The sequence below is a fragment of the Lepeophtheirus salmonis genome, chromosome 4, assembly GCF_016086655.4.
Source record: "Lepeophtheirus salmonis chromosome 4, UVic_Lsal_1.4, whole genome shotgun sequence".
Taxonomy (NCBI): Eukaryota; Metazoa; Arthropoda; class Copepoda; order Siphonostomatoida; family Caligidae; genus Lepeophtheirus; species Lepeophtheirus salmonis.
The window spans coordinates 20882537-20954625 of NC_052134.2; the positions used below are offsets into that span (position 1 = coordinate 20882537).

General features: G+C 30.2%; 1 protein-coding gene, 1 long non-coding RNA gene and 1 pseudogene across 3 annotated transcripts; 2 read left to right on the forward strand and 1 right to left on the reverse strand.

Annotated features, from left to right (window-relative positions):
* Nucleotides 1–22166: 22166 nt before the first annotated feature.
* Nucleotides 22167–47129, reverse strand: LOC139905167 (uncharacterized). The gene is made up of 2 exons (XR_011779703.1): nt 46903–47129; nt 22167–23731 (listed from the first exon to the last, which is right to left on the reverse strand). It is a non-coding gene; the product is annotated as an uncharacterized lncRNA (long non-coding RNA).
* Nucleotides 24741–29040, forward strand: LOC121117000 (probable glutamate receptor). Of its 2 annotated transcripts, none has more exons than XM_040711326.2 (13): nt 24741–26339; nt 26397–26707; nt 26767–26904; nt 26970–27051; nt 27108–27269; nt 27343–27428; nt 27496–27648; nt 27713–27851; nt 28012–28089; nt 28153–28286; nt 28352–28467; nt 28517–28672; nt 28732–29040. In XM_040711326.2, exons 6-13 carry the CDS (start codon nt 27378–27380, stop codon nt 28964–28966), a joined length of 1062 nt encoding a protein of 353 aa, XP_040567260.2. In that variant the 5' UTR covers nt 24741–26339; nt 26397–26707; nt 26767–26904; nt 26970–27051; nt 27108–27269; nt 27343–27377; the 3' UTR covers nt 28967–29040. The 2 variants fall into 2 exon arrangements, with proteins under 2 accessions (XP_040567260.2, XP_071743802.1); XM_071887701.1 differs by having other exon boundaries at nt 26144–26339; nt 26397–26523; nt 26584–26707; nt 26970–27269.
* Nucleotides 42708–44940, forward strand: LOC121116999 (DNA repair protein RAD51 homolog 1 pseudogene; annotated as a pseudogene).
* Nucleotides 47130–72089: the final 24960 nt, after the last annotated feature.

The window sequence follows — 72089 nt, forward strand, 5'->3', positions numbered from 1 at the left end:
TAAAACAAACATCAAATTGTAGTTTTTTGTCAGTTTGTTCGAATAGTGTCAAGTACAAAATTGTCAGACTTTTATAACTGAGGCTAGACGGCCTCGAAGAGGATTCTAACTTTTGAGTTCTCACTTTGCATGTTCCAAATCCTTCATTCTCTATATTAAAAAAGTTAACTTTATCAAGAGAAATTAAATTAGTTTTTCCTAGCTAATTTTAGCTTCAGAAAAGTCCAAATTTAATAACATAACATATTTTTGATGATTTCCGGCGTATTCAACCCTCATATTGTAGTCTCTACGTTTCCTTTGGACATTGTTCATGTGATTCTCAATACTGTCGTTGGATTTTTAACATCCAATCAACCAAAGTATTTTTTTTGTATGAATTATCTTAATAATGAGGGAAAATTCTTGAGGGAAATCATAACATATATGGCAAACATCGCTTCACTGTGCCTTAATACCCAATTCGGGACACACAGTCTTACAATCAATTTTAATCTTAAATGCTCAGGGCACCAAAATTTCCGCACACATAAGCTTCATATCTCAATAGAGAAATAGAATACAGTTGTAAGCATTGATCCCGTTAAGAAGAATCATATTCGTAATGAAACCAATTAAAACAAGGAGTTTTTTCCTTATGCACCCAAGGTTCTTAAAAAACAGGACAAGCCACTTTCGAGATTTCTTTCAATTCAATATCATAACATAATTATAAAGATATATATCTACATATATATATATATATATATTTAAAAAAGGAGACATGTGATAGACTTGATATCGGAATTAAATAATTTCATAAAAAATCGTGACTTATTAGTCTCACCGGATTGATTTTTTTATATATAAGTATATGTTTGACTATTTAAATCCAATAAATACTTCTTTTTTTTATGTAAAAGTATGAAAAATGGTCGACCAATGGATTTTTGAACTTATTTTATGTCATATTGGTATTTTTTTAGTTATTCTACCCATTTGTAGAAGGCGCACTTGAGCTTTTGTTATAGGTTTATTGTACAAGATGGATCAAGTATCTACCCTTCCTTAGATAAACTCAAAACCAGACACATGCATAAGGTATGATTTGCTTTAAAATTATTGATAAACCTTAAAAATATATATGTACATACATAGGAGAAGGGCTGCATATAGTGCCTGCCATCGGACACTCAATGCAGTGATGTAGATTTATTAAATTTATCTTCCTAACGTCAACTATACCTAGCGTGATAAAAAAAAGATTATTAATATACCTTCTCTCAAAGTATATTGATTAAAACAAAGGCTTGATTATAGATTTGTAGCAAGAGAAGAACAAACTTAATTACGTTGACACTAATTATTCACTATGTGCTTATGACACATTGTAGCCTTGTTTAATCTCTATTTTCTGCTCTTACTTTTTTATTATTATTTATTATACTTCATGCTCTATTTTTTCCTTCTTTAATAAATTTACCTATCTAGACAAAGTTAATAAAAAATGTATGAAAAGTGAATATTCTTGAAAACTTATTTATCACATGAATATTTTAGTGGCCATGATATAAAAGTCTATATAATGTCTTGCAGTAAACTATTAAGTATATATATGTTTGCATATAAGTATGGAGTCGAAAGGGAGGAAAGGTAGAACATGATTAGTGTTGAGTTGAACTCAAAATTCTCGATCTAGTTTATTACAAATGAAGATCTGTATTATGAGTTTCTGCATCTTTGGCAAGGGATGAAGGAGTAGCGCTCAATCAAGCTGCACAGTAATATTCATAAGTTGGGCACGCTCACGATTTTCAATCACTATTTTTCTCATTGAAATTTTAATGAAAATGTATTTTCTAAAAAATCCCGGCCTACTTGAAGCCCTGGATAGTGAGCTGAAATGAGAGCATGCTCGTGATTTCTGGAATGACATTAATGCTTTGATTGTCTGTGCTAATTGAGAACCAAGCGCAGAATTATCTCCATTATGGTTAGGTATTTGAAAATTGTCGAAATCATTGAGAGTATACATTTAAAAATAAGTTGGAAGTAACCTGGAAGATACTATTGTTTTTTGTCATTATTTATCCCGATTTCGGAAATTAGAACGTATTAGCGAGCAAGAAGAACTGAATTTTTTATAATGATATCCATCACCAGATATGTCGTTTATTAAAGTTGGCAGCCTATACTTTGCTTTTTGATTTACACTCCCGAGGATTTAGAGAATATCCACATCCCTAACCATGAAGGCAACACGTTACACCCATAAATGAATATAAGGGGAGAAAAGAGCTTATTGAAGCCTTTTTTGGCATATTACTCTTCCCGTAGAAGTGATGAGGCAACTTTGGATACTTCTTGATTTGTAATTTTTCATTTATTGTTCTTTTTGTACAAATAACGGGATTGCAAACAACAATTTTTCAAAAATTACTTAACCAATTACTTCAATTGAACTCTTAAATTTCCAAACAGACATTTTTTTTTTATTGAAACGGAGCTACTGTTTGAGTCTCAGAAAAAAATTACCGTCATGAATAAAATAAGTCCAAGGGTGTAAATTCAGAAAATTCGTTATAACTCTGGATTTGATTTATTCACCGCCCTCAAAGACTCGTAGTTAACACAGTACTAATAGTTAGTTATTCCACAAAAATATTGTAGGACAATTCGTAGAAACTTGCTTTAAATTGAGGAACGGCAGTTTTCTCACTTATGCCATCTAATCTCTCCCCAACTCAATTTATTCTAATTGGGGGTATAATCTTAATTATTAGGACAATTTATCTTGCTATCTGAAATATTGGTCATAGGACTAAAGGACTTGCTAATTAATTTCCATATTATTACTTTTGATAATTAATTTATCGCTAAATAAAAAGCCTTCCACCGTATTAGATAAGCTTTATTTCGATTAGCAATAGAAAAAAAAGGTCATTTTATAATAATTTCTCGGGATGCAACAATTTATTGGAATCGGAAAAATCAGGTTTTCTTTAAATAATGCTTAATTTGCGATTCCGATTTTTATATATCATTATTTATTACTGGTTTTAACTATTTATTACTGGTATTTAGCCATTTATTACTTGTATTTAACTATTTATTACTGATATTTAACTATTTATTACTGGTATTTAACGATTCATTACTCTGCTAAGTTAAGAAAAAAATAGCCCTCTCCCCGCAAATTAAGGTCTTTTTGCTTTTTACTAGAAAATTTAATATTTGAAATTTTTTTCCCAAAAATTTGTGTTTTCGGTGAATAAATATAAATTTTTGAAATTTATCACCAAAAATTTTTTAATTTTTTTTTTCAAAGAAATAATTTTTTTGTGAATAACTGAAGATATTTGAATTTTCTACCAAAGAATATATGTTTTAGTAATTCGTAGTAGATTTTTGACTTTTTTTGAAAATGAACATAGGTAATTTCAATTTTTTCTCCAAAAAATTAAATTTTTTGTAGATAACTGTGAATTTTTGAAAAATTTTTAAATATTAATTGTATATATAATTTTTTTTTTAATATTTAAAATTTGATCTTCATATTTTTTTCAAAAAATTACTAAAGCCAATCACCCCTCCCCCCTCCCCCAAAAAAAAATATAAATATGTATAATCCTGTAGACACCCCTGATAGCAAAATTGTATTTTTAACTATTATTAAAATATGAAAAAATCGGCAAATTTTTTTTGGCAAAAATTGCATCAGAATCGGCATTAGAAATTTTTTCAAGAATTGCATCAGAATCGGCATCATTATTTTTTAATGGTCCCATCACAAATAATTTCCGGTATTTCTCACATGCCTTTGCACATTCAATGCTAGGAACTGATATGAATTAAACGGAATGACGTCATATCAACGGATGATTAGGCACATAAGATAAAGATATCATATTCTACTAGAAAGATTACGATTCCTTCATAAAATATTGAGCATTCACATTCCACCTATCAAATTTGAATACTAAGTTATTGATTGAATACATACATAAATAGAAGGTGTAAAGGCAAAAAAAAAAGTTAGATTATATTGAAAAAATTTAGAAGTTTACTATGGCGTAGGTAGATCATAACCTATAATTTGATTAGCACTAAAAAAATAAACCAATTACATCTTGTTTACACTCATCATTTTATGTTTATATGGTATGTAGAAATAATTAATTTAGATGAATGTATATAGTATATAGTTAGGTAAATTATGGGTTCATGTTTCTCTAAGGGCTTTATAAATAAACTTGGCTTTGGTTAACACAATTTATAACAGATACATTTTTTTTGTATTAAAAAAAAGAAAATGAAATTTAAACATTCTGTAATCATTCAAAATATACTACGTACATATAGTAAATACTAGGGGTGGGACGGTACGCTAAGCCCGCGGTTCGGGTACAAACCGCAGTACACCCTTCACGGTTGTCGGCTTGGTACAATATAATAGTAAAATGGTTTTTTAATAGAATAATGTAATTTTTGAAGTTTTTTGATATTGGATTCCTTAATTATTTCTTTTAGGTACAAATAAATAAATCCTATATATACTTAATTTTTCTAATAAATAAATGTTGATATAAAATATATACGAGTTATATAATACCATTATTCATAAATTTATATTTATTTATTTTTGCAAACAGATGACGTTGCCTTTACTTTGCACTAACAAATATGACCGATGGCTATTTTTAAGGTGCAACTATTGAAGATAGGATAAATTATAATAAATGAGTTTTATCCTTGAAATATTTTAGTGGCCTTATCTCAAATTGACAACAATATAGAGGATTTTTGGGGAAGTTCTTTTTAAAAAATTAAAGTTTAGACATTCAGCCATCAAATGAGATACTTTTAAACTCTTTAAATATATTCGTCTTGAATCTATGAGCTTCTGAATAAAAAGCACCTATTTTCCACATTAAACAAAGATAAATCGAGTTATAAGCATGATTTACACATTTTAAAAATGGCTTAAGAATTTTTTAACATTCACTTTTAAGATATATTTACAATTAATCCTTCCTATTTTCAAAATCGGCGGCTTAAAACTCCTTTGAACCATAAAAATAGACAAAAAAAAAGTCTAAAATGCTCTGAGAGAAAAAATAAGTACATATTTAGAATTAAGGGGTCTAACTCTATTAAGTTGAGCACATTCTTGATCCCTTTTTGCCTTTTGAACAGTGTAAGCAACGCAATTGTTACCGGTTTATTTAAAAAAAGATTATATGTATAATATATAAACCAAACAAACAATGATAAAAAAAATTCACCAAAATTTTATAACATCAAAATATTTTATGTCATTATACGTATTCTCATCTATGAGCCTATTATTTAACAATTGTTGGTAATGGTTCCCAACTTATCAAGAAATAAGTTGAATTCAACCAAAAAACCTTAACAATACAAATAAAGGGAAAAGAAGTAGAACAATCGTCAGCTGTCAACAAAATACATGGTGAAATTTTGTGTTATTGTATACATTTATGATACTTGTAACTGTAAACAACGTGTTTAGGAACTAACTTCTATGAATTATAATTATAATAATACTCAAACCTAAACACTTTTGCTTTTGAAAATAAAGACATTTTGTGTTTTAAAACACTTTTTGTTGGGAGGAGATAGAATGCAACGATGGGATACATTCGTAAATACTTGGCTTGTTCCCAAAATTAAATTTATTATCGTATTTTCACACATAAAAAAATGAACAATTTTCTTTGTAATAAATATTACATTGATACGTTCCACAATAACAATAGCACGATTCCAAAAAACGATGTGATTCTAGTAAAAATTCCCAATGCCGATTTTTTAATAGTTTAACTAATAGTTAAAAATACCATGTTGATGTCAGGGCGTCCTGATTTAATTTTTTGAAATTTTCTAAAAAAATTATTAAATTTGACATTTAAAAAAAAAAAAAATACCCATGGCTAAATTTTTTTTGAAAAAAATCGAAAATCCACAGTTTTTTACAAAAAATCAAAATTAAATAGTTGTGATAAAATATTACATTTTTTGGAGAAAAATTTTCAAAGTTTATAACAGTTCACAAAGAATAAAACTTTATGGGAAAAAATTCAAAAATCTGCAGCTGTTCTCAAAAAAATAAATTTTTGTAATAAAATTTGAAAAAATAAATTTTTGTAATAAAATTTGAAAAATTAAATTTTTGATATAGTTTTTCTTGAAAAAAAAAAATTAAATTTTTGGAAAAAAACCAAAACTTCTTTAATTTGGGGGTGTATTTTTTTCATAACTTAGAAAAATAATAAAGAGTTAAATACCAGTAATAAATAAGAATTGGAATCACAACTTAAAAATTATATACCCAATCCCGATTCTGATTTGTCTTGAAAGGGAAAATTATTAAATTTTAAAAATAATAATATCCCGAGTTCTTAGAAATAAAGTTTACAGTTGTTTGTTCCAAAATGATTTATGTTGTTTACACGTACACGTACGATTGATGTGGAAATTCACCTGGACACTGTGTTAAGCATTTATTAAATAAATCTATCAATAAAAAACCATTAAAGGCAACTGGAAAGAAAATGTGAGGATGGGTAACGTTTTTTGAGGGTAGTTAGTTATCAGAAAACAATATATAATTAAAAACAATTATTTAATAATTATGAATTTTAGTAGTCTATGTAGAAGACTCGCTAATTGACTCTCTTTATGCTTCAGTGCTGACTTGTTCCATCATACATAATTAATTGAAATACTCATCATTGTAAATACAAGCGTTCTCTCGTATTTTTTTCCAATTAATTAAATATATGGTTAAAAAATAGTTATGGTATTCATTTAAAAATAAAAATAATTTATTCAGTTAATATGATTAATTTAGGGACATATTATAAGAGGAGGTACCTTGAGCCTGGCAGATTTGATAAGTAATTATACATAAATCACGAAAACACATTAACCTCATAACAAAACAAAAAAAACTGTCTTACAAAAAAATAATACATTTAATGTGATATTAATTGTCACCCGAACCGCAGAGTCGTGTGTGGATGAGGTTGGGAAGTCAAGCGTGGATACTAAATTGACTCTTGATATTTGGAAGGAAGGGCCAACAGGAGAGAAAGAAAGAGAGAGAAAGAGGGAGTCATTAACAGTCAGGATTATTACATATTGTATCCCTGGCATTGAAATCATATTGTTGTACATATCATTCATAGTATTTACTCCTGTATATATTTGAGTGGGAGAAAGGCAGTACGTCGTGTTTATGCGAGTGTCACATTTGATATCTAATTGAAAGTAATGTCAATCATTATGATGACCTTAAACCACAATGTAATTACTAAGATATTCAACTTCATACCCACCCTTTTTGATTCATTACGTCGTATAAATTACACAAAGACCAAATCCAGAAAGTTTTGAGATACTAATGAAATAATTCCATTGGAAAATTCGGCAAATTAGTGTGAAAGTAAATAGTTTTTTCCTAAATGTCAATATTATGTCGACTCGGTTAAACTCCATGTAAGTCGAGGATTTTTTAGCATCATTTTTATAACGCGGTTTGAAAACTAAGTAAAAAAGGATCCCTAAAATAGAGCATTTTAATTAAGTAATAAACAGTTGAACAATTATACTAATTACGTCATTTGAGAACTGTATACTTTTTGCAAGTGTTCCAGACAGTTTGCATTTTTTGCTATAATAGTGCTAAAAAATGTTGTATAAACATAAAAAATCGATTAAAAACCATTATTAAAAAAAATCTCAACACCATGAGTCCGAGGTTTCATCAAAATATTATTTATTAAACTTATGGTAAAACATTAGTTATTTATTTTTATTAAAGATTATTTTAAATATTTATTATTTTATGCCAATTTTGGGTATCAAATTACTACCCATCAGTATTTTATGAAATTGCGTGTATATTATAGAATAATAGTTATAAAAGTATTAATATTTTAGCTACTGTTGTTGCTCTCAGTCCCCACATCCCGTAAAAAATAATCAAAGGAATCCAGAGAAAAACAACTTTTAAGTATAACAGTAAATTAAATTAACTAAACCTCGATTAAATATTGCTAAATATACGATTAAATTCTAACCAAGGCATTATTAACATACATAAAGAATTCTATATAATAACACTAATTGTTTCAGAAGCATACGGAAAATTATTTACAATAATGGAGGGTTAAGATGAATTGTGGTCTATTTTGTGTGATATTGGTAGAAGTATTCGCTTAGGATGATGATCTTACACGTCATGAGATGCAATGTTTAATTTATTTATGTATTTGAAGAGTATTAGGGGAAATCTGTGACTTTTCTTCCCACCAGGACACTAACCCCATCCATTTTATCTTCCCTCTCATATTTAAATTTTCAAAAGTGTTTACTAATATATTTTTGTTTTTCAATTCAAATCCTCAGCCTATTACTGAAGTCATTTTTACTCCATAAAGTCTAAGTAACATTGATTGCATAAATCAGTTAATATATAGTTGAAAAACATAATAAACTAGCGGTAGTATCCACCATAGACTGGAGATTTTAGGCATCAACGATCCGACAAACTTTGTTTTAATAATATAAATGATAACTCCCCAACAAATCATCAGTCCTACTTCCCACTTTTCATGAGCACATTTAGACGTAGTTATTTAATTCTTTGATATGATGTGCCATGATGTACTTTAGCTCATTGGTAAACATCATCTAAAATAAAATTCATTTTTTTAAATAAAGTACTTCCATTTTTTTTATATGAGTTGATTTAAACATCTCATTTTTCCATACCAAGAAGTTATAAAGAAGATTGAATTTACTGAGTGCCGTGACGATTATTTTTGTCCACAACAAGTTGGAAATTTCAAATTGGGAGGTCTCAAATGTTACTGGCGTCCTAATCCGGACCCTCCAAAAGATTTGCAAGGTTCTTCTGTAGACTGATGATCCCAGTTCCACCATCAGGCAGGTCGTTGAAGTGACTGAGTGGACACTGCTATGACTTCATGGGAAAGGAAACATGGCCCCATAGCAGTTCAGATTTTAATCTGATTGATTATTTTATATAGGACTAGTTGAATCTAAAAACAAATAGAACATCTCATGCACCAATGAGGAGACAATAACCAACGTGACGAAGAACTCCCTCGGCTATGCCTGCTCCTCCTTCCAGGCCTTGATCCAGGCTGTTATTTAATCTTTTTTTTTTTGTACACACGTACAACTTTTTTTATGATCTATTTTACCTGCAAGCAGGTCATCCTAAAAACAATTTGAAAGAAAAAATAAAACCACAACAGAATACAGTATGAAACTACACAAAAATAGAGGTCATACTCAAAAAATTTAACATAAACATTAAATCATCATTGAACTAATCGTCGTTTATGTTAGTCTTCGTTGGTGTAAAAATTGTCTCTATATATTCATTAAAATTATATGGTATTGAAGTTCGAGTACTTCTAAATTTGTAGAAAATGATGAAAACTTTCGTAATAAAAACATTTATTTTATCTTGATGGAGACCCATGTAAATAAAACAAAAATGTCTTTGATATAAAATTACTCCATACGTTTGGAGAATGATGGAAGATATCTTGCTTCTTATAGATCGTATGCCTTCACATTCTGACAAAAAATGAACTGGTGTCTCAAAACAGGTGTTACAGTACAAAAAAATTATTTCTTCTGGGATCTTTCCAAAAGTACTTCCAGTCATACGAGTATTAGTGACAACTCTATCCTTAAACCAATAAAGGCAATAATTAAAGTTTCCATTCGATAGACTTTTAAGGATTTTTTGAGTTGGTACTTCCTCTTTCACCTAGTCTATCTTACGATTAATTTGTTGAATGTATTACGTTTTGATCGGTTCGTCAACTTGTAGGAAGTGAAATGTACAATTTTTAATCCCTTTTATATAGTTGAAAAATATGTCTCTGGGACCTATTTCACGCCTGTGAAACTCGATATTTTTTTTTAATTCTTCGCCTTTCCATTTTTTGACATTCAGTTAGATTAATTCCACTATTGAAGATCTCACCAACGTACTCTAGCTTCTCTTTGATGGACTTTCTAGCCAAGTAAATAAACCTTCAATTTTTCTGCACAGTTTCTAGCCAAATCATAAATGGGAAGACTTTCGAAGATATTTCTTTGCTTATGGTAGACACGCTAGCCCAGAACGGATTTATCGTCTTCAGTGTTTCAACAATTTCATCAGGACCTTCTCCCCTCATTAAATCAATTTCACTTCCAATTTTTTCCATCAGGTTATGTTCCATTAGCATCTTTCAAAAGGTGTTCCAGTCAAACAATCTCCTTAACCAAGAAAAAAGCAATGATTTCCAAAAGTATTTGATCGGAAGTAGTCCCAATCTCCATAATTCCTCGGACAAGTAATTATCTTCCAGGGTATCATTCTATCTTTCCCTCCTGTTCTCAGAAATATGAGACATATTTCTTCTGTTATGTTAGCGAGTCCCTCGTTGAACGGATCAAGGGGGGTTATTGATTGTAGAGGCAAATACATCAGATGATCCCCTTCTCTACATTAATATGTAGAATTCAAGCTATTTTTCAAATAAATTTGCCGGAAAATGTAGTCTCAGTGACAATTTGAAGATTTTTGAAAAATGTCCGATTTGATCGTAACACCCTATACATGCATTGTTCTGGAATATCAAATGGTCATAATGTATATATTTATATAAAAAAGAGTATATCTGTCCAGAAGTCATTTTTGAATGTACGCTTTATATCTTAGAACTGCAAAGCTACTGGATCCATAAAATAACAATATAGCAACGAGCGTCGGTAGTTAAAGTTCAGTGCGCCATAATAAAAAGAAAAGGCAATAACATATTTTTATTTATATTATTTAGGGAAAGTTTGTTTGTCAGTTTTTCGACACCTACTTAGCCAAATCATTGCTTGATACTGCCGCTAGTATAACATAATTTTGTACTAGGATCTTTAAAAAGTATAGGAAGTATTTATTTTGTGATTATAAGAGGAAAAAGGAGTTAAATAATCCACATAAAAGATATTATAAAGAGAAAAGTCAATTATTTACCTATTTCCCTAAAAATAAATTTTTGTTAACTCATAACTAATAAATTACTGAAGATATTGTAAAAATAATTTATGTATATTCAAAAGTATGAAAAAATAAAATCAATCTTTCTTTCAGGATAAAATTATCTATATTTTATCTAAACAAATGCTTCCAAAAGTAATTTATCCAAAAAAAAAAGTACAAAAATATTTACTATTTAAAAATGCATAAAGGTATATAATTTATACAGGTGTACCGATGCATCAGAATCGGGAAGAATCACCTTTTTTGTAAGAGTCGGAATGGCTTATTGGAATTAGTTCAATAATCCAGATTCTACAGATACCTGTGCTACTAATTTATATACGTTATTAGGTAAAACAAAAATCTAATTTAATTTTCCGAATAGTCAACTAATAAAAGGGAATGATGATGATAGTACTTCAAGACTAAACTAGGTTTAAGACTTGGGGCTCCTACCTAAAGGGGCTCGGATAAATTTATATTTGGAGAAAAAGTAATTTTGTATTGCTCACCCTTTTTTTTAAACTAAATATATCTTGTGCATTATTGGTCCCATCGAATCATACGTTAAGGTGTGGTAAAGGTGTGAGTACAAACTACAATTATACTTCAAACTATTTTGGATCGTACTGCACTTCACCAGTTCAGTCGTAAATTATAGTGCGTCTAGTATGGAGGTCTCAAAGGAATAAATTTGCTATTTATTACATTTTAACTACATGAAAGGGAAAAACATGTCGAAAGCGACCAAGAAAATTTGCGATGTAAACAGGGCCTAAACTCTTTGGGTTCGTGTTGCACAACAGTGGTTTGAGCGATTTCGTTCTGGTGTAGTAGCAGGATTGTTATCAAAAATGTTTATAAAATCATGGAAAATATCGATATCGGCCATCATGTTAGCAGTCGTAGCATCTTAGAGGAACTGAACATCGATCATAAGCCTGCTTTGAACCATTTGGAGAAGGCTAGATACAAAAAGAAACTCGAAGAAGAGAGGTATCGGATTTAATCAAGAAAACAAAAGGCCATACACATATTTGATGACGCGCCAAACACTCCGGGGGAATCTGATGGGTAGTTCTGAGCCATCTATCCTACATTCTGAACCTCGTACCAAGTGACTACCACCTGTTCCTGTCTATGGCCAATGCGATTGGGGTTACAAATTTTGTCTCAATAGAGGCTTGTGAAAATAGTTGCCAGTGTTTTAATCCAATAGGTACAAGGTCTTCTAGGAGAAGGGCATAATAAAGTTGGATTCTCGTTGGAAACAAGTTTTGGAACAAAACAGGGCATACTTGGATTATATCTGATGATTGTGACACTTCTTATATAAGCATTGAAATAAAGAGAAACATACAAAATTACTTCTTTCCTAGCCTAATATAGGAGTGAACCAAGAATAAATTGACTCCTGAGCACGGAGTGGAACTTACTTTTTAAAATAATTTAATTTCAATTTATTTACAGCTAATTATGATTGATATATTTATGTTTTTTCTTGTAAATCCCATATTAATAAAAAAGTAAATCATTTTTTTATTTCTTAATGTAATTCCTTTATACATAATAATATTATTATGGAATCGGAATCGTTCATAAATTTTGGTACCAGTACATCTCTAATAATTTATTTATATTTATTTTAAAATATATGTACACATATTTGCTTAATAAAGAGTGAGTAATTTCGTATCAAAACCTTGACTAATATATTTTATAATTTACATTTAACAGATAAAAAAGAAAGACGTTATTTATTTCTGAATAAAACCAATAAAAAATAGTTTTTTTTTAAAGATTATATCATCTCATTCCACACACGTTATTTATTCATTCATACCGTGTTTTAAAAAAAAATCCCCTCGCTTCATTATCAGATTAATTTTTTAACCCTAATTCAGTTTTTATGAAGTCTAACACTGTTTTGTCTTTACATAAATTAATTCAACATTTCGTGTTGTAAAAGCAAATTTGTCGTAACTCTAATTTTATTTTACATAATTTAGCATTCTTTTACTATGAACCATAGTGTTTTCATATTTTTACAATAAAGCTAATCCAAGAAATTAATTTAAAAAGTTTGAATTTTTCTGTTTTAAGTATTAACATTAACTTTTAGGATGATATTTAGGCAATAACACTAATATTTGTTATTTTTAAGTTATGAAATTTTGGAAGTTGACCCTCGATATATAAATAATCTGAGAAAAAGTATATGATGCTTTGAATAATATCAATAAACACCGATCACGCTGAAAACGTGTTTTTTAGTAATAATCTCATAAAATATATTAAAAACCTTCAAAAATCCAACTGAAAAGGTGTTCAACCTTTGTTAAAACCTGAGATTTGAGTTTCTGATTTTCTTTTATGACATAAAAATTATCTCAAATTTACTAATAGATAAATAAAAATTGGAAAAAAATGTACATTTTTTCAAATTTCCTTTCCTGAGTTTCCTAATATATGTAAAACATTTTCTAATGTTCTCTTAAAATATGATGTTGTATTACGAACGAAGAATAAAATGCTCAGAAAATGTTATGACTTCCATTTTCCATTTTGCAATCGTAAAAATCAATTAAAATGTTGAAAATACTTAAATATAAGATATCAAGAATAAATAAATCCTGATTTTAAAATAATCTTGACAACATGAGTTTGAGAATTCAACAAGATTTGTTATTTTTAGAGCAAAAGCATTATATTTTATATAATAAAAATTTTTTTTATGCGAATTGATATAGTATTTGTATTATGTGTATTATGGTGTTGGTAATTTTTTGAGCCCCCCTCCAAAGGATGAAAGGTAGCAAAGCCCCTGGTTACGATGACAATCTTTGGTTCTTTATTTATTACATACGGAAAATCCTTGCAATTCAAACCCTATTGATAACAGTTTTATAAAGTAAACTAGAGCAGTTTGATTTTCAACTTTTTTCGAATTTTGATTACGGCTTGTATGGAAAAGTTGTTATATGTTATGAAAATGAGCTATGAAAAATTGAATTGTACTACAAGGTCACCTTTAGATTTCACATCTGGATCGAATAATGAAAAAAGGTTAACACTCTTAACTTAGTAAATGCACAAACTAAGAAGGTATTCTTAGTGATTTTGAAGATAACACTGGGGAACAATTATTTTGTAGAAATGAATTCAAGCGCAAGAAGGTATTTATATTTGAGCGCAAAATCCAAAACTGATCTGAGTTTTACGCTCAGTCATCTGAATTCTGAAATATCTGGAATTATAGTAATTCGGGACTATTATCATTCAGGGTCATTTATAACCCTTAAAACAATCCCCAAATTAAAAGTTGGATTAATAAAACTTGTGTAAAAGTGTTTTTGTTGATTCTGTATTTTGTTCTTTTTCAATGTATTAACAATCCTAAAGACAGAAATAATGAAACGAATAAAAAAAATCCTGCCAACCATTGCTCTCGATATCTAAAAAAATGTTTATTTAAATAATTTTTATGTTGGTTGAGGAAAAAGTAATTTTGTGTTTTTTCGCTTTATTTCAATGCTTTATAAGAAGTGTTCCAATCATCTGATTTAAGTAAAGTATACGCCGTTCTGTTTGAAAACTTGCTGCCAACGAGAATCCAACTTCATTATACCCTTCTCCTGGAAGCCCTTGTACCTATTGGATAAAAACTATGATAACCAATTTTCATAAGCCTCTATTGGGGCGAAATTTGTACCCCCAAGCACGTTGGCCATAAACAGGAGCAGGTAGTAGTCACTTGGTATCAGGCCCAGAATGTAGGGTGGCTGCATAAGAACTTCCTATCCGGACTCACGGAGCTTCTGGCGCATTATCAAAGATCTGTGCGCCCTAGCGCTGATGAAACACGATTCCTCTCCTATTCGAGTTTATTTTTGTATCCAGTTTGCCGGAAATGGCTAAAAACGTTTTATGATCGATGTTCAGCTCCTAGGCTACGATTACTAACATGACGGGCTATCACGTTATATTCCATTATTTTATCTACATTTTCGACGACAGCCCTGCCAGTACTTGGTGTATCATTCCCCTTCCCCTACACCAGAGCCAAATTGTGGGAAGTACTGCTATACCACTCGAACCGAAAGAATATTGGTCCCATGTACATTGGATATTTTCTTGGTCGGTTTCAATGCTTTTTTCACTTTGAGGTAGTAAAAATGTAAAATATAGTGAGTTTCCTCCTTTGAGACCTCTATACTTGAGGAACGATAATTCGACTGAACCTTTACAATGTTTTATCGTATCATCCGATGTGACGAATAATGAATAAGATATACTAAGAAATACAAAATTACTTTTTCGCCAACCTATTATTTACATATAAAGTCTTAAACTAATGACAATACAGCAACAAAAGAAAAAAAAACTTTTAATGAATTCAATGTCCTATAATATTTTACGATTTTGTGAGTTCAAAAAAAATAGTCATTATGAAGTTTTTGCTATGAATTAGTTCTGCTTGAGTTATTATTTTGTCATACTTTGATATAGGACGCCGTAAGTGTGACACATTTTTGTATACATATATAAACATTTCATCAGAGTCAGTTTTCTTTCTCTAACTGTTCATATGTATATGGATATACTTTATACATAGACCTATTTCAATAGAAAAAAAAGTGAAACTTTATTCCCAAATTAAAAAGTGAGAGGTTTAGTAAATATTAATCGTTGGAAATCTTACGATTATTTTAGTGATGTTTGATTACGATCATCTTTTGGAAATAATATAGAACAACTTATGAGAAGGACTGCAAGTAACATTTATTTTTTCAAGGGTTCATAAACAAGGAAGAGTGAGAATTGAATCCAACAAGTTTATATCGTCAAAGTTATAATTTTTATTTTGTAAGAATAATATAATTTCAATAAGTTTATGCTACAATTATTAAGAAGCAGTATAAAAAGATCCCAGAAATATATTTTGTCAGTACTAATTCGGAAAAAAAGAGTTTTTTTTAGAAGATACTGAACTTTAAACTATATTTGTACTATTTTTCGATTAATTAATGATGGATTATATTTTTTCTGAAGGAAGGTAATTACATTCAAATGAACTTTAGCAGTTTATTTGCAAAAAAGTTAGAATTAGTTAACCATTTTTCTTTGTTAATATGGAAATTTTTATTACTCTTCTTATTTTATAATAGGTTATAGTTTTTGTTTGTAAATAATTGTATAAGCTTTAAATGAACCCATTGATATGATACACTATGTTTTTGTGCTATATGTATGTGGAAAATTAATAAATATCTGTTGAAATAAAAACTTATATTTCATGTAATGTAGTGATGGAGTATTATATTTTCTCCAATCTATCTTATTAATATATCTTCTGTATCCTATTTTTTTCTTTTTTTTTTTTTTTGCTTTTTCTAAAATATTGATGGAGTGTTTCTCAATTTTTTATTGTCTTGATAAATGTTTTAGAAAAATAAAACGTGTGGTTGAATGTTAATGACCACAAGAGCTTTTCAAAAATTATGAATTTTGTGGCAAAATTGTGAATAGCTCATTAAATCACAACATATATATTTGATGGTCAAGACCGATCATAGTATTTTTATTTGGGAATGGGGAGTGAAGTTTTTTTTTTTCAAATTTTTCAGACTAATAATTGTATTCCTATTCACTCTCATTTAGTATTAAAAATACCTTTCAATTTCCCCCAAAATGATAAAAAACCTTTTTTGATAGATAATTAGATTCATTTTTAATCGAATGACGTTTTTGTAGCTGGTCTTCAATAATATTTTTCTCAAAGTCACAATAAAAATTATAAAATACTTTGAGTAGCATCTTTTTTTCACCCACTCTGATAATCCAAGAAGGGTAAGGGGGTCAGCCCCCTTACCCCGTAACAACGGTTTGTTGCTATTAAATAAAAGGTTTAAGCTTAAATAATATGTATTTTTCATTAGTAAGACACAACAATATTCAATTAAATTTCATTCTAAATATGCTGGGTATTACAATCTGAAACAATCCTGATAACGGATGAGAATTATATATAGAATGTATTGCTGAAAAGTACAAATACATTGATTTGCAATAATTTGTAGGCATATATCCTATAAAAAATGATCCAAATATGTAATTAAACAAAATTATTGGATAGCTGTCGATCCAAAAAGATTTCCTACTTTTCAAATAAAATAAATTATACACAATGTTTTTGTTATACTAATACATAATACCTATCGATAAACCTTAAGGCAAATATCTTAAACCAGTAATAGTGAAGGCACAAAATAAATTAACCAATAGAGATTACCGATTAATCGGCACAGAGGTACCGAAACCTATTTGTTATCGTAGACAAAATTATAAAATAATGACGTCTTCAGGAGGATTTTTGTGAGGCCGGGCCTTAACTAGATTTTTTTTAACAAATTGATAGAATGCTTTTATATAATACCAAATTTGATAATAAAAATTTCCAAAAAATTTTGAGTTAAAATTTTTTGGAAGATGTCAAACTCTAACAAATAACTTTTTTTAATAAACAAGACGGATTTAAAAAAATCGAAAGTCTTGACTTTTTAAACAATGCATTTTTTCCCTCCAATAACTAAAAATATTGGCTTCTTGGCCCGTATGCTTCCTATGACACACATAAAATGAAAACATTTTAGTTGGCATATAATTGGTGTAGTAAAAAAAATAAGTATTTTTCCAAAAAATGGCTTTGTAATGTGTATCGCGCGTTATGTAAGTGTGATCTGTTTACGCTCAATGGTTTTAGAAAAATAATATTTCGTACTAAATATGATACATAATTAATTAAAATATTATTTACGATAGCACTTTTTTTATGTGTAGGCATTTGACCTGTTTTTTATTATAAATGATAAATTATTCAGAGTTGGTAATTAGAGGTGACTATAATTTATAATGTAAATTATTTCTTGAGTTTTTATTTAATAACTTCTCCTTTTTTAGTGCTTGAAAGCTTTTACAGTATAAAAATCTTATAAAATTCCATAAATATATACAGCTTGATTGCACATATTTCTAGCTCTCTATTATTTTTCTTTCAAATCCTAACGTGACATTTTTAACACCCTAATTACAAAAAGGTCTTATTATGACCATATTTTAAAGATTTTTTCATTTCAAGACATAATTTTTTTCTTTATCTAATACCTAGAGACACCTTAAAATATATTTTATTTTTGTACACACAAAACATTATTGAGAAAATACTAGACGAAATAGATATCCATAATTATACAAACTATGGCATAAGAGAAGCAAAATAATGCCAAAGTGATGACCCTCGTCAATACAAACGTCTAATTGCCCATTAGGGGAGATCTTTTAAAATGAATTTTCTTTCCAAAGCCAGAAAATTAGTCGGCAGAACAACAGATGGATTGTCCTGCGAACTTAGGAGATCTTCAAGGACATTAAGACCAAGTTTACGGACACTTCGAGGACCTCTACACATAATTGAAACAGGGCTTAGATTCAACTATATGTGTGTTACAAAGACTATGGTACCATCTTTGATCAAGGAGATCGCTAGCAGCTGTCAGCTAGTGTAGCTGTGAGGTAATAACCAACAGACGTGTCCATGCCAACAAGTTATTTCTTACACCATCAAGGGGGAGTAAAACAAGTTAGAGAAGCATAAGAGGATGTTCACCTCACAGTGAGTAATTACTTTACAAAAGCCTATATGTAAGATTTTTTTTTTGCATAGGTTGCTAGGAAATTTAATATAAAGGGCGTAAATAGCCTATGGAACCATCCAAACAAGTTTCTACAATCACAAATGTCTGATAGTGGTAGTTGTAACTAGTTGAGAAAATCTTCAGCGATATGTCTTTATTATTTCATACATGCAATAGAATGGGAATTACAAAATTTGACCACATCACACTCATTGAGCCGCGGGAATTTCCACTCGATTAATTTACCCTCTAGGCCATCCTTTTTTTTACTCTTGGTGAGCTTCAGGAGCGAATGAGGAATAGTATTTTTTTATCAGTAGATCTGAAAGATGACAAGCAAGCTTTTCGAGTGATTGTAAGAGTAAGAGATCGATTTGACGAGGAAAATGTACCAATAAAGGCCTAACCTTCTCAATACGGCGACAAACATGTCAAATTCTACTTCCAAAGTCAGAACACTGGTCTGGATATGATCCTGTTGGATGAAAACCCAGATGATGACTCACCAACTACTTTACAAGTTCGAGTGCAAAATCAAATGCTAGAAACGGCAACCTCTACTATGTAGATCGTCAGACCCTTGCACACAGAAAGTCTACGACAAGTTCCTAGATTTAAGTAATTATGAAAATGCTTCTCCGGTGTGGCTGACTCTTCAAGAAAACATGCCTGCTGTATGACAGAGACGAACATTGCCATGGGGCAATTTGGTGTTTATGTTATGGAGACAATTTTCAAAGGTCGAGAATTTCAAAAAATCCTTATATACCTACATCATACGCAGGTAATTTATTAAAATAGTCTAGGTTTATGTGTTCTTTAAAAAAGACCAGAAAAGAGTTAAAAATCTTCTTTGCATTTTCCAGCCATTGAGTTCCCATTGAAAGAAAATCGGCACTTTACTCTTACATCTCTTACCATCCACACCCACTTTGGTTCCCACAATATGAAACAGGATCCACTAGATCCCTTCTTGAATAATTTATTTTTTCTGTAACTTTTTTTTTTTTAATCTGCTGTATTCAATTATGTAAATCTATGACTTCATCACAGACAAAAAAAAAGTATAAATAACGAAATAATAGAATATTGATTTGCTCATATGGGGCAGTTTCTCCGGTGTTAGAAAGTCTGAAAGAATGTACCGAAATGTACGCGCTCTTACACCCTGCCAACTACTTGTACCATTTAAATCGTAAAAAAATGCCCATTTCTTTTGGGAACACTTCTTTTAAAAACCATAAGCCCAATTTGGACTTCTTTTTTTTTGTGTTGTCAAGGAAATTGATTAGATTTTTAAAAAAATGAAAGAAATAGCACAACTTTTTCAAAATAGATATTTCAAAATAAAAATAAAGTTCCGAATGTATGTGAGAAAAAAGAAAATATCTAGATTTGCTTTAGAAAATCTTTGAGAAAATTAGATCTTATCACTATTTTTTAATAGTGTTTTTTTTTTTTTTATCTGTTACACAAGACATTTTTTTACATAATACCAAATGTTAAGATAAGTCTATGATTTGATTAAATATAGTCCCCTTACCTACTGTACATCTCAAACACTTCATGAACAAAGTGATGAGAATGATTGAGGCAGAGGGTTATATTATTAAAATACAATCGATTCAATAAGGTATTCCTAATTGGTAATTTTCAAAATATATCGATATGTCATTAAATTATTCTTGTATTTCTCATTTTGAAATGCGAAGAGAAAGTTAGAAGGTCTGAGCTTGTGTACATAACAAATTGAATATATGTACCTAAATGTAGATCTATTTTAGTTTAAAATAAAAGTTTTAAAAATGCCAACATTGCTACCTTTACATAGATAGGTATGAAAATAAGTATTTTTACAAATTATTGTATGAGTGTGTGATGCAAGAAGAAAAAGCTTTCTTTTGCGTTAGATAATCTGAAATACATTGTTTTTACCTAATGGGTTAAAAAATAAAATGAAAGAAGATATTTATCTTATTAACAATATGTTTTTGCTCAAAAAAAAAAAAAAAAAAAAAACTCCTAACAAGGAAATATTTACTCAAAGAAGGCCATTTATGTAATTTTCAAAAATGAACAAACACAAAATAATTTTGTTTCCTATTCTTATTTAGACAGCATTTGAACAATTTAAAAATATTGACAGAATTAGTTGTATATATGATATATTATAATTAACGGATATTTTGTATTTTTTTTTAACTTATACAATAAATACGATATCCGATTTTCCAAAGCAAGACATAATATGATTTATATTGTGTTTAATGCACGAATGTACCGCAATCCGTCATCCTCACATAAACATTTAAAAAATGTCAACTTGATTCTAATCATATATTGAATATTTATGTATATTGGATCTGCTGTTTTGTATGTTTGTGCATTGTACAAGCTCCTCAGGGATGTCCGCAGGAATATAAATATCTTGGTTTTTTTAATTTTTTCGAGAAAGAATCAAAAAATTAAAATTTTTGATTTTTTTTTTTTTGAATACAAAGGTGTTGACAAAATATTTCAAAAAATTAAATTAAAAATCCATAGCTGTTCACAAAAAATTATATTTTTTGGAAAAAAAATTCAAAAATGGAAATATTCATTTTTTTCGGAAAAAATTTCAAAAATGGAAATATTAATTTTTTTTGGGAAAAATTACAAAATTTCATTGCAACTTCCTAAAAGTTAGTTCTTTTCGAAAAAAATTTAAAAAATCAACAGCTATTCACAAAAAATTTCCTTAATTAAATTTTAAAAATATATGTTATCCCTATTTCCCCGTAAAACTTTACGGCTTTAAGAACGCACCTTATTCAGCCTTATAATTCTAAAAATTTAATAATCTTCGTTAAATGATGCCATCATCAATAAATCTCGAATACCAAGTACCCAATGTTTGTAAGAATGATATATATATTTTTTTAAATTATAAAATTGGTCAAATGAATAGAATTGTATTGTTGTTTAGAATTACAAAAATTACATTACTACAGAATTGAGTTTTCTCGAGTTATTTAAAACTGTATGAAAGATCTTAGAGTTGTTAATTGATGGGGAGAAGTCCCCTAGCTATATCGAATCAAAATATGAATTTAATACTGTCCATATATCACAGGATTGTTTTGTTCAGACCTAATGAAAGAGTAGTCATTTTTGATTTGCATGCATAAATTATCGCTTGAGTCTTTGTTATCAGCGCTTCCATTCTGAAGTAGTTTTCTTCTATTTTACGGAAAAAATATTTCATCATAGTCAAGGAAATATCATATAGCTACTAACTTTCTTCTGCCCAAACAAGAAACTTATAAATTCACAATATACTATTTTTACATGAAATATCCTACTGAAAGTAATCCTCTTTGATGTATACAAAATAGAATTTTATATGAATAAAAAACTTATAGTCATTTCACGTAATAAATTATTGTCTTTTATTTTAACGAAATAATAAGCTTATATAGAACGTTAAATTTTATCATCTAACAAATATTTTAATATATCTATTAATTTTATCCCAGATAACAAAATATAGATGAATTTTACTCAAATATTATTACTGTTCCTATGCATCACAGCAGAAACTATGTAAAAGTCTTATTTTTAAGGCCATCATGACTCTAGTTAGGCAACACAATATACATGGAGAGTCTACGTCTTTTCAGAAAATATATAGGTTAGTGTAAACAATCATCTTGTAGCAAGGAAAACTGTTTGACTTGATACAAGATTAAAGGTAATAATTAATTATTGGGCAAAAAGACTGTTTATTTGTGAAACTGTCTCATGTATTCATGAGCTAGTTCGTTTTCCAAGAGGAATCCATCTATTCATCTCCTTGCCTCTGTTTGCTTCTTTATTCGTACAGGATGAGGTTCGACTGCTATCATCATCATTTATTGTTTCACATGAGGACTGTAAAGAACCTCAACCCTCAAAGTATTCCTCTTCAATGAACAAAAGCTGACTCACGAAGAAATAGAAGAGCTCATATCGTTTTGCATAGTTATCAAAGTTGCTACAGTTACTTGGAAAAAGTAGATCCGTCTATTGATTACTCACTACTCCTTCAAAAAGTAACTTAGTTACTTTACTGACTACTTGATTTGCAAAGTAACTTCAGTAAAACTTCATGTTATTTTATTAGTTTAATTCCTCCTCAGCTGCCCCTCGCCCGGCAACATATAAATGAAAACGGGTTTTGGCAAACACACACTTTATAGAATTGCATTTTAAAGAGCAACATCAACCATGTCTTACTTCATCTACATAAAAATTATTTCCTTGCCAAAAATAAAAATAGAAAGACTTTCTTTCAAATTTAACATAAATACTTGTTTCTCATAAAAAAAATAACGAATATATTCACACTAATGGAAAAAATAACTTTGAAGTACTCGATTGAACCCAGTATTAGTACAGCAAAGAGTGGTTTTACAAAATGCTGTGTAAAACCACATATACATAAACATCTTGTAAAAAAAAATTAAAAAAAATAGTGCAGCGGGTGAGCAACCCAGTTGTTGATTTTCGTTAAAATGAGCTTTTCAAATTTCCTGTCTAAAGTATATTACTTTTAGGAGTGAGCACTAAGCCGCCTAGGAGGAGGACTTGATGGAGTTGGAGTATTATCCTTCCAGAAAACTTTCTTGATATTGCAAAACTGATGGAGATTCTGAAGGTTATATGTTGACCTCAGGTAGTCCATGACTCCCTTTTCTGTAGAGTAGGTCTCCTCACGCTCTGCCTCTAAATCGAAAAAGTCCATCTCACTTTGGCTGGAAGATGAAGTGGGCACACTGGCAGGGTTCTTTACTGCAAGAGCAGTTCTGTGGCATTCTTTTACTCAGAAGCTATTTTACTCGCTCCCTCTTACTTTAATCTCTCTACATCGAAGTTTGAATTTTGGACAACTGAGAGCTGCGAGAAGGGCATCTTTGTCCTCCAGCGGACCAGCAAAACGAGTCTGGAAGGCCTGAAAATATAAATAATATTTTTTATACTTACATGGCCGTCTAATAATTATGCCATTGAATTACATGCAAACCATGCCTAATTATCAATGTTATGGATTTCATTTTTTTAGGTTACTTATTGTCGTTATATTTTTTTAAATCTTTTTTGTAATGATAATGAATATATATAAAATAATACAATATAATAAAACATATGAAGAACGTTAAAATATGAGAGCGTTAGAGAGAAGAGCGTTAAAATATCTCATCACTTTATAAAATTATAATTTTGATAAAATTGTATCAACTGACTGCAAAGTATAAAATAATTCAAATTATATTTTTAACAGTAAAAACAATAAAAAAATGCATTTTCACAACAATAATCCTTCAAAAAAAGTTATTTTTACTCCTTTAATCCCTTTTTATTTAATATTCAAAGAATTGTTTACAATAAACATTGTTTTTTTGGGACAACTATCTGCATTATATTATAAAATGGTTTTACAAATTTTAAAGATTGAGCTTTTTTGATGTTGGAGAAAAAATCCATATAGTAACCATCCCGTTTTGTAACTGTTGCAGGGGGTGGTCTGGAATGGCTGTAGTCTCGAAAAATTAAGAATTTTTTGCTTTTTAAGAGTAAATTGTACTTGATTTTTTAAATGTTTTTCCAAAAAAAATTAATTTTCTGTGAATAGCTATAGATTATTGAAATTATTCTCCAAAAAATTTAATTTTGAAATTTTTTTCCAAAAATTTGATTTCAAATATTAAATTTTTTCGAAAAAAATTAAAATAATCCATTGTTATTTTCAAAAAATAAAAATTTTTCGAAAAATATTTTAAACCCCACGTGAAAGTTAAATATTTATAAAAGGCAACGAACACAACTACACAACGGGGCATTTATACAACTACAGCCAATTCTAAAACCTAATGTTTACATTAAAAGATTTCATCAAGATGTAATGGTAAAGGAAAAACACTATGAGGGAAGATGGGATGTGCATATGCTCGTAGACTATTGCTGGAGCATAAAAATAGATTAGTGATTAGATAGATAGTAAGGTTGAACATACAATAAAATGTAGTAAAATATATAATTTTTACCTTAAATTATGAAATAAAAATATATATGTATATTAAAGTATTAATGTTCACAGATTTGTAATTCGTGCATTCATTACTGCTATAATTAAACAATTAATTTTGTCTTTAAATGTCATTTTTATCATTTTTAAACGTTCCCTTCATATGCTTAGAATAATAGAAAATATGACCTAAACAGGGGCTATTTGTAGTGTTTTGCATTGTCCATTGATTTAATTATTCTTCTTTAATTCTCGAGAAAAAAACATCTTAGTATAATTTGTGTTTCCTCATGAACATATATGTAAATCCGGTGTGTTTTTTAGCCGGCACGTTAATTTGTAATTGGTAGCACAAAGAATGAATTTTATTTTCCTTAGCATTTTTCATTATTATTTAATTCCTGAGTAGTGAACATCCTTTCCTAAATAGATACATTTATATTCAAAACTTGATTGAATATTCGTGTCTCCACATAAAAGACGGAGCATAATCCTGAGAATGTGTTGTGGAGTTATAATTGTAAGTCATTTTTGGACTCAGAGTAGAATTGGGGATCGACATCGAAGTAATTCTAGCAAATATCCTTGTTTATATCCTTTTTTCATTCCTCTATTGTCACAGCTGATTGTAGCTGAGGAACATTATTTTTTATCTCCTCCATAACATTCTTCAAAGTGTTAGGGTTACCATGTTGATTTTCAGTTTCTTTTTTTTGAACATGTCCCTTCCACACTGGATTTTCAGCTTTGCTCATGAATGACAGAGAGGTAAGTCCTTGTCAGACTCAAGGTATAATTGAGGATCGATATTTGAGTTGTTTCTGCCTATATATGGAGCTAGATACGGAGTGGGATTTTTGTTTATTTCCTTCCTCTAATAGCTCCTTGCAGCTAATCTAATCAAATGTCATGACAGCTAAACTGCTCTCCTCCAAAACATTATTCAAATTGTCAAAGTTACAATGTCAATTTTGGGTATATTTTCATTAACAAACCGGTAAGTCATTTTTTACTTATTCCTAAAGTAACTATTCAAAAGTAAATATTGTCTATGAATTTTAACATGATTATTTCGTGTTGATTTTTAAATAAAGTATGAATTTATTTTCTTTTCTTTATTGATTTCAATATATATATATGCAGTCAAAATTGTTAAACATGATGGATAAAATCCAAAGTTTTTACTTTGTCATTGAAATAAAAGTTTTTTTGACGATTTTAATTTATTAATGCAAAACAAACAACAACAACCAAAGGATTTGCATTATATATAAAAGTTACGTGTATGTATAGCATTTAAATAAATAAATGTTTTATAAATCTAAAAAATAATTATCTGGCTTTCCAGGTTATTTCATATACGAACAAAAATGGAAGTAATCTCAGCTTCCGTCCTTTCACTCAATGCAAAGCAGCATTCAAAACCTCTACGAGAACATAATTCGGAAAGAGGTTTAAAAAATGAGAATTTACTTACTTATTTGGATATTTTCCATATCTTCCGTTGGAGGACAAACAAATGAGGAACACAATTGTAAGTTGAGTTGAAAGATCGAGATTTATGCATCCATAGTACATTAATAAATATTAGCATCACTAAATGCCATTGTATCACGGATAACCGAGGTTAATTCCGAATGCTCCATTTTTATTGTGAATTTCTCATTTGAAAATTTAAAGATGAACAAAGTACTTCAAAATCTTCAAGAGGAGTTTAGGTAAACAGTATTTGCTTTTTGCACATAATTTCATCTTCTCATGCCCTTTATCTTCGAAAGAGTTGTAAATTATCAAAGCAGCATTAGTTCATGGATTAATTCCTTAGAAATGCTGCGTTTAAAATCCTGCGTTCAAAATCTAGTTTTTGGACCGAAAGATTATATCGTGTCTTTTTTCAGAGAGGTAAATTCAAACTTTAAATAGGAATTGAAAGTGGATAATTACATTATTTATATACCTAGGTGTGGGACCGCTCTCTGACAAATGATCCCTACCAATACTTTGTATTTGTCAACTCCTTATCAGATGTGCATGGAATTGAAGCCTTGATGGATATACTTCATATTGCAATAGTAATTTTGCCTTCATCAAATGTACAAGTAATTGATTCAAAGTTGTAATAGGTACTTATGCTTTTGAAAGTAACGCCTTTTAATATTCATAGAGTATTGTCAATGTATATCAAATCAATCCATATGCTGCTGAAAAGTTTGTATTGGTGAATATTTGGTCAAATAAGAGATCCGGTATAATTTTTAGAAATTCATAATTTTTTAACCAAAGTTCGACTTTGTTTTCCTAGATTTTATGAAGAAATTTGAATTCCACGATAATAATATGAATTTGATGGGCTACTATTTAAAGGTGGCTTATATGATGCACCCACCTTTTCTGTTCCAAATATCTCCAAATATTGTAGACGGATTTGAAAAAAAAATTGTGGATGGTGTGCGAGAAAGCTTAGGTTTTAACACCAAGTACATATTTCTATAAACAAGTGTAATTGATAATGTATGGTATCATTATTTAAATTATAGATTGATAAAGAGCATTGACAACAAATGGGGGGAAAATGAATCAAAATGGAAGTTGGAACGGGCTCATTGGAATGGCTCAAAGAAAAGTAAGGACTAATCCAAGCATTTCTAGGATAAATAATACAATTTCATTCTTTAAAAACAAACAAACAGGAAGCAGACGTTGCCATTGGAACATTAACACGACAATTTCAGCGTGAAGTGGCAATTGACTTTACCTTGGGTTATTCAGAGTCATACCTTACATTTATTACGCACATTCCACAAGAACTTCCCAAATGGCATTCACTTCTTTGGCCTTTTGGAGTAAATATATCCCCATATAATAATTATAGTGGATATTTAATCTAATTAATTATTGTTTTATTAGAAATATTTATGGTTTTTGGGCTTGATTACTATGGTATTGTTCTTATTATGTTTCGTTACAATTCTTTATGTCCATGAGGGAAACAAGATTCAAATGTCTTTAGCCTTCATAAATATTTGGGGTTCTTTTTTTAAACAAGGTAAAAACTTTATAAAGTATCTATTTTTAAAATGGAAAAGTTAAGAACAGATTGTAAAAATGACAATGGGTTGTGTTTTGTGTAATAATTTAAGGGGATTTAATGAAAGTTACTTTTTATTTGGAAATGGAGTGAGAGAAGTAACAAAAGTATTTTGTAGGTATAGTTCATCCCAAGAGGACATCATTAAGAATAATTCTCGGAACTTGGTTCCTATGCTCATTTTGTATTGTTGCATGTAAGTACATTAATTCCCAGTATAGGATAATTAATTAATTATGATTTTACTCTACATTTTAAGCATATGGTGGGAGTTTGGTCTCATTTCTAACTCGTACGAATATGGAGAAGCCCATTGATACATTAAAAGAACTAGCAAACAGTGATTTGAACCTTTTGATTTTAAATGGAACGTTTTTTACATCTTTATTTGAGGTCTCAATATTATTTAGAAAAATATAATTCAGGAATAAAAGGATATACCTATTATATGATTGTAGGGTTCAAAAGATGCAACTTACGAAAGTATTGGAAGGAAATGGAGAGAGGCATATGAGAGGGGATATACATGTGCGAATCATATGAATTGCTTAAAAACCGTTAATGAAAATAAGAAGTAGGTTATTCATTCAATCAAAGGATTTTAATAAATGTAGTCTTTTTAGATATGCATATATCATGGATGGAGACTTTTTTAATCAGTTTTACCTTCAGGCACATGATTTACAATTTATTTACAAATCAAAATCAAAGTTTTACACCTCAGCATATGCAATCGTGTTGAGGAAGAATTTTCCTATTTTAAAGCATTTCAATCAAAAGTATGGAAGTAATTCTATTCAAAAATTACGAAAAGTTTTTTATATAATATATATTCTAGAATACAAATGTTTCTGGAAATGGGCTTCATAAACAAATGGAAGGAGGATTTTTCTCAAGTATATATAAACGTTGTGAATAACAAAGATAAAAAAACAAGAGTTCAAGGATCAATAGTGTACACGAATATACGTCCTCCCATTTCTATGGATCACTTACAAGGGATTTTTCTTATAGCAAGTATTGGATTTGGAATGAGTTTAATGGTATTTACAGGAGAAAAATTATTTTATTAGATTATTTAGAAATGTCTAAGTACTTAAAATTGTTAATTTGCAAAATAATAATCAAATATAATATTATGGTAAAAGAATAATGTCAAATTATTATTAGTTCATTTCTATTTAATCAAATAATTACAAGTTTGGGTCTTCAAAACAAGTCTAGTTCCAAACATAAAGTATTCTGAATGAATTTTTGGGTGCAAGCTATAAATTTGGCTGCACGTCATACTATCTCTTTTAACTTAAATTGGGTCATTACGTTAGAAAAAAGTTGGAACTAAATTATTGTGATCTTTCAATAATTTGGAAATAACTTCGCAAAGCGAAGAACATATTATTGGATTAGGAGGAGAGGGATCTCAACTTTTTCGAGATATTCGGAAAATTAGCACTTTTGAAGTGGATAAAAGGTCTCAGTATGAGGAGGAGGTTGTGAATTTGTCTCTTATGGTGTATCTCGTAGTTGATTCGTGGACTATGGGAGGAAGGCTGGAGAAGATCATTATGAAAGGTTTTTTCTTATTACTATGATGATTGAATTTCAACTCTTCACTTACGTGTTTTCGATGTCAAGATAGAAATAGAAAGTATGGCGTGTGGGCGAACATAGACAATGAAACCAGCTTTATTTCTCCAACTGCAACCTCGTTTTCAAAAAACGTTAAAAATTGAACAAAATGTATGGCAGCAATGTAAAGCCTTGGCGGGGTAATGTGTTTTCGGCCCATAGTTATATACTTAGTGGCAAAACGAAGATTATGTGATTAATATTAGACCGTAGTTGTGCTCTACACAACAACTATGTGTCCACTAAGGGCGTTGAGTATACACATGGGACGGAGCAGACAAAATAAACAAATACATTAGTCTTCATTACAAAAATATCTACGTGCACAAATATAATCATAGAATTTTTTTTTAAATTTTAATATTGTAAATTTTTTTCGTTAAATTAGATGATGACATGTAATAAATAAACAAATATGGATTACTGAGAAAAAAAATCTGAGAAATAATATGAATATAAATATTTCTTTTAGTAAATAATATTAGACTTATGTCTTTTTTACCTATACTAAGAAATATTTACAATGCAGCATTCAATTTTGTTATTTTTCTTTGATCAGTGGATCTGAGGATAGGCGACCTCAAAGATGATTCTAATTTTTGGACACTGATCCTGTAGAAAAGTATTTTATCCTGATAGTTTTTGAAAGAATCAGATTTTTTGTTTTCAGGATGAATTTACCACTTTATTACTTGCTAAGACATATACATTGACGTTACGCACCACTCTTCAATAACCATTTAAGAAAACTGCTTTCCATGTGAAGAATGTACTCGTGTAAAAATGTTATTAATTTTGACAACTGTCCTACATATTCGTTGAAACAACATTTTTTATTTTGAAATCTGGTTTCATAATTTCTAAAATTATATTTCTTTCTCGATTAACTGAAGTCTAATTGTATCTAATCACGTTAAAATGTAGCATTCCTAAGAAAATACTTCTTTATTTCCTCTGTCAACTAAAGTATAAATGCAATAGATATTAAATTTAATTAAATTCAACATATTCAATACCGCACATTTTTTACTTTTATAAGGAGAAGAAATGACAAACCCATTGAATTCGGGAGAACATTGCTGATACTGAGAAAATTTAATAATTATGGAAATCTCAAGCAACTTTTTTATCTCGAATTTCATGTAAAAAAAGGATATCCACAATTTTAGGGTGATACATATTTTACTCCTTATTTGGAACCTCCTACTTCTGAAAATAGAGAAATAGACTTAGTGGACATGAATCTAATTTCATCAACAATAGAAGATGAAACTTCTTAAAATGATATTTATTTTTTTGCATTAGTTACGTTATCCTTAGAAAATAATAATTGTATGTATTACAGATATTTCTCCTGATGTAAAACATCTAAAGGAAATAAATAGCAACATACAAATCCAACTTGGAGTCTATGAAGCAGAAATAAAAGAATTAAAGAAGAAGTTGAAGGAGAAAAAATGTCAAAATTTGGGACGCAGAATCAAAGTTTAATTCAAACCATATAACATTTTTAAGTTGCAAGTCTTCACATTCCAAAATCCGCCTTTAAACTCAATAACTGAAGTAATTCCATTAATTAAGTCGTCTATAAATGTCGCCAAATGTCATAGATTTTTATTTTTTACTGTATCTAAGTATGATAGTATAAGAATGCACATACATTTACGAATGTAAACTACGATTATCAGAGAAAATAGAATAGCTTCTTCAACTTTGGGAAGACGAAGAATGTGTATGTGAAATTAAGTAAGTTAAAGAAATTATTATTATGGTAATTATTCCATTTTTTTATAATAATTAAGCTCAATAAAATTATTTTTTTAGTACTCATTTATTGTATTAAGTTATTTTTGGACCATTTGGTATCCGTCACAAGGGGGCGCTGAAATCTTGTGACGTAACTCTTCTTATAAGGCTCTGTACTCAATGAAACACATTCTCACGCTCATTGTTTTATATTTTTGTCAGTAATTTTTCGTATGGATTTAAAGTACTTCACATTGAGTGGATATTTGAGTTAGATAATATGTTTAACGTTACTGGTTCAAATCAATGTTAATAGTATTTCTTTTGATCTTGGCTGCAATGTATATTTTCAATGTCGCCTACATATTTAGTTAAAAAAAAACACACCTTTATTTTTATGAAAAGTACACGAATCATAAATACAAAGGTTCAATCATTTCTAATTATAAAATGACAAACAATATCTCAAAGAGATATTACGGTAAATTAGAGGCATGAAATTCAAATTTCAGGGATGAATTGAAATACCCCAGAGAGTGTTAACTGTAGTTTAAAAACTGTTTTATCTATTTGACTTCATTTGGCCCAGTATTGTCTTAAAAATATAATTTCTTAATTCTATAAATGTGGCAGTGAATTTTAGATACTTTAAGTACAATATCTACAAAGGATTAATCAGAATTATTTGTTCTTTGAAATTAAGTATTATTTATTGGAAAATGTTCCATTTTGAGAAAAATTATTCCAGCATTCCTTAAGGTTGACGTGCAACAAGTATGCAATTTTATTAGAATGACTCAGTACTATTAAGAGTTGGTCATAACTTATATATATATTTTTTAATAATTAATTATGACTTCATTCATCTATGTTTATAAATGGGATTCAGAGAAGATCGATATGATTGAATCACAGTGGGCATAGCTATTCTACTTCTATGAAAATAAAATATTATAATTTTTAGTCGGCTATTAATGTTTTAACTTGAGTTGAAACATTTTTTTTATGATTCCCATAGACTTTTAAGACAAAAAAAAAAGCTTTGGTGCCCCAGACATAAATGAAAGCGTTCCGTTTTTCTACATTCAATTTAATTTGGCAATTTCATTTGGAGTATCCGACTTCTGTGTGCATCAAAAACTATAGAGCTTCATTTAACGAGCGCGCTAGTGTATGTATGTATGTATACAGTAAACTGTACAATCCTTATAAATTATTATATAACATTCTATAATTTAACCTCAGTAAAACCCTAAACAACCTGAATTTATATATAAATCCCAACCTAGGAGGGAACCCCCTCTTGTCTTTGCCCCAGCCTCCTAAAAGGCACCTGCTGAATATATTCTACCTCCAACTTGTTTATTAAACCTCCGTAGGGTAAAAGTAATAAATACAACAAAAAATATTATTATTAATGGACAAGAGTTAGCTAGTAAACTCAGTAAGCTGATATTAAAAAAAGAAGAAAATATTAATTCTTTTAATATACTTTTATGTAACCTCCCTATACTCCAGTTATTATTGAAACCCTGAACAGGATGAAAATAATGGCTGAACGATAATTGCTGAAAGAAAAAAGAAAAATTGAACGGAACGCTTACAAGCCTGATATTTACTTATAAGTTATAATATCATTTCATATCTACTAATAGCAGAGGGGGGTAATTTATGAAAATGAGCAAATTAAATTTTAGCCTACTTTTCGGATGCAAAATGATCTTTTAAGCACAACAGGGAGAAAAAAAAATACGCATTCATGGGTGAAAAAATAATTTTGGGGGTAAGGGGTGGAGGTTGGGAGGAATTTATTTTTTTTTATTTCAAAGTGCTTAAAAAATTATTTTGCATCCGAAAAGTTGGGATAAAATTCAATTAGATATTAACAAAAAAAAAACCTCCCCCACCCCACCCATCAGTACTAAGATTGAATTTGGTTCTTCATATCGGAACATAAATCTTTAACCAACAAATTCAACCCCTTTTAGAGATTTTATTCAAAAAGTGGTTAAGTTTGCTTAAAAACTGAAAAAGATTTTAGTCTTGATCATTAAGATCAATTACTTATATCTCTGTGGCGATAACATAAAAGTAAGCTGGGATACTTTTCCTCAATATTGCGACAGCATGATAAACGTATCTGTTGATATAAGTACTATCATTTATATTTAAAAAAAATATATATTTATATAAAAAAAATGATAAAGTTCTTAGGAGCCTTTATGGTTAACTGAACCTGATAAAAATTGGTTATTTGGTAACACAGATCATAAAAGATACTGAGACGGCATGACGTGAAAATTATTATTATTGAAGAGTGTATAAGGATTCATGTTGCAAGATTAACGAAAGATTAAGAAAGGAATTAACTTGTTAAGAATATGTCCTAACAACCGAAATTGATTATATTGATCATATCAAAATTGGATTTTAAGTTCAAATACCACACTATCAAATTGACTGAACTTGTATATAATATGTTCATGTAAAAATTTAAACAAATATAAATCATATTAATAACTTGTAAGACAGTTTTTAGTGGTTTAATATTGTATTTGACTCTTTAAATATTTCTCTTTGGTTTTTTATTGAAGTAAAAAAACTTATAATGTGTTTTTCTCTATTTCATCAAAAAAAAAAATCCCAACTTGCTATAATGCTATCGCCACACATTAATAAATTTAACTCAATCGATGAATTTAATTGTATTTAATAGCTTTGACGTCACACTCCATCGACAAAGGGGGAAAAAAGGAAAACAAGGTGAGCAAAAGAGTCAGTGATATAGTCAATGCCATCAGAATAAAGAGTAATGCAATGAGAGGCTGTTAGTATTGTTGCTCCTGTTGATTGTTGTTCATATTGTTAAATATCTTATATTCCAAATATTTTTTTTAATACCTGGTGCAATTATTTACTACATACAACTAATAAGTTATTAGTTATATTAGTAATGTGTCATTAGCAGCAACTACATATAGCTATAAATTAAATATATATTTATAGTCTCTAGAGTCAAATGACTCAATAATAATTATGTAGTCTATAAAACATATTGTCAAAAAAATGTGTGTTGGAGTCAGGAGCCGGGTATTATTGGTCACAACTCCGCAGCCCTGTTATATACCTAGTTTAGAGATGTGATCTTGTTCATATATTATTTGAATTTTATATAATATATTTCTAGTAGAGCAGAATCCCCGTTGAATGAAGATCTGAATTTAATTTATTTAAATTGAAGACAATAAAAGGATTATTTTTATCTTGAGGAATAATTAAAGGTTTAATAGAATTTGCAATTCTTGGTCTTTTAACTAGAATCCTTGTGTTAAATAATTAATATTGCTTTTTAAATAAGAATTTTTTAAACTATATTGACTAACTGATTAATCATATGATTTATAAAAAAATATTTTGAAATTGTATAAAATATTATACATTTTGAAAAATTCTAGACCTATGAAGTGCATCTTTTCCAATGTTACACCTAATTAACAAGTATTTTACAACTTTCTTGGAACAAAGGATCAGATATTTTTTGAAATCAAATGTACCAATGTAAGGTAGTGTCAACACCTTTTGAAATTTCCAGGGCATGTGTCGATAAATTTCCGAATATTTTATTCATATATATATTAGTTAGGACTTCAATGAGTTTTTTATGGACATCGATGCTGGAAAGTGAGTCAATGTATGTCCTAAATATCCCCTCGCAAAAGGAAAAGTAGACGGCACTATTAGGTCATTCCATGGATTGTCAGTGCAATAATCCTTATATGATATTAAATTTGAATTAGAGGAAGGATCCTCTTCCCTGTTAAACAGTGCTGCATTACATAAACCCCATTTCATATTTTTTTGTAGGGTGAAGACTCAATATCCTCCGATATATGAAATTGTGGCGACGCAAAATCTACAGACAGACAATAAAAATCCTTTAAGATGAAGGGACTTGCTAAGTGAATCTTCATCTTGATTAGCAATCACAAAGCGTGTGTCACTGACGTCTTTTTGTTCATAACTAGCAACTATTTGTTGGTATTATAATGTTAGAAATTACCAATAACAAGGTATCATCTTGTACAAAAATACTGTTTATACTATGTATTATCTCCATTCCAGCCTGCATAGAATCTTTTTTTTAAATAATTCAAATTAAAAATATGATTTACATAAAAGTAAACAACACTATATTTATTATTATTACATGAATGTAAAACGAAATTGTTGAGCACTAGGATTATAGCACTAACCATTTATCTACCAAATTGTAGCAAAAAGATGTTCAAGGTGATCTTGTTGTAATTTATGGGAGCAAATATTCTCCAATTTTGTATGCCCAGATTTCATGAGATGCTTCAGAGAATAGATACAGGAGATTAGACCTAGCAGATCAATGCCAACGCCTGGAATTAATAACTATCATACCATCCACTCCTCTCAAGCACATCATCCATATTAATGAACCTATGAAGTATTTCTTCTGCGCGTGATATATTAGTCGGAGATAATCCTGCCTTTAGGTCAACCCCATATTTGGAGCGGCTGTTCATTATATCTAGAATTTTGTCATCTAGCTCCAAAAATTCAGCTATCACTAGAACCACCTCACTTTCAATCCAGAAATTAAATTATCATGGGCCCACTTTAATTACCTGGCAACTGAATCTGACATTAACTGGACAGCGATCACAAATAGTGATTATGGTGGAATTTGTGTAAGGATGAGGAAATATTGCTGTCATGTTTTTAATATTCTGAAAATATTATAAATATTTCGATAAGCATTTGCTACTTAAATTTTCAACAATTTACTCATGGTTGAAGATTGCAGCAAAGTGCATTGAATGCTGATATATAATATCTTGCGCCATCCATGTTTCTTATCATACCCCCTGATTCAAAACTAAAGGTAATTGCTTGGCGTATAATTCCCGGAAGAATTTTTGATTGGATTCCCTTAATAAGGAAGTATGCAACAGGTATTTTCCAAAAGCTTTTTAAAACAACAAGCATGGCCATCAAACATTCATTCGCTTCTATTTCTTACCAACTACAGCTTTGTCCTCAATAATCAACGTAACCGAAACACTACCCTATTTTGCTGTCAAATTTGATTCAAATTTGCTTTATTGGCATCCCATCCAAACATATACTGGCTTCTTGAAAATTTGGGTACACACTCACACGTTTCAATTGTTCGAATGCAGGGACTTGAACCCCAGGGTAGCAATCTATGTTCCCAACATGCCTCTGAATGGACTATTGATTTAGAAGATTCAGAAATCGAGAAACTCATTTGAACGCATTTTGACTGTAGTAATGTAGAGTTATTGCGAAATCCTTAACTTCTTGAGAAAAATGAGTATTTTTGCTCATACTCTCTGCAAATTAATTAATTGCCCGTAATGAACATACGTAAAGTGGTCTTCAAGAACAGAAATACTTTGTGGAGTGAACAACTCTTTCTCACAGATTGCATCTAGAATTTAGTTCAACTTAAATGTAGCAGTAACTAACTTCAACTTTGCCTGACGAAGTTCCCTATCTTTTTTTTTCTTCATTTTTTTTGTCAAAATAATGGATTTTGTCTAATGGTGATTGCAAATTATCATATTTGATTTTCGCTAAATTAATATAAGATGGAAATGTATATGCATGGTCTATGCTTATTATTCGATTGTAATCGATCTCATTTTCAGTTTCCATTGGAATAATGAGAATATTACTACTAACGGAATTATCCTTATCCTCAGTTTGGCAAATGAAAGTCGACGCTTTATCCCCCTCGGTGTTGATTATTAGTATTTGAACAGTCATTAATTTTTGTAGGAATGCTGTTGTATTTTAGTTTCGTTATGGTTCTCACAGATTCTTCATTTGGTTGTTTAAATAGTCATCTAAATATGCGTAATTGACATACCTTGTATTTCAAGTTACCTTGCTAATTACTAACTTTCAAGTTACAAATATTGCAATTTGCAAATATTAAATGTTATTTATAAACCATATTTATATGAGTATAAGGATACATATAACAGTAAATTTTTTAAGTTATAAGCATACCACAGTTGACGTAATCTTACGCAACACAAGTACTTGCAAACAGTCAATACTTCTGTTAGCCCTAGGACAAATAACAAATTTTATAAGTCCCAGACGATAATAGATACATTAAATCTAATGACGTCACAATATGTGCCAGACTGTATTTATCGTAGACTCACTTGAAAAGTTCCGAAAAACATACCTGATCATATTGTCGTGAGTCAACTATAAATGACATATTTGTTCCATTATGGAATTTATGTTGAAATTTGAGGAATGGGATGAGTTACTCGAGCCTATAATTATATTGCCTATAATTCAGGGCCTTCCAATAATTAATTTGACTCGAATTGGCCTCGTTATGACCTTCTGAATATAATTGGTCTTATTCGTGACACCAAATATTTGTTCATAATTATTTAAACGGAGTTGTAAAAATAAAGAGAGTTTATCCGATCTATCTTTACTCCCAGAGGAACAATATTATTATTATCTCTTCATTATACCGGGTCGTCGAAAAAAATTAACCCATTTGTAGCATCTATGTTTATTTACTTATATATACATCACAATTCATATATATAAATATGGAATAGATTTGTATACTTATGATTACCATTTTTAATCAATATAGCTTCTCTCAGCGGTGATGCCTCGCTCAAGGCGAGGTCCGAAGGTGGTGCTAGTTTTCTGAAGGTACTGGGCGATCATGTTGGTACAAGAATATTATTACTCCCCTTTTCTTCTTTTTACCTACATATGGGGGGGATGAAGGAAAAAGTTTTTCTTTTCTTCCGTTGAAAAGAGTAGAATTCAATGTGTGAGCCTTAAATGTTTTATGATAAATTTGATGACAACACTAAGGTATTTTATATAAAGAAGATGCTTTTTATTTTAATTAAAAATTTATTCATTCCATAATTAGATAAGATTTAAATCTACGTACCTTTATTAAAACTAATGTCAACAGATATATCAACTTAGGCTTTATCCGCCGTGGCCTTGAGGGAATTCACGTTGAGGTTACAAACATTACAGACTTTGCATCTATATGCGGCTAGATAATGCAATACAGTGGATTAGGGGTAGGACTATAGGGGCCCATAGTCATTAGTCCATTAATCAACGTTATTGAGGAATTTCTTGCTGAGAAAGTATTGTACGGCTTTAGCTGTGTGAGCGAGGGCTCTTTCTTGCTGGAAAATGACGGACCCCTCCCTGGAAAATTTCTGGGCCACAAGACTACCTTTTACTTGATGATGTCGAGGTAATCGTCAGATTTAAGGGAATATCTGGTGGGGAACCAGATTGGTTTCATCTTATTTCCGTTGCAAACGACGAGGCCCTTCATTATCACGGACGCAAGTTTCTTTGTGGGAATCATGTACCTGTTAGAGCTATCCAGGGTTATGTCGGGGAAACTCAATACCCGATCATTTTTTGATAAAAATTATTCCACGTATTATGATCAGATTAACGAAAATAAATACTTAAAGTTAAAAAAATAAATCCACAAATTATGTAAAAACAGCTAATTCCAATTCACTATTTAATTAATATGAAAAAGCATTTAATTTTCTTTCTAATCACACCAATATTATTGAATACTTCAGTATTTCAAAAACTTTTATGTGTTATTTATAGAACCCATTTAATAAACAAGGGAAGCTGTATAAAATCATTAAAAGGCGACGATCAAACATCTCAAACCATGCATGGAATGATAAAATAAAATAATTATTATATATAAATCTAAAAAATAACAATATTATAAAATTATACAAGATGTTAAAAATGTAGTAGGAGTCGGTCAACCGTACAACTTGTCTGTCTATTCCAAACCCGACTTACGAATACAGGAGAAACATATGTAATTTTTTTATAATTATTTTTTTATTTACTAAATACCTGAATAATGTTTTGAAAAGAAAGTAACTTAGACACCCCAAAAATTATAAAGTTATCTGGGGTATAGTTTTGCAATACAAGCTATATGTTAAAGACATTATCGTATTGCTTCTCTAAAGTTACATTTTCCTCAATTAGTAAGACTTCCTGGAAAGATTTACAAACTTTAAAGATTTAAAACTTTATAACTTGAGGATCCATCAATTCCACTCGAAATTGAGTTATATATATTATACCACGGCGTTATCTCGTTAATACAAAAATACCCTACGTATTTTTTTGTCAGCTTTCGATTTCCCCTTCTCCCTTGAACTATAACTATTTCACAAATTATTCTTTTTTATAAATACACAAGTAATGACTAATAAGTTATACTTATTGTAAACATATGCTCCGTTTCCAAAGGAATAGGAAGACAATTTCTTGTTGATCATTTGTCGTTTATATAGTATATATATTGGTCATTTTATTATTTTTATGAAGAAATTTCGGCTATTTCTTCATAGAAATAGTATAATAACTTATCATAACTACTCTTTTAATAAAATATTACTAAGCAATATTATAATACAGTATCGAATAAAATACTGAGTAGATTTTAATAGTATGTAACTTTTTTTTATGGCGAAGAAATAATATGACATTGATAGTTTGGAAGTAGTAAGAGATATATAACAGTTGGTAGGATTTACTTATTTGGCTAACTACCAAATGATCTCGGGCCTTTTTTCTGTTTCTTTTTGGAGGAAAGGTTACCTCATAAAATAAAGACAAAATGATACATTCGGAATATAGAACTCATTGATATACCTCTATACCAAATACTGTTGTGTTATTATTGTCCAGTGTTTTATTATAGAGTAAGTAATACAGTCTAATAATTTCATTATCCTTGGTTATTTAGAGATGCCTAAATCGTCAGAATTGGTCATTTTATTATTTTTGTGAAATTTTGGCTATGATACATAAGAACTAATTTTCGGCCTTTTTCGGATTAATTTTGGAGAAAAGTTTGGGATATACAATTAAATAGTAAAAAATCATTCAAAAAAAAAGGAATAATGTGCAATGAAATATGTGATATATTCATCATTATGATCATTGAGTTTTTATAAGTAGTTCCCTTAAGTGTTTTTTTTCCTCCACCTACAGGTAGTTCCGCTACACAATGAACTTTCAATTTTCGCTTCAACTGTTAGTTTATTTCCTTTACAAGCATGAATTGTCTTTCAAGTAGGGTTTCAGTTGTTTAATTGGTGTACAGAGAGAATCATCGACTTACATAGGTCATATATTTGTTTTGTCCATAAGAAACTTGCAACGCAGTCTGGTTGACGTTAGCTGACAACTTTTTTGATTCCGTCACAACGGATCTAAGTTCAGTGTTTTTTCATACTGATAAGTGTTAATTAATAATTAACAATAAATACCAGAAGCCAATGGCGGATAAAAAAGTTCTGAACTGCATGGAAATACATTTAATTCATTGTTATTTGGATGGATCTTTCGAACTGAATGTATCAAAATTATATTACGATTCATTGATTAATTCCGTTTTATTTTGGACTTAAAATGCTATTTTGCTATTGAAATTCTTATCGGGCGAGTAGAGACTTCAAAATCATTCCTATTATTAGTTAAATGACTATTATTGGTCAGTATTACTAACTATTCCATACTATATAAAAGTAAAAATTACAAGGTAAAAGAGGCTTACTAAAGGCACCATATTCGATTATGTTAGCAAAATACTTACATTGAACTCTATTTTTATTACATTCAAGATAAATGCCAAATTAAGATCTTATTTTAATTCGATGTTTTTCAAATGAGCACTTCATATTTAGTGCATAGTATCCACTTATTCTTAATATATTATTGATTTTTTTCGCTATAATATATTTATTTGAAAGTGTATGTTCTGAATCATTATTTTTAAATTGATTTTAGTACTTTAATCATCGGAGCGTTAAAATTTATACTAATATAATTGTCTGATAAGAAAATGAAATACTATTATATGATAGAGTATATTATACTAGTAAAGGGCTACTCGGCGTTGCTCGGACTAAGGAGGAAGAAGAAAATCATAAAATTAATTGAGAAAATTAAAAAAACATTCAGAAAATACTTCTATATACTAATAATTATAATATAAATGTTTCGTTGTTGTCGAAAAAGATCCCAATAATTCTAATTCTCTTGGATTCTTCACACTATATCAATCCGGTTAAGTAAGGTAATGTACTAAGTCTCATCATTGCAACCCCCCCAAAAAAAAAAAAAAAAAATAATAATAATACTAAATTACTCTTATTACTGCCTCTTGTAACCTTAGTAGTATAACGATAGATAATTATGAATATAAAAAACTTATTATTTTTTTAATTTATATTTTTTGAATTAACAAAAAAAAAAAAAACATGACTTCTTTTAATAATCATTCCCTCTTTTAAAGTAATAAATTCAAATATCATCCTATTATAAAAATATTGAAGGAGTTTATTTTAAAAGGGTTTCAAATTTGTTCTAGGGTTCAAAATTATAGTAGTCATCCTAATAAATTTACGCGGGTATTTAAATACTCCTACGTCCTTAATGGGTTTAAGTTCAGTATAAACTTGCGTTCGAGTCTAACATAATTTTAGCATAAAATTAAGTTAGAGACACAATATAAAATTCCAGCATTTAAAGTTTGAAACAGATCGCTAAAAAAAGAAAAAGAACACAATAATACGTATTTGTGGCAATACGATACCTCATCCACTTCTCCCTTAAGTTTATCAAAGGATTCATCATTACCTCTTTCTCAATACCTGAATCTTCCCCACCCACCCTATGAAGCCGTTTGGAGACCAAAAACATGGGAGGAGTTGATTTTTTCACTCAAGTGCAATATAACAGGGGTTGTGTGGGCCGATACATGTTTTTTATCTCCTAATTGCAAAGATCCTATTGGCTGTGACAAAGTTTTCTGGATGAATGTTTAGGAAGGGCCTACCTGTCCTCTCAAGGTAATTCCAGAATATTTTATTAATATGTTCCTGTTCTTGAAGTGGGTATTAAAATTGACTGGTTTATCATTCCCTAAAAATAAAAGAGGCCGAGACAAGAATAAGCTCCATGAGAAAGACATCCCCTTCCAATAAGACTCATCTTTGAGTAAAGTCGATAAAAGTTATTCAGGCCATCTGGTTATGGAGTAGCTTGATATAAATGGAGAACCTATTCTCAAAAACAGTATATGACTTCAATAAAACAACATTTACCATGTAAAAAATAATTTATTAGCATTATATAGACTAATGAAGACCAATAATAATACATTCAAGGTTCCAGTCTAAAAAAAAATATAGAGATACAAGTTTCAGGCAATATTTTAACAAATTTTCTCTCAAATGTTTCATTTTTTTTCTTTATTCAGGTTAATACAAAGTACTTTTCACGGACCCCTATAAATTGGAGAAGGGAAATGTTTAAAATATATTTCCCACGGTCATTACAAATTTTTCACTGGGTATAGAGTACTCTTTAAAGTAACTTCTTTCATGAGTTCTGAAAGTGTTTGCAATCAAAATATTAGAAGCAAAAAGGAAAGAACTGGGACTCTGGAGCTACGACCTGACTAGATATCACTATTAGATTTAAGACAGATCTTAGATCCGAAGAACCCAGGTAAGATATAAGTAATCTTTTATTTTTCTGAAGATATCCGAGATCCAAACCAGATTCGAGTAATCGATCTTAAAATATCCAACGAAATTTCAGAATATTTTAAAGCCTTAATAGCTTATTTTAGTTAAAAAACTGATAATATTTATATCAATTTATCTTGTTTAGTGCTTGGAGCCTCATCTATATCAACAATTATATATATATATTTTTTTTTTTTTTGGGGGGGATTTATTTTTCAAGAAAAAATCCAGAAATTAATATTTTTCATCCCTGTTATTTATTGAAAATAATTTTTTGCTCTGCTGCTTAATTAGTCAAATGAAAATTGTTTTTCAGAAAAAAACCAAATTCCAGTTTTTTTAGGGGGGCACCAGCACAACCCCTGCCTACCGCTGTATGGTTATTTCTACAACAATAACTAATAATTATGTTCTAATGGTTGGGTTATTTATTGTTTCGGCATTTTTAAGCAGTAAATACAATGAAAAAAAAGAAGATTTTTAGTGCTTATAATTTTTTGGAAGAAACAAAAATAAAAATCCAAGGATGGTAGTCGAAAAAAATAATTTATGTAACCTTACTTTGAATCTTATTTATTTCCCGAATTTTCCGGTAAATTACTTCTAAAATTTAAGACAATTATCTTTTCTAATTCTTGTATCAGATCTGGACCTAAAAGTTCTCGACCTGTGAACAAATCTATATCCAAGTGTTAGTACTACTTGAAATGGCCCTTTTAAATTTATATTTAGCAAAAATTTAAATTAATTATTAACTAAAAACCCTTATTTACCATTACTTATTGCTCCTACTCCCTTTAGGACTAGGGTTGGAACTCCTACACTTTTTTTAGCTTTAGAGTTTGGCTACTGTTGTCAACTTGAACGTTTTTTTAAAGGTGTGATAATTATTCCTCCATTCTTGAGAAGATAATAGCCAAGCATTAAGTGTAAATACAATTTCGATTTAATTTATTAGTAGGAAGTTGAAATGAGCTAAAAATGGAGGAAGAATCCCGTGATAAGAGGACAGAGGAGTCTTCCACCTCTTCACTAGAGGTAATCAATGCCATCAAGACCATTTCAGAGGAGAAAACGGATAAATTACTCGCAGAAGGGGAGAAAGCCACTCCCACTGTCTACATTTCGGCAACAGAATTGCACATGCGACAATCGCAGATAATTCAAATCACGACAGGGTCCAAGGAGCTGGACAAACTTCTCAAAGGAGGAATCGAAACTGGATCCATCACAGAGCTCTTTGGAGAGTTTAAAACTGGAAAATCTGAGCTTTGCTACACTTTGGCCGTCACTTGCCAATTGCCTATTACTCAAGGAGGTGCGGAAGGGAAGTGTATTTACATTGACACAGATGGAACATTCCGTCCAGAACGATTACTGGCTGTGGCTAAGCGATACAATCTCTCTGGAAGAGACGTTCTGGACAATGTGGCCTACGCTCGAGCTTACAACACGGATGATCAATATCAATTGCTCATTACAGCTTCTGCCATGGCTGCGGGGTCAAACTACGCACTTATAATTGTGGACAATTCCACATCACTTTATAGAACAAACTACTCGGGCAGAGGGGAATACTCCTCTCGAAAAATGGATTTAGTTCGATTTTTATGTATACTGCACCGTTTGGCGGATGCATTGGGAGTAGGTATTGTTATAACAAATGGAGTGGTTGGTCAGATCGGTGGAGCTGCTACGTTCTCTACTGATTCCCAAAAACCTATTGGGGATTGTATCATGGCTCATACATCATCTACTAGGCTCTATCTCAGAAAGGGAAGAGGTAAAGAGAGAATTTGCAAAATCTACAGTTCTCCACGTCTTGCAGAAGAGGAGGCCATCTTTACTATCACTGCTGAAGGTATTGGAGATTTCAAAGAAGAATAATGCTTGTCTATTGATACATTTATACGAGCTTATCTTAAGTTTGGTATTTATAAACAAATTATATATTTAATTATTGTATTCCACGTTATACTTGGTAATTGAATTCCAATAAATTATATTTAAAGAAGTGTAAATACAAATATATGTGCTTACAAATGAGGGGGGAAAGTAACAATGAGGAGCTTTTTGGGAATATAATTGAGGATTAAAAAGGGTCAAATTCCTACATATGTTCTTGCTTGATATTGAGACGTGCTTATGTTTCTTTGTGCTCTTACATCTATTAACATGTTATAATTTCCAAATTGTGAAAATATGGTTCCACAATTTTTGTTTTTAAGAAGATAATAATATTTTGAAATTAATCCCTTTAAGAATCAAAGATTCTTAAACGAGGCCTTCTATGTAAAGTGTTCCAACTTATTGTTAATTTTTGACGGGGTCATAACCGATTTTGATAATTTTTGGAAAGGGTGTTGATCACAAAATAAAAAACAAAAACTCTTATGTCTAAAATTTTACATTTAAGCGAGAAAGTGGGTCAGTTTGGATGCCCTTTCAGAGGGATTCTCGAACTTCAGTGTAACATTATTCACCTCAAGTTCAATTGATTTTAAAAATGTTTGATTTAAAATACTCTCAAAGTCAACTGCTATAATTTAACTATTGTCAAAACAATACAATGAAAACACTATTACAAAATAGTTAAAATGACGCCGCATTATTCACAATTATGTTTTCATGCTACATTTTTACTTTTTACATAAATACGCACGAACGTTTTCCATACATCTAAGTTTTAAAAATCCTGTTATTTTAAATAGAATCACACCCTGACCAAAAAATACCAAAATTGCTGATGATGAAATCGTGATAGTGAGTACACTTCACCTTGAATACCCAAACTATGATTCTTGTGTTTAATTATCATTTTAAATCGATTTTCAACATAAGCTATTTATTCAAAATATAATCAAAATTTTCATAAATCTTTAAAAAGTTCCTGCACAAGATGTTAAATAAGGAAGAATTGATAACACAGGCATTTGGTCCAATCAGTATTAATCTAAGAAGTGTTAATATTTTGAATGTAACAAGTCCAATGATCCAAGTATATTTTTTTTTTTGGTATTTCATTATTTTTAATAATTATGCTTCTTTGATAATTGATTTACAACTTATTGTCTAAGAGAAAACCAAACATGCTTTTTGTTTATAAAACAGTCCTCGTACGTCCGCCTGCCCCTGTATGGCTATGGCTATTGGCTAATAATAACACTTGGACAAGTTACAACAACATTTTTGCAACATAAAACATAAAAACGGATCTTTTTATCATGAATTGACAAAAAAGTACTTTTTCAAGTGTTTTTATTTGTCATCCTCAGGCATCGCTTCATATTTAATTAGTGATGGGAAAAATTAAAAATACAAATCCCGGAGCCGATTTTTTAATCGTTTAAAATACCATTGTTATCGTGGGCGTACACAAGGTTATATCATAGGGGGGAGGGGCTATGATATAACTTTGGCTTGGCTTGGCTTTTGGTAGTTGCTTGATTATTATTATTATTTTTTTTTTAATTTGAGTAGTTAAATTTTTTGGGAAAAATTTCGAATATATTTAAAAAAAAAATTGACTATAAAATTGATTTTCAAATAAATTACAAAAATCCATATCTATAAAGAAAAAGTTAAATTTTTCAAATATAAATTTTTTCCAAAGAAAAAAAAATCCAATATTGCATTTTTGGAAAAACTTCGTTATTTACATATAATTAAATTTTTAGAAAAAAAGTTGAAAAAATAAATTGAACTATCTCGTAAACAGCAAAAATTCCATAAATTAGGGAGAGGGAGGGGTATTTTTTTCTTAACATTGAATTGTAATAATTAGTTGAATAAAAGTAATAAATAAGAATCAGAATCGCAAATTAAACATGATTTTCTCGATATCGAATCCAAAAAAAAAAAACCGAAATAGTTTTTTTACAAGATAATACGCATAAAATACACTACAATATATTTAAATTTAAAGCATATAGCAATCAGGATCTTCAAGTATTTAAAATATAATATTAAAATTTTAACTTTACCACCAAGATTCGTGTTTCATAAGTTTCATCAAGTAACTTCAAGTATCGTCGGTGAACCGGATGAACTGGCGTTGCCTCATGGATCTGCCCCTCGGGCTGTAGTTTGGTTATCCCTGATATAGAAAACAACACATCATCAAATCTTTAACGTTACTGATCTTTACTCTTATAATATAGAGAGCTATAGCTACATACGCTACTTCTTGCATTAACATAGACAATGTTAGAACTCTCAATGTGCATTTGTTTATTTCCCTAGCGGTGAAAAAAAGCAATATCTGTTGAATGTTGTGAGCTGAATACAGAATACTCATTTTACAATTTGGAATTACTTATAGCTAATAAGAATTAAAATGGCGGGTCGTTTTGATCTTATTTGGCAAGATGGTCATCCTTGATAAATGCAAAATAAGATAATGGGTTAATACGGAATAGTTAAGGCCATAGTAACCATTAATACTTATATAGTTATGATATACGTGGATATGAGATGTATGAGGATATGGAGTTTATATATATACTTTATTTTACACGCGGAGAATACAGAAAACGACTCTCATATTAATATATTATTATACACAAAATACACACGGAACATTTATACATAGGTCACCAAACCTGTAGCTATGAATATATTTAACATCCCCTTTTCCCCCCAGGACAATGATTACAAAATACAAATCTAAGTTATATGAAATGAAATTCGCTTGTTCCTTTCTGTTGAATCCAAACGGATGAATCTCCTATTACGATGCCAAAGACGACCATTTTTCATACGCATGAGATATCGCCTTTGAGATTCCTGTGTTTCAATTGTACCTAGATGGGTCCATCTTTTGGTTATATGATCTTGTATCCGAACCGATTCACCGATCTTCAATACGGATAACTTCTTCTCATCTTCTTTTTTCAAAATTGGGTTTGGAACCTAACAAAGTTCTTGGCTTCTCTTTTGATAGAATTCAGATAGCATAGGCATAATAGATCTAGTACTACGACCGAAGATGATTTTAGTTGGACTCAATGCATCTTCTATTCTCGGAGTATTTCTCATTTCTAAAATTCCAAGATTGATTTTTGACTGATCTATCTTATTTCCATTCATAGTTTTCTTTACTAAATATTTTAACTTCTTCACAGAAGCTTCAGCCAATTCATTGGATTGTGGGTTATGTGGAGAAGAACATCGCCATTCAACTCCCCAAAAGGATAAAAATTCTTGAAATTCCCTGGACGAGAAGTGTGTTCCCCCATCTGATTCTAAAACTTCAGGTATACCATAATCAATGAAGAATCTCTCCATTACTTTCTTAATCACTCTTGATGTCCATCCACTAAGCTCAAAATAATGTAAAGCAGGATATCCAGAAAGTCTATCTACATAAACCAAGAAATTCTTTCCACTTACAGAAAATATATCCACAGCTACTGCTGGAAATGGTCTCGTCATTTTTGGTCCTTTAATTTGAGTCTCCATTAATAAACTAGGTAATAACTTCTGGCATTCCTCACACTTTCTCACCATATCTTCGATGTCCATATCTATTCCCGGGCAATAAATTATCTCTCTGGCACGCTGCTTAGTCTTCACTATGCGTTGATGAGATACATGCAGATTTTCCAATATTTCTTTCCGAGCTACTCTTGGTATAACAATTCTTTTATTATTGACGATAATCAAACCTTCATAAATCGATAGAGTATCTTTCAAATTCCAGTAGAGTTTTAATTCTTCAGGAAGATTTTTGATATTACTTCCATAACCGTCTTTAATAAAATTTATCAATTTTAGATAATTAACATCTTCTTGTGCTTGGTCTCTCAATTTTCTTAATCTTCGATCCTTGATCTCATTCGTTCGAATTTTTTACCACATACAGCTCTTATTAATATTCTTCTTGCAACCTCATTCGTACGCACACCCTCCAATATGTCGTCCTTCCTCGGATTCCAGTATGGATTTCTTGGCAAATTATCAGCTGCTAACATTTTTCTTCCTGGTTTCCAAGCAACAGTGAAGTTATAACGCATTTGTGTCCTTTTTTTGATTTCCATCAATTAATACATCAGGATACTCCTCCACAAGCTTGTCTCTCATGGTTTTAATTTTTTCATCGGAAATATATTTCATTTCCTTGATTCCACGAGCACTAGATTCTCTGGCTCTTTTCCATTACCTTCGCTCAATTTGACTTGGATAATCTTGTGGTAAAATCCTTAATTTTTTATACAATACCCACGACATTAGAAAATTTAACATTTTCCTTTACTTTTATTCTTCTTTAATTTCCTCATTTCCAAAACCTACATTTAAAATTATGGATCCTAGTGGATTAAAAGTAGCTCCAGTAGCTCCATACTTATCTTGTTGACTTTTGCAGAATTTAACTTTTCGTCATCCCTCTTCGACATTTCCTCAGCTCTACATATATCAATAACTTTTTGAAGTGAACATTCTCTTTCTTCCATGAACATAAAGATATCCTCTTGTTGCTCCTTTGTTTCAGACTTCAACTCCATCAATTCTAAAATATCCTCTAAGATGTGTAATCTTCCACGGGCCATTTGATTATAAATTTCTACTAATTCCATTCTGTTTGAACGCTTCAGTTCATTAATGCTCCTTGTGACATGACCTTTGTATGCCTTAACTTTTGATTTTATAAAGTCAAACTTCTTACTTTTAAGTTCTTCCATTGTGTTTCTTAAGATTGGTTCTGGTTTATCGACTGCGCCATATGATATACGTGGATATGAGATGTATGAGGATATGGAGTTTATATATATACTTTATTTTACACGCGGAGAATACAGAATGATTAACAATAGTATATACTAGGTATGCTAAAAGATTTAAAAAAAAATTAGATTTGAAAGGAGATAATTAACTTTGGGCACATTTACTAAAATCTACCATCACCATTTTCTCTTTTTAATTATTTTTCCTTTTTTTCTCTCTCTCTTTCTATACCAATAACTTTTTTTTCCCTAACCTCAACTTTATTACTTGAAAAATTCCTATTCCTAGGTATTATATAAAACGACCAGTCACTGTTTAGGCGAAGTATTAAATGTTGAAAAGATGGGATTAGAAAACTTTATTATCATTCAGGCATTTGAAATAATAAACCTTAAAAATTGATATTATTTTCAGAAAAAAATGATAGGAAAATTGACACTGAAAATAGAAAAGCTGGAATGTTTTAAATATTACATTATTCAAAAAAAAACATTATGATTCTCAAATGTAACAAACACCTGGGATCTAATAAATATGGATGAAGTATGCCTGACACTCTAAAATTGCTGTGGGGAAAGAAGAAATGATTTTGTGAGTTTTCAATTATACATTTAGAATTTATTAATTGTTATTATGATAAATGTATAATTTAAGATAAGAAGGCCAAGGTATAGCCAGAGGTTGGAACTTGGGCTCGAGATTCGGAACTCGAGTTTAACTTGAGTGCATATTTTTGAAGACGATCTCTATAGACTATACTATTATAGTAATGAAATAACCTTGAATGACATCTGAGGACTCGGTGAGAATATTCAAGGACTTAAACATTACTTGAGATTCGAAGTGAAGTTACAGTATATGGACGTTTTCCCTACTCAGATTAATGTTGTGTTATAAGCTGGATTAAAGATATCTGTAGTAAGGATTATACATCTACTATAATTCAAGTGTGAACTCATTACATTTTAGAATAAGGACTTTGAAGACCACCATTCGGATAGAAAATCCTCCCGCTCTACCTGTTATGCCCTATTAAAGAGAAGCAAACTAAAGAGGATATAGTTCCATCAATCAAAATCTTAGGAAAGGTAAAATATGAATTTGTCATCTTCTGAAGCAATATGCAGTAAATAATAGGAATTATTATATGAAAAAATAGACTTCCTTCACTCTTCCAATTAAGGTTGTTTTTAGAGCAAGGGCTTTCTTTTTATACATATCAAAATCATAAGAAGCTTCCAGTGTCAAAGTTTATGTACATTGTTAATTTCAATAAAGTTAAAACTATTGATGAAATTCATAGCGTTACAGGTTATTTAAAAGTTATTCTTGAGTAGGAAGACTATATAATGTGGAACCAAAAGAAATGATTACGAAAATTGAGAAATTAATTATTTCTAATGTTTTTTATACCAATAAGTTTAAATCTGCGAATTTTGCCCTCTTCGCCATCAATAAGAACAAAAGAACAATACTTAATTATATGTTTTCAAACATATCTAACATTCAGAGTGGGATCTTAATGGGATTGCTTCCAACAAGAGCATTAGTTAGAGTATGTATAGCCGCTTTTATAGCATATTGGTGCTATTGTTCTATATTTAAACTCGTATTATATATAATATGCATATTGACTGTTTATTAATAAATAAAATAAGATTCTTATTTAAGTATAATATGATTGAAAATTTACAGTATGTCCAAAAATTGATGGTGGTATTAAAAATATCCCTTTTATAGTAAAAAAAATTATTTTGGGTCAGAATAAAATGAAATTTTGGTGATAAAATCATTAGGCAATATTGAATTTTCCTAATGCAATAATTTTCGATAATTGCATCATACATCAGTATAAAAGGGCTCAGAAAACACCACAGGATGTTAGTTGAAATTCAATATCCGAAATGGTGAGAGAGAACTCTTTGGCGACCAGGACCAAGGCTGTTGGTATGATAGAGGGTGGATCAAGCCAGAGAGACGTTATTCAAAGGTTACAGATTCCTCTCAAGACCATTGTTAATTGGTGTAAGAAAAGGAAGGATGGACAAATCCTTGCAAATCAAAAGAGTCGAGGAAGGAAGAAAAAAATTAGCAAAGTTCCCAAACTGGTGATTTCAAAATCTTTGACCAAAAAAAGGCAATCCACAAGGAAACTTGTTGCAAGATTGACTTCAAAGGCTATCAAATATCCAAGTTCATCTGTCCACAACTACCTGAGGCACTCATTGAATGTTTTGCCATACAAACCTCGTCTGCACACCAAACTTTCAGAAAACCAAAGGAAGGCCCAGCTTCAATTATGTCGTGAGTGACTGAAACACTGTCGTGTATGTCGTGAAACACTGTACTGCAGATGACTGGAAATGTATCCTCTTTAGTAATGAAAGTCCATTTGAGCTATTTAATTTTCCAAATCCCCAAACAGATCGGCTTTGGGCAAGAGATAAGGGATATGGGGAACCCGTTATAACTGTGAAATTTCCTCTGAAAATTTAGGTTTGGGCCGTTATCAGTGACCAGGTAGTGTCAGATCTTCACCTGATTCCACAAAACCAAACTGTGATGGATGTGTACTACATGACGGAGATCCTCAGCAAGTCTCTGATGTCAACTTTGTCTCGTACTGAAGAAAGTGGACCTCCTTTGAAGAGGAAAATGTTAGATGGCATATCAAGTTCAATTTTCAATCAGGATGGTACCCCTGCTCACCACTCCAAAAAGGCTTAATCGTGGTGTTCAGATAACTTGGACTCTTTCTGGAGCAAAGGCACATGGCTAGCCATCAGTCCTGATTTGTCTCCCATTGAAAATTTGTGAGCCTTGCTCCAGAGAGAAATCAATGAAAATGTGCCAGCAACTTCAGGGGATAAATTAAAAAAATCTGACGAAAAAAATTGGGAAAAAATTTATCTACATTCTTTGAATGCTCTGTATGAAGCGACACCAAAACGCATAAAAGTGTATTAAGCCTAAAGGTCGGCATATTGGGAAGTAAATAAAGTTTTTCGCCCAAGAAAAATCACTTGTTTAGGTTATTTCATGATTTAAAAAAAAAAAAAAAAACACCATCAATTTTTGGACATACTGTATATATTTTATAAAATAACAATATGATATTGATAGAGTCAATAAGTTAGTATTCCTAACAAAGAAATTACATACTCAAAGTAAGTCCCCATATAGTTTTATTGCGCATTAAATTATTGAAACATCGAAATACAGTTTTGTATTTTAATTGATGTGTACATTTTGAAGAAAACTATTAAGTTAGACAGATTCAAAAATTGATATAACTAGCTGATAAAATGTTCCAATAAAAAGGATTTTTGTAAGTAATGTGCAGATCTTATAAAAGCATACAAAAAGAAGTATTACGGAACGTATCTTTGGGATGTTTCAAAACTCCTTTTGATGTTTTTTTTTTCTGTTATTTAGAGCAGATGATAGACTTTGCACTGGATGTAGGAAAACACAGAATAAGACAGATTCTCCGATATTACCAACAGAAACAGAAATCAGTGTTTCTCCAAAAGCAACAGAAATTGATAAAGTATTTACTGATGATTTAATTTTGGGGAAAAATATTGAAACAGATACTTTAAATCAGTCACTGACTCTTTTAGGGGAAAGTCCATTTATACAAGGACAGTTTTTGATTAATCAAAAACCTGTGCATTATCAAAGCTAAAAAATTACAGGAACCCATATAAAAAGAAAACTGGACTTATTCATTGGTTCTCCTGAAGAAAATGTATCGACTATTCCATTATGTGAGGAATATTGCATGCCTGAAGTGATTTAAGGTCTAAAAATCTATAAAGTTTCAAATAATGAATAGTTAAATAATTCAGATTTTAATCATTTTCGCCAAGATTATGAGAATCAGAGTAATGATGCAGAATTTCAACTGCTCACAACGCATGATAGTTCAAGCACAGAAATTACTTTATGAAAGAGGCATGTTGCCATCTACTAATACAAAGGAGGGAAAACCACTGGCACCTGATTTAATAAACAAAGTGGTCAAATTCTATCCTTCTGATGATTAAAGTAGATTGTTATCTGGTAAAAAATATTATATTGTAATACGAGAGCAATTATTTCTGAACAATTTAAAATAACTTTATTGGACACTTAATAATATAAGTAATAATATAATTAGATATAAGTCGAAGTTTAAGTATTCTATTTTCCAGATTCGCTTCCCTTCGACCAGGAGAATGTGTGATACACACTCTTTATATATTTTCACTTTCCATCAAAACATTAAACTTATGATCATAGGATCGAAAATGGCCGAAATAACAATTTACCAAAGGTACCATCATGTTATTGCATCTATTGGATGCAATCCTGCATTACCTTCGTGCTACTTTTGTACTTGTGATGCCTGCAAAGATGTGATGTATAGATGCGAATTAAGTTCTACAGTACTACCAATACAAGATTTTGTTCAGCGTTTAAAAAAAAACAACAACAATCAAGCTAGCCAAACATGACTTTATTGGAAAGGGCCAAAGCAATTTCTAAACAAAGAAGAAAGAAGAAATCATGGAGGAAGAAGTTGTGGTAATTGGTGAATTTTCAGAAAATTACAGTGTTATTGTCTAGGATGCGACTCAGACATTCCATTTGAATAAAGTACAGACAATAATACACCCTTGGGGTTTCTATTATAGGAATAATGGTAGACTATGTCACCACTCTTGTGCTATTATATCTGATAACAACTATCACGATGTTGTACCCGTACATTTATACCAGAAACGACACATAAATCATTTTAAGGAAAAATTGAGTCATATTAAGAAAATATATTACTGATGGATGTGTAGGGCCATATAAACACTGTAAAGCCTTCTTGAACCTCATGTTCCACCAAGATGACTATCAATTGTCTGCTGAGTGGCATTTCTGTGCCATAAGTTACTGCAAGGGATATTCAGAAGACTATTAAAAGGGAAGCTACAATAGAGAGCCTCCGACGTCCTTATAAAAATCAAATTATTAAGGCAAATGACTTATTCGAAAATAAACGGAAAAATATGAAAAATATAAAGATATATTTTTGTATAGAATAACATTATCAAAAAGGAAAGACTTTTTTTTAGAAGAAAAGCTGGGTTTTGCCAAAACCATTTATGGTACGCAATAACTTCATTAATTTATTCCCGAATTAGAACAATCACTACGGGTTTGCTTTTATAGTGAATCAGAGGAGTCAAAAGTTGAATTTGTTATATAATTTAAGTTTAAAATGAATATGATTGACTCAATCATATTGTTATTTTATAAAATATATACATTTTCAATTATATTATACTTAAATAAGAATCCTATTTTATTTTATTAATCAACAGAAAATATGTATATTATATATAATACGAGTTTAAATATAGAACAATAGCACCAATATGCTATAAAAACGGTTTTACATACTCTAATTAATGCTATTATATGAAGCGATCCTGCATTGAATTTTGGATATGTTCGAAAACATGTACTGATATATTATCTACAAAAAATAAAACAAAATTAGGATTGCTACTTTGTTGGGGCGCCATTTTAAAGGTTTACCAGAGCCTCAAACTTTTATTTTTGATTAAAATAAGATTATGAATGAAAATAAGTTAAAGTTTGTGTTCTTGTTCATCTTTTGACGTAATTTGTGTTAAAATCGAGCAACGGCAAGTGGAGTTATAGTCTTTTGAACAACGTGCAACGCATTAGGCCCAAATTTGAGCTGGACTAGAACAACCCACAGAATCACAGAATCCTAATATTTCACACACTCTCTTATTTCATACAAAAAGCCGGCTCACCATAAAACATCAAAATCGGTGATGATCATATCTTAAATTGCAAAAAAGTGCGTATGACAATCAATAAAGATGTTTTTCCTAGAAAAAAAAAAAAGAACTCTAGAATCAATTAGTCAAGTCCAACAGTTAAAAAGAACTAAAATTACGGTAAACAAATAAATAGAAAGAATGAATTTATGATTATTTTATGCCTTATTTTGATGTCCTTTCTTATGAATTTGTAATGGTTTATGACCACTTTTCAGATTTTTTGTAGTTTGTCAGGGTATGAATCTCTTCTTGACCAAGGATTTACGTCACTCTTGCTGAGGACATTGTGCAGGAAAACTGAAGGTATTTAATTTCAAAGCGATATTTTGAATGATATTTTTTGAGGTTTTGATGTTTAAAATAACCACCTTCAGTGTAAAAGACAAAAATTGTATACTATTTATTGATGGATGAAATGCTCATCAAAAGTCTAAAGACTAAAGAATCTACACGGTTAGACTGTTTAATGAGACAAGCTACTCTTTCAGAGTCACAGGCAAATATACTGTTGGTAAGGAATTAATTTTGGAAGAAAAAATGAAATTGTCAACTTCTTCCCTCATTCACAAATCCGAATGAAAATTTATACTTTCTTTATGATGTTCATCATCTTCTACAAATCTTCGAAAATCAGGCGTGTACAGGTTCACTCTTTTTTAAAACATTCTGTTCGCCAAGCATTCGTTCATTTTCCCCCCCGTTCATTTGTTCATTTTTGAATTTTTATTTATTCATTTAATATTTATCCAGTATAAAAAGTCCAACCTGAAAAGATACTCATATAATGTTCTTTTTGCTTCATAATACATAAAAATGAGCCTGAAGGGCGTAGCTTACTAAAAGCAAAATAGGTAATCATAGGGGTCCTAAAAAAAATAATTTAAATTTTTTATAAAATGGTGTCCTATTTCTTCAAATTGTCTTTCTTTTTTAATAGCTTCAAAATAGAATCAGTACTTTTATTCGATACAACCTCCAATTCATTTTCAACAGCCACATCCCATCAAAAAATAGCTGAAGCGATATATTTTAACTAAGTTACTTCATTTACTGGAAATATTGACCCGTGGCATAGACATTATAGGCAAATGAGAAGAAGAAAATAGGTGACCCCCAACCTACCCCAACTTTGGGGCTAGCTAAATTTTCCAACATTATATTGGTGCCAAGTTGCACCCATAAAAGTAGGGTTTGGTCGGTCCTTAATTGTCAGGCCTTGTCGGGTTTCATTTTTTTATTTTCTTGCAGAATTTTTTTGGAGAGGCCTCTGATTGGCTTGTAATTGTTTTTCTGATTTTTTCAAATGGTTGAATATTCCTACAATGAGTTCATCTCTGATATATCCACAGTGGTCTGAATTTGTCTATAGAGTTAACCTCTCTAGAGACAGGTGGATTCTGTTTTTATTATTATTATTTATTGTTAAAGACATTAATGCAAGACTTGGAGGGGGGCTTACTGTGTGAGAGAATAAACTTAGTCCCGAATTACTTGTCTATATTTTTGGCTACAGCCCAACCTGAATGCTCTTCTTCGACCAGTTAATAAATGCATTTCTCAGTAAGAAAATGATAAGTGCATATTAAGACTATTCACTATACCAAGGATTCTCAACCTTTTTTAATGATATACCACATTTAAAATATTTATATAAACCATGTACCCCTTAAGGGTTGAGTAGAACTTACATGACCACTGTGAGAAAAATTGAACAATGTCTGCAGCGTAATTGCATTCTCTATTCACATAGCAGGGCATCCTTAAGAAAAAGGCTGCATATCTTGCTGCAGATGAAAATTTTCATCAGAGATTAAAAGCTTATTGGACATGCAGAAGTGAGGCAGCTAGCTACGATTGTGAATTATAGTTTAAGAACAATTATTTGAATCTAATATTGCAATAATGAATTCTCTTCGGGTTGTTACGCCGATTCATCAATCGATGCTACCGCCCTTAAAAACATATGTTTCTCTCTAAGTGTATTAAATAATTATTGGTAGGCAACTTTCAAAATATATGACAGTTTGATTTCATAGCGTTTTGGAGCTTCAGTAAATTAATTACTTTGGATTGGAGTTCACAATGAAAATCTAAATATTAGTGTCAGTTATATGTAATAACTTCCCCAAAAATAGAGTCAATAAAGTAGGTATGCTACAAAATGCCGATTTACGGAGAGAAAAAAACTTGTAGGAGGCGTGCAAATAAATATAGAGTTGTTAAGGGATCCCCATTGAAATGATGTATTTTCATTTCTCAAATTCATGTCATTTATATTTAGTGTAGATAAATTCTTAATATTTCACCCACTTTAATTTTTTTTCAATCCATTGCTTTGTTTAATTGCACCATTTGCTGGAAAAAAGTATTCTTAAGATAGACTTCAAAATTACAAATGAAGTGTAATAGATCAAATATAAGTTATAATGTACTTAAAAAAAACTATTATTTTAGTATCTTGTAAAGTTTCCATTTAATATTTTAATGAGACGTACATCAATTTTTACCCTACAATAATACCTTTAATCTTTATTACTATATAATATGAAAGTTCATTGTCTTAATTTTTAACCTTTCTTTTTCTTCAATAATTATCTTTTATTGTCTGGAGAGCATGGGAAGATATTCATAATTCTTAATTGGCATAACATAATAAATTATACATTAATTTTTTTTTAATTACTATAATAACAATTAATGTATAGTTAATTGAAAACTCCTTTATAACTTTGAAGAGGTGAGGAGTGATCAGGTTAAGAGAAGTCTGATACACCACTAATCCTTACGTCATTATGTTAAATTAATAATACGTATGTATGATGGTTAAAATAATCAATGTTTGGTCGTATGGATGCCACTTATTTTTTAAGGGATAAAATGCTGGTCGGGGAGTTAGAGCCCTACAACCATTCAATTATTTAAAAGGAATCACAATTCTTCGCTAATCCCACTATAGAATTACATTGCTTTACTGCACACTAAAGCTTTGAACCAGCACAAGCACGTAGTTCTTGTATAATACAAATGCTTGTTTTTAGGGTTCAAGACCTGTAGTAAAAGATGTATTTTTTCTATATACCTTGATTATATGGCATAACTCTATTTCTCAGACTCTTCGAATAGAGTAACCCCAAATTGCATATAAGATATAAATTTTATATATTCCTCCATCAGCCCAAGCTTTAATAATTTATCTAATAATATCTTAATTTATCTCCTCTTAAGAACTAAATATAGTCAACAAAAACAATAATAACAAAAAATTGTTCTTGTTGAACACATAATATTCAAGTTCATAGAGACAAGAAAAAGTAAGATTTATAAAGTCAAACATTGATTTTTTATTTCATATTTCTGGAAAGTATGTCATTAAATATATTGTTCTTTGTGTTATTTAATATTTCTTTAAACATACTTTTAGGATGTATTTGGTATTCATAATGTCTGTCCTAGTTATTCATTTCTTGGATGATATTATCATAAAGCAACGAAGAATTCCTTCCCTTTTGGCTCAAAAAGTTTCTGGGGTTTATATCTGAGACGGAGGAACTTTAGAGACTTGGGAATCATTGAGCTCATCTTAGACCCCTTAAAATATTAAACACAAGGTGTACAATATTGTTACATATTAACCAAATAATAAAAAAATTGTATTGTAAACTACTAATTTCCTTTCTACTTCATTTGCGTGGGAACATTATTCATCTTTCCGAATAATGCCTTTAGTTTGAATGGAGAGCATTTTTAGGAACCAAAAATTTAATCCGAATAACCTTGAGGATGAAAAGAAAAGAGAGAGAAGCGTCTATAGCTTCATGGATTTTGGCCATCGACCAAGGAATTGTATTGGGATGAGGTTTGCCCTGCTTCAAATCAAAGCATGCATTTACCGGTAAATACATTATTAATAGCAGAACAATTGCAACTTTTAATTTGTTTATAGTTTTGTAATGTAATCAGGACTAATATTTAATTATAATTATATTTTACAAACTTCTTCACAGTTATAAAATTTTGCGTAATGAAAAGTCGGTTGATGAAATTGTAGTTACTCCAACTGAAATGAACCCTGACATAAAAAGAGGAGATTGGGTTAGATTTGAAAAAAGAATGAATTGAAAGAAACGACTATAAAATTTAGGGTATTATCTATTTATTATTATTATTAATTCATCCATGTCCTGTAGGAATGTAAAAATAAAAAAGAACGTGGCAAAATGTTTCAAGATAGGAGCAGCTTATCAGTCATGACGTTCTATTAAATCTGCTGCAATCTGCCATAAAAACAATTAATAATGTTGAAAATGTTGTGTTTTATAAAAAAATCTTAAACCAAAATGTTTTGGTGGAGATCAGGTACATGCAGTTCTGACAAGGGAGGAGGGGAGAAGGAATTAAAAAAGGACATGAGCAAGAATACTCGTATTTCGAGTTCCGCTTCTACCCTCAAGGTGTTTCCCTTATATATCGCAAAAATGTAAAATATGGCGAATTTCTTCGTTTGAAACCTTCATACTTGACGTACGATACTATCCAAAAAACGTTTGTAGTATACAATCACAACTTTACAACGCCTTATCGTATGATCCCAAGTGTTCAATAATGGACAAATATATAGAAATAGAAAATTAATTTTTCCACAATCAATGTTTTTTTATGAATCGTCATCGTTCTAAAATCATTCCCAATACTATGCCATATTTTATACACATCTATCAAAACTTTCTTCTATCATACGTATACATTAGATTTTTTGTCTAAAATGTCCATGGAAATCATAAGAAAAATTAATCAAACTCAAGTTCAAAACTCTAATAGCCGACTAAAAGTGACAATATTTTATTTTCACTGAAGTAGAATCTTCTCTTAATCCCATATGTAAATAGTACTTAATTACAAGGAACAAGTGAATCTGATTAATCATTTGTAGGAACCGCTAATTGTACTTAAAGTTGTAAAAATAAACCGCCACATTTATAGAATTAGGAAAATAATTTATTTTATTTCTAAGACAAATCACTACTTATAACTCCGAAACAAACAATCATTGTTACTTTTTCATGAGCACACGCACTAGCTAGTGTAGATTAGGGTTATCCAATTAAAAATCGAAGGGGTCCAATTTAAAAAAAAAAAAAAAAATCCTGGAGCAAAGGTCCGGAGCATGATAATGCTATAAGCTTGCGTTATGATTCAGTGCCATATTTATTAAATTAGCCTAGTATGTATCAATGTACGTATGTAGCCAACAATTATGTGTCAAATCAAATAAAGAAAGAACAATTGAATAAAATTTTAACAATATTTATAATCTGTTTTCACATTTAATTGGAGGGACTATAAATAATATGCAATCTTTTTCTGATTTCAAATAATTTAAGTGCTGCTTTTAAAATAAAATATATAAAAAGACCTTTTGAAAAATGTTTCATTTCTGAAAAAAAAAAGAAAAATCCAATGAATTGCTTTATGTTGTTCAATTTAAGAAGTGAGACTTCTCTTGTTCCACTAGAATTTTAAATTTGTGCTGGAATGGGTGTGAGGGCCTTTCTCATACACATGTGAAGGTGCTTGTTCACATTTTTTTTCATCTTTTTAAAAAATAGGAAACACGTCTCTATATAGGGTATTACGGTTATAGGTCCAAGTCCATATAAGATGGCCTCTAGGTCGGGGTCCACTCCGCAGTCCACCAATTTGTGATATCTGGTGTTGTGCTCGAAAGATGGGTATTAAGTAATAATGATAACAGCTTTTGAAAATTAAAAAAAACCTTATTCAGATTGCAAACTAGAAACAAGCGCTTCCGGTTTGTTAATAAACCTCTGGTCTATAGTTGGTAAAAGAATATAGACAAAAAAATTTCTTTGGGAAGGATGGATTAGTTTTTTCAATAAATTTCAAAATTGAAATAGTGTTAGGAATAAAATTGTCTACAAGTTTATACCACACATATTCATGGATTTATGTTGAAATGATCAATAAGAAGCCTTTCTTTTAAATAATTTTGTAGCTTAATGTTTGTGTTTCAACTTTTGTAAAAAAAAAAAAATTATATGGTGATGTTTTCTTGGCATTTATGGACTTTTAACTTTGATTTATTTAATTGCATTATAAGAGAACAGGGTTCACTTTCAAAGCAGTACATCTACCAGTCTTTTGAAAAGTTTGAACAAATATTAAAATATTTCAACTATCATCTGACGAAGTTCAATGTGGATGCCATCAACCCCTTGTAAATAATTTAATTCTACATCGAACGAACAGGAGAATATTTAATTAAATCTGACAACTTACACATTTCTTGTATTGCCTCTATAAAACTAATTATGACTAATACACAGTCAAATTATATAAGGAGAGCTAATTTTTTTTCTCTTACGAGTTTTACGTGTAGTGTCAAAAAAAAAAAAAAAATAACCAAAGAAGTATACTTTGATTTTTGTTCATTCCATCATATAATTCATTAGTCCATATTTTCTCCATGATAGTATGTGAGTTCTTAAAGTTATTTATGGACCCTAGGATATGAAATTGGTTAATAAATTCTGTGTTATGGAAGTGATTTTTAATGGATTTCGTATATAATGCAATATTCAGCTAAATAGACTAAAAAGGCATCATTTACATCAGTTACTTTTATTGTATCAAACAAACTTTCCTCCAAAAAGAAATAGAAAAAAGCTCCGTAATCATCTGCTAGTTAGCCATATAAATCAATCACACCAACTGCTATTTATCTTTTAATTAATCCCAGGCAATCATTGTTATATTATTTATGCACAATTTTTAGAAATGAATTACATATGTATATATAAATATACTCAATAAATACTAAAACAACAAGTTATTATTGATATATTTCATAATTGTTTAGTTCCTACATAGTATTTTATTCGATAATTTGTAATAATATTACTTATTAACTTTTTATTAAAAAGGTAGCTATACTACTATTGTATTTGTATATAATTGAGAATTTTTTTTCATATAAATAAAAAGATGGGTAATATATATTTATATACGACGGGGCATCAACAAAAAATTGTATTCATTTCCTTTTGGAAGCATAGCATAAGTGAAGTATAACTAATTACTTAGTTTATTTTAAAAAATAATAAATTATAAAATGGCCATAGCCCATGGGTTGTGGGAATCGTGTTTTGTGCAAGTGCACCCCCAAATACAACTTCAATGGTCTGGTTCCTCTGTTTTCTTTCGGAAATAAACAAACCTTTATTCATAAATCATACTTGAATGACCGATTGGTAATTTCGAACATACTTATAAGATATCTCAATTATGATTTTTTTAACATTACAACTTATCTGAAAGTTTACTACATATAGAAGCTTTCCTTCAACAAAATATAGCTTTACTTGGTACTATTTAATCAAAATAATATTATCACAAAAATGTCTTAATGTTAGTTGTTATTTATTTTATGATACAAATAGTATTAAATATTAATTGTCAAAATATAAAACTTTGGTTACGAATATCAATGTACAAGGCGGATATAACAAATCGTAAATAGCACGTGTGTAAATTAAATGCCAACTATAATAATTTTTGCATGAGTTGTAGATATTAATTCCTTACATGGGGGCGTAAAAACATTCAGATAAAATAAAAATCTGTCACGACAACTCTATTCAACAATTTGAACTGAGTAAATTACTCATCGATGCATAGGATGTTCCTGAAAATTACTTCAAAAATATAATAGTGGTGCAATTGTATCTGTTGCTGGATCAAGAGTTCAAAGTAAATATCGATTCCTACCCAATTAAAAGAGTATCGTTTAAAATATATCTTTAACGGAAATTATTTATTTATTTACACATGAACGAAGAGGGATGTATGTATATTATTAATATATAACTTCCCTATAAATAGCTTAATAAATGTATACTATATTCTGCAAATTTATGCAAGACAAAATGTTTTTTTAGTTAGAGAACATCTAACCCATCATTACAAGAAGTGTAGTTGATCATTATGGATTTGATTATGATACAATTTCATTGCAAGCAATTTGACATTCTAGTTTATTTCCATTGAAATTTATATTGTATTCACAGATGCAAACTATTGCATAGTGTTGTGTCTTAACGAGGGAGAGGAGACACAAACTCATTTATAGGTGAGAGATCCAGGATGACCAGAGACAAATGAGAAGAAGGAATGGAGTGGAGGAATAAGAAAATACTTATTTAAAGGAACATCTGTATTCTTTATAATACAAAACCTACTCTAATAAATACATAAAATACAAGACTATTTATAATAGGTAAAATACAGTACTTTAATACATATATATATATTAAGAAAATACAAGACGATAAGAAGAAGAACAAGGGGAAGGAAATACGAAATAGATTAGACATGGTAAGAAATTTTCACGTGAGACTATATTATACTTTGCAAAGTATAGCTCGGCCAATAGGTTTTCCAAGTGGACAACTGGTCCCTAAGGGGGATTAAAACCTATCCCCACCTCTATCCTGAGTATCAAGGACCCTTTATATTATAATATACACTGAACCAGAGGTTACGCAAGTGAACCACTTGTACACATAAAGGATCAAAACCTATCACAGCCGCTTTCTTGAGTATCAAGGACCGCTTTTAATATACTATGATACATCTTGGCCCACGGGTTGTGAAAATGAACCACTGATCTAAAAGATGAGCCTCAATGACCCCTTTGATATCCTATAATACAATAATAACGTTTTAATATAATGGGCCGCATTGTCACTTGAAATATTTTAATGGGCCGCAAATCCTATTAAGTTAAATTTCTTGAAAATTGGCTATTTAAAACAAAACTATGAAATACTATTTCAATTTTAGACCAAATATAATTTTTCAAGACCAAGCTGCTTAAAAAAGCTAATCTGGCAACCCTGTTAGAGTCTCAGAAAATACGAAATACCATCAATTATTTTTCAATGTTTGGACGTTTATGTGCGTTCTACGTGGTTTAATGATACTGCGACAATTTTTCAAAAAATTACTACTTAAAGTGAGAATAAGTAGAGGGCCACACCTAAACATTAGGTGGGCCTCAATTTGGCCCCCGATCCATAAGTTGGGCATCAATGTACAAGATTATCAAATTTCATGAAATGAAATTTTAACTTAATCAAATTGATTACAATGAATTTTTTAATAAAAAAAATTGCCCACAGATTATGCAATATACCAGCGGGGTACGTAGTGGCCTCATAACCCAACGCCAATTCACTGTTTTTTGATTTGGCCTCTAGAGTATAACTAAAAAATTTACTTATACGATCCATTTGATTTCGTTCTGAATTTTCAAAGGCTTTCAGCATCCAGAATAGGGGGCTCAGGCTTAGAAACGTTTAAGAGCAATAACTATTAATTGCAAAATATCATTTGTTGCAGTTAACAAGTAAAATGTTCAAAATCTGTTAAATTTTAGTCTTTTGTGAATCATTCATGAATCTGTGAGAAAAAATATTGAGTTTCTTACATTAAGTCCCATTCTTTAGCACCGGCGTTCCTTTTTCTTTGTATTCGTAGTCGTTATAGGCGAATATTAATTCATTGAATTACTAAAAATATAAATTAAATTAGAAAAATTGTTTCTAATGCAGAGGAAACTCTGACAAAAATCATAACGAAGGCGAAACTCTGACGAAGACGAAACACTGAGAAACACAAAATTCTGACGAAGACGAAATAAAGGATAACTTTGACGCAACAATGATAATGTCTGATGAAAACAATATTATGAAGCAGACGAAACTTTGCCGAATACGAAAGCTGACAAAAGGATGACGAAGACTATTGACTGAGTAAGACGAGACGAGACAAGACAAAGGCAAGATGTAGACGAGACGAACCTGAAAATTGCTGACTAAGTTAACACTGATTTGGACACAAAATGCTGGTTGTGTCAGTATATTCCTTGTTTGGGTCTGTCAAATAATTTAAAAAAATCAATTAATAATGTTATGTATAATTTATGTTTGTCTATTTAAATCAATTGTAAAAATACATAATTTTTTCCAGAGGAATAATTAAAAGAACAAAAACCCGAATATATTTATCAATAACACCCAGAAAATAGGCAAAACCTAAATTGAAAATTTTGTGTGGTAGTCTCGTGGGTTTGATAAAGGAGTAATAAGTTCGTCAGAATTACTCCAGAACTGTTATTGTGTACAAGGATACTCCCACAGTTACACCTCCTTTTTGATGACCGAACAAATTTGCACTCATACGTAAAGCACTTTAAAGGTGAAATGCAAAATACAAATTGCTAAAGTGCGGTAAATCAAATAGTCAGTAACAGTAAACAATCAACAAATTGCTACATAACAATCCTCTCAATATGTTGCTAACCCAAATTTATGATTAATATATTTTTATTTTTTATTTTTTGTTGATATTTCTTTTTTTTTTAATCACAGATATTAAGTTTATTTAATTACAATATATTTTAACAACCTTTGCTTACTAATGTTATGCAAATTAAACCTTGTTCAATCTAATGTCACTAAACTTACCTACTCGTAACTCTCCTTGTCATAAATTTAGACCAATGAAAAAGATGGCTTAAAACATGCACCAACCCTATCTTCTTCTGTGCCTCTTTGTATAACTGGAAGTATTGGTCACCACCAAATAAAATTACTTCATGTCCAAATGAATTAGTATCATGCATTCTATCACTTTTTATAAGATTTGTAGCAATCCCAGACGAATCAACTGGTTAATGCAATCTTCCAGTTACTTTTAATTTATAAAGTTAGAGTATTGTACAAAAATGTTACTACCGTAAAAATTGTATAACAGCAGGCGTAGGAGGAGAAGGAAGATTCAAAAGTTTATTTTTGATATATATAAGATATACCCGAATGTGACATTTATAATTATTTTATATTACAATATAATATGTACCTATTTATTTATTTAAAATGTCAAAACTCTACGTGGAAATGACCCCTTGTTTGTTACTCGTGGAATTACTTCTTTTTCCTACTTCAAAGTCATCTTAAGGCCAAAGTAAATTGATGACTGCTTAGTTATTACATATTAACCATAGATAGTACGTAGTGTGCATTATTCGAGTCATTTTTTCATGAATTTGATACTATAAAACTTGGACTAGTTTTGGACTCGAAACCATATGTATTTGTTCTGTAATTACCTTTGATGCGCAGTGAGTTAAATTTTGCTGCTTAAGTATACTCGCTACTCCCTTGAATACTCTTCACTCTCTTAACACTTTTGCTCGGTAACAAACTCGGCAGTCAAAAAATGATATTTTTAAAGAACAATTGAAAACATATAATAATTTTTTTTTCTTAATTTATGTTCTACATAGTACCTCGGAACATAGCATAACTTATTTGAATCTTAGTCATCAGCTTAATTCAACAGTTTGTATAATCCACAAATTAATAATTTACTATATTACCAATATATTTTAGTGGGTCTGATGCTTATTACTATGAAGAAAAATAAACCATTTTAAACAGTCAACATTTATTTATTACATAATCATTCTGAAAGGAACCATATAAAAAAATATTTTCTATAAAGTAATAATAAGATTCTCATTAAATATATCACATTCATAACCAGCTCAGATTAAGCAGATTTCTTAAACTTTTGAATCCAAATAAAATATATACTGCATCGTTTTGAAATGTTGACGTGTGGACGAGGCCTAAGGTTACAACAGGGGCACAACTAGCCCCCCCCATTATTTTATCATTTATATGTATGCATATAATAAACCTATTTATTTAAGTAATTAACTTATGTATATGACCGTTTAGATAATTTCTTAGGCTAAGCCTGCCCCCCAATTATGAAATTTGCAACATACATGTTGCACAACAGCCAAAATACTTTTATAAAGTATAAATGATTAAATATACTCAATAACGGACAAGGGGGAATCCCAAGTTTAAAACAATTTTTTATAGGTACTTTTTGGCATGGCCTTTAGCTCCTTCCACTAATTTAGTTTTATGGATGCAATAAACTGAAAACGGCTTCCACCGAATGTCAATTTAAGTTTGGGGGAAAAAAAAGAAGTTATACGGAGCTAAACAATATTATGAATATGAAGGTTGATCGATAGTATCCATTGCGTGTATGGCCTTGAATTCGCTCACAATCGTGGCTCTGTGCAATGGTGCATTATTGTTATGTAAAATCCATAATTCTATCCTTTTTTGACGGATTTTCTCATACAAACGTCTTAGTTCGCCCAAAAGTACTCTTTATTGACTATTTGTCCCTTTGGAATGGAACGCATTCATTATCAGACCAGCAGAAATCAAAGAAATGTCGTCCATAAATGGGGCATGTCTTTGACGACCTCACATCCCTCCTTGAACGCTTTGTAAATCTCATATGCATGGGTGTTTGATAAAAAAGATTCATCAAAAGCTTTTTCAAACATTTTCAACGCGTCAGCATATGAAATTTCGTTCACAACACAAAATTTAAGGCAAACTCTTTCTTTGATAATTTCGTTCATTGTAAAAATCGTGGTGCAATAGTGAGGTAAATTGACTTTTATATATATATATATATATGTATACATAGATACAAACATACTTTGCTTTATGTATATAATTTTTTTAAATTGCATTTATGTCCTTTTGAAAACCGTCCATAAGTATATTAACTTATTACTTTGTTTAATTTATCAAAAGGAATAAATTATAATACAGGCATGACGATGTGATAAGTAAGACGAGGAAATCGAGACCTATCAACAAAATACAATGGGCATTTTTATGTTACCAATGTAATGCTGTGTTTCATTTTATTTTCAGCAAGTGAGTGAAGGAAAAAAATAAATGATCTAAAAAAAGAAAGACTGATGATGAGGAATGCAGTCCTAGGACTGATCCAATTCTAATAACTCCCTTTCTTAATGCTTAATTTTATTCAAGCTTAACATACACAACCTTATTAACAAAAATGTTTACGGTATATATTTTGTTGTAAGATGTCGATTTCTCTGTTTCTTAACCCTCTTATCATTGTTATAAAAATTGTTGATGGGTTGAATTCAAATTAGCTCCTGTTATGCTAAGAACAATTTCCAATTTCTACCGATAAAATTTGTATTATTAATATTAGCTATTTGAAGTACCTGGCATTATCTAGAGTTATTAGGTGTTGACGAACGGGTAACTCCCCCAGAAATTAGAAGTGTTATTCTTTTTTTTTTTTTTTTTTGACAACATACTTAGACGTAATTACTTAATACTTAGATGTTCTCTCCTCAAGAATGAATGAATAATTATGTCTGACTGAGAAAATAAAAATAAGTGCTCACCTCATATTTTATACAGCAGAATACTTCCTTTTATTTTTTAATATGATACCACACTCAATACTAGATGCAAATCGCCTTCGAGATTTCATTAATATACATTGTTGTTTCTTAGATGAAAAATGCATAATACTCGACACAGTTTTCTATAAGATTATTCGCAATTTAAAAAAATAAAAATTTAATGATAGAGATAGTCTTTTGCTTTTTTTTTTTGTTATTCCATTTATTTTTTTAAAATTTTTATTGTTAATTTTTTCAATTTTATACACTTTTTCTTTGCTTTATTTTTTGTCGTTGTTTTAAACAGGTGCCACACAATAATCTTAGTGTAGTCTCTAGTATAAAAGTTTATTTTTGGTGTTTTAAATATTCTGCTTTTAGTTCTGATTTCAGTTCTCCTAGATTTTATTATTCTTCTCAATGTCAACTCCTGAATGTGGTCCCACTCATCATACAACATACTGACAAGTAGTTATTCTGGGTGTGCAAAAGAAGCATGTCTTACAATAAAAGGGTCCAAGACATATCTAAGATTCTCTGGTAAAAATCTAAAATAAACAATCAGTTCAAAAAATGAAAGTCCATCCTTAAAATACGTTTTTTGTTTGATTAGGAACCACACTGGAGGGTAAACTTTAAGCACGTAGTTGACATGCACTTGCAAGTTTTCTGATGGATTATGAGTACTTGCCTAAAGTCTGAGTAAACGATTAGGAGAAGTAAGCCATCTTGAGTGTGCCAATTTTCCAGATTTACGTTAGCCACCACAGTAGTACAGGAACAAGATGAAACGGTTTGATATATATTCTATACAAATATTACACCACCTTTTCAAGTGGTGTTAGTTGCAGTTCTGTTACACACAACATAAATTATGCCATCTAAATCCCAACCCTGTCTCTCTAATAAATTTGTGATAGAAGTAAAAATGGCCCTCCTAGTCACACGACTTGGGATGTGATGAAACTGAGATGTGATCTTCGATCACTTCTTCGCGATGGTAACAGTCTCCTATTATCTTATTTATCTGAGTTTTGTCTTTTCCTCTGCAAATGTAAATACTTCTAATGACAATCGCGTTTGGAAAGCACAGCCCTTGATAGACTACATAAATGGAACAGCAAAAAAATTTGTAGAGCGATCTGAATATTGATGAATCAAGTGTGAAATATTTTGGACCTCATCCCCTCAAACAATTTTTGCCAGGAAAGCCTGTGCGTTTTGGTTTTCAAATATGGTGTGCATGTACTCCGACTAGAGAGATCCTCTATTGTTTGCCTTACGGAGGTAAAAAGTAGAAAGGACTTGGGCAGGGTCCAGATGTGGTAATTGAAATGGTCGAGTAACTTGAGAATCATTTTATTATTATTATTATTGAATATAATCGCCATGGGCGTCTATAACAGCCTCGACTCGGAAGTCTTGATGATAGTCTGCTTTGTCATATTTTGTTGTTCCTCCCGGATCTTGGACTTCAACTCAGATTTTGTGTAGTTCTAAAAGCAGGCCACAAAATAGTTTGTGATAATTTCTTTACATTGCTGGATCTAATAGATTATTTCTGGAACTAAAGAGTTTCAGAAATATATCTAACAGCCTACATAATAAATTATCTTAATAATGTTCACTATTTCTATGTGAAATTGAGCTTTGTGAGCCATTTAATCTCGTTGATAGTAAAAGTAGATAGGGTAGAGAAATAAGAGGCTGTCTACCATCTTCGGACAATAAATATTCCTTTCTTTCTATCGATGGAGTTTTTCCCATTTCTTCAAGCATGGTGGAGGCCATGCCTATGATTCATTAATGTGCCACAAGTCAATGAGTCCTTTCAAAATAGACTCAGCATACCATATCCGTGATTCCTTACTCCTTCGCCTTATAATATTAAATATATAAACAGCATAAGATTACAGATTACTTCTTTATCATAATTCCTTTTTTCTTCTTCTCCTAGCTATATAATTAATCTCATCGACATACAACAGTAAAGTTCGAACCGATAATAGAAAAACATAAAAGGCGGCGAAGATGTCATGCGACAAAATCTCCTCGAGGAAAAATTACCAGTGCAAAAAATGTAGGGGGCGAAAATGTTAGTGACAAAATTACGTAAAAACTTTTTGGGCATATCACACACAAAAAAAAAAAAAAAATAGCTGTAATTAATAAATTATCAATTTGAATATGTTTAGTCATTGCCAGTTTATTCTAAATTTTGTAGAAGAATAAGTATATGTAGTTCATAAGAAATAAATTTCTTATAAGATTAATTTGTAATATTTTTGTCCTTTATCTGCTGTTATTACTTCGCGTACTTTTAAGTACAATTTATTTCATGTTTTAATATAAAATGAAGAAAAATATACGATATTTATTTACAGAACTTATTCCAGCGCGTACTTTTAAGTACAGGGCCAGTACGCTCACATGAGGGGCTAAAGTTGAAATTATATTTTTTATTATCCATATTTAGGTAAAAAAACACAAATGAAAGTATTGAAGCTGAGGGTTTGATGGAAGTAATGGGTTAATGAAGAAAAATACAACCTATAGCTATATCAATATTGTATACACACCATAAATTAATTAAAGTCCGTTAAAACAAATAAAAACCACACTAGGAATAATGAAATATTTGTAAATATAATTCATATATTCCAGGTTTCCTCAATTTCAAAAAAATATTCCGAGGAATCAAATAGTAAAATGATTTTTTTTTTTTTTAAATAAGTGTAGAATAAACAATAGCAAAACTTGTAAAAACACACCCTGCTTGAAGCTCAATACTTTCTCCGGCAAAAGTCTTCCTTAAAATTAAACTCACTTATCGCTACCAGGGCCACTTTTGTTGAAATATGGCATCCAAGGGATGGCCTCCTTGCCACTGCTTCGGACGCTTTCCTCAAAGCCACACTTTAGCTGCTCGACAAGAAGCCGTACAGTATTTCGTACTTCGTTAGTGCTCTCCCAATATTTTGAAGAACATTCTCCACCAGGAATCTATTCTTTTGGACTCCCAGAAGTATTGCTCCAATGTCCGTGTCTCATTACAGTCACTTGCAGAGGCTCCATTCATAGTGAAATTCTTTTGGCGTGAAGTAGAGACCCGATGCTATTCTGTACTTCTTATACCTTTGTTTCGCTGTTAGTATAGGCTCCCATGTTATTTTGTCTCTTCTTTTTCCCTTACAGCCTCATAAAAATGTGGAGTTCATCCAGATTTTGATCTTTCAAACGCAGTCTTCTTTTG

Excerpts from the sequence above, each read along its gene's own strand:
- LOC121117000 (XM_040711326.2), top strand. The coding sequence starts at position 27,378 with ATGAATCAAAATGGAAGTTGGAACGGGCTCATTGGAATGGCTCAAAGA. Across the intron at positions 27,852-28,011 it reads GGGTTCTTTTTTTAAACAAG|GTATAGTTCATCCCAAGAGG; the intron begins GTAAAAACTTTA and ends AGTATTTTGTAG. Across the intron at positions 28,287-28,351 it reads TTTTTACATCTTTATTTGAG|GGTTCAAAAGATGCAACTTA; the intron begins GTCTCAATATTA and ends ATATGATTGTAG.